The 72089-nt window shown below is 40.7% G+C and overlaps 1 protein-coding gene across 2 annotated transcripts; it reads right to left on the reverse strand.

Annotated features, from left to right (window-relative positions):
• Positions 1–22790: 22790 nt before the first annotated feature.
• On the reverse strand, positions 22791–42580 carry LOC124114036 (adhesion G protein-coupled receptor B2-like). 2 transcript variants are annotated; one of them, XM_048396013.1, is made up of 7 exons: positions 42484–42570; positions 36499–36573; positions 32193–32422; positions 31705–31801; positions 29032–29193; positions 24064–24219; positions 22791–22862 (listed from the first exon to the last, which is right to left on the reverse strand). In XM_048396013.1, exons 2-7 carry the CDS (start codon positions 36569–36571, stop codon positions 22855–22857), a joined length of 726 nt encoding a protein of 241 aa, XP_048251970.1. In that variant the 5' UTR covers positions 36572–36573; positions 42484–42570; the 3' UTR covers positions 22791–22854. The 2 variants fall into 2 exon arrangements, with proteins under 2 accessions (XP_048251970.1, XP_048251971.1); XM_048396014.1 differs by lacking the exon at positions 36499–36573 and having other exon boundaries at positions 42484–42580.
• Between the last annotated feature and the right edge of the window lie 29509 nt (positions 42581–72089).

Here is a 72089-nt window from a genome sequence, read left to right on the forward strand (position 1 = left end):
ATCCAATCATTAAGAGTTATCTTTCCCTGAAGCGTCGTAAAACTATTAATGAATAAATTACACGAAGCTACGAGAGCTACGAAATTCAACAAAAATTCAAATGTCTTTATGGAATGATATTCAGCTGTAATTCCAATACACCGGAAGGACCTGCGTCGATGCTGTCAGTGTTGTTCCCATGATTCAAAATAAACTGAACCCGTTTTATCACAATATAGATTTTGATTATTGAAACAGTGTCAAATACCTTTTCGAAGTCGATTACCAAAGATGTTCAGGTTCGTTTATTGTTCTAGTTTCATACAACATGTCATACAGCAATCTTTTATTTTGATAAATACATCTTTCCGGGATAAACCCCGTTTGTATAAGTATGTGTAATGTTGTTTCCAATCTATTTGCAATGCATGTACCAACATTTTGTATGATGAATGGAGTAAGGATATTGGGCGCCTGTTGTTAAATAATTTTGTGTCTTTATTGGGCTTAGGATTGCATGTAATAACCCCCATTCATTGTTGAAGTTAATTTCTTTGATGTATCTGTGAGTCCATTTGCCTAAGTCGTACGAGAAAAAGATGAAGATTTCAATTGGGTATCCATCTATTCCTGGGCTTACATTGTTTTTCATTGATCTTACAGCTTTTTGAAATTACTTCAATAGTTATATCCTTTTAAAAGTTATCAACCTGTTGTGTACTTAGTTTAGGGGTTAGTTCTTCAGCAACCCATTTTCCCTAAATGGCGACTATGCTTGTCGTAAGAGGCGAATAACGGGATCGAGTGGTCAGGTTAGCTGACTTGGTTGATGCATAGCTGGATCGTGGATCGATGCTCATGATGTCAATCACTGGATTATCTCGTCCAGACTTGATTATTTACAGACAGCCGTCATATAGTTGAATATTGCCGAGTGAGGCGTTGAACAACAAATAAATAAACAAACAAAGCCACTTTTTAATACGTTATATTAATACCGTGCAGAGTTGCGTCCCTTGGACACGCAATAAACTTATGATTGTGGGTTCGAATCCCGGTTCGCCCCGATTATGTTTCTAGGTTTGTCAGCACCATACCCGTGCTCGTGGGTTTCACCGAAGTGGTAAACGTCTGAGACCTGCATCACTTCGGATTTTCCTCCCACACTAAGCTGACACGCCGCGATATAACTGGAATACTGTTAAAAGCGGCGTTAAACCCAACTCACTCACTCACTTTATTAATATCTTTGTCCATTAATTCTTCAGACAGTGACTATTTGTCAGATAATGGAGGGTCAGTGCAATCATCACACACGTGACAACAGGCAATACATTTGATCATATCTTGAATTTAAATCTTAACTTTACAGATGTAACATTGTGCACAAACCCTTTCATAGACCTGTCGAATCAAACTAAATACATATAGCACGTCCAGAGAAAAGAATATTTGATTCGACTGCTATGGATGCAAAGACAAAATATTAGACATTTTATTTTTCAACTTTGTACATCACTATCCTACGCGGCTAATGTTCTATGGGGCATTTGACATTAACCATCATAGATATAGTTCAACAGTTCAGTAGAAATGAAACGAAAATGAAAACTATAAAAGCAAATGTCACCGAAAGTTTAATGAGTGGATGAGTTCAGTTTAGGGTTGCTAAAAGTTCTATCAGGGCGTGTCTGCCGAATGTGGGAGAAAACCTGGATGTGATGCAGGTATCAGACGTTTATAACTTGAGCACGAGTGTGGTGCTGACAAAACTGGAAGAATAATCGGGTTTTGAATAGGTTTGCGGCATGCCCAAGGGACCTAACTCTGAACAACAATATGTGAAATGATGGAATTTTTAACATCTCTGTGGAATGTAGAAATTAGCTATACAGGTATGATATAAGCATCCCTGTGGACATCAATTGTGATCCTCTTCTTGCGGATGTGTTTCTTGATTTGCATTAATCGGAATTTCTGATCGGACTTGCAAAATCAAAACAACGGAGTTTGGCCAAGAAGAAGAAGAACTTTAGCTTTATGTATATCGATGATCTGAATTCTTTCAATAACAGTCAAGTAAGTCTCTATCACAAGCAAGGGAAATTCACCTTTGTAACACATTATGGAGCCAGTGTAGTGGACTAGATGATTGCTTCTTCGTCATATTATTCTCCTATTTCTGATGTTGGTTTGGGTACCAGAGATGAATCCAATCTTTTCATAATCTATTTCACTTTTAACGTGGACACAAATGATCCTAATAGGTCAACATTGTGTGTTGAGGACCAGTTGTTTTCAGAAAAGGATGTATCTGTTGTACCAAAAGCAAAATGAAAAGACAATACTAGAAGCTGGTTTACCTATGTGTGGAATGAAGATAATAAGGAGCTCTTAATTGATATATTCAATACATTATTTGCACAAGATAAGGATGAAATAGTTCATTTGAGACCAGTTGATGTGACTATGGTTTATCTCTACTTAACTAACAAACGGCTGATGTGAGATATCCTATCGTGCATTTCCTCCCTGAATTCAAGCAGAGCTTGAAGCCCCAAACATTCCAAAGTTATAAGGCTTTAAGATTACATAGAGATTATGGATCAGAGTTTTAGGTCTTTAGACAGTAATGCTCAAGAGATAAGAAAATAGAAAATGTTATCACAGAAAAGATAATTATATAAGAATCAACAGAGACATTAATTGGTGAAGGGTAAACCGAGTAACCTGCAAAGAGTGGGCTGACCATATTCCGTAAAAATATGCGACCTTCATCCCATGCCGCTTGTGATGAGTGTTACATGAAAGGAAATCAATTCAGGATCAACACAACTTAAATCAAAACACATGCAAAAAAACAAGTCACTAGTCCTGAAATCATTGAAGTTATTGAATATTTAAAAAGTAATATTTGTCCACTATTCACATCTGGTGATGGACCCGTGAAGATCCGGGGTAGAATAGGTCTTCAGCAACCCATGCTTGCCGTAAAAGGCGAGTATGCTTGTCGTAAAAGGCGACTTACATGATCGGGTGGTCAGGATCGCTGACTCTGTTGATGCATGTCATCGTATCCCAATTGCGTTGAGCGATGCTCATGATGTCAATCACTGGATTGCTTAGTCCAGACTCGATTATTTACAGACCGCCGTTATATAGCCGGAATATTGCTGAGTGCGGCGTTAAGCAACAAACAAGCAAACAAACAAAAACATCTGGTGATGGGAATAATACATATGACTGTAGAGGTATGTCACTGATTGACAATATGTGAAATTTTTTTAAGTCACATATCAAAGGGAGATAACTTTCATTTACTTTCAACTCTTGCCAGGCGTGCTCTCATTGGCAGGATAGTGAAAGACCGATCCAGTCTGTGGATCAAAATTGGCGCATGCGTCAGTTTGAGCCAATCCGAAGGCCGAGCGCTCGTTGCGTTTTTTTCAGACTTTTTTCCGGGGTCAACAATGCCGGTGAAGCACTGTGCACACGGTTTGTGCAACTCTGACTCCAGATATCCGTTGCGTATCGCTGGGGTTCGATTCATACCTTTCCCCAAACCAAAACGGTCGTGAGAAAATTGTTTGCGATGGGTCAAGGCGTGCGGCAGGCCTCGTGATCTGCATAATGTCAACACAATCTTCCACGAAACTAACGTCTGCTCGAAGGTCGAAATTGGCACGATTTCCCGCACTTTTCAACATATGAATTATTAAATACAAGGGCATGACAACAAGTAGCAAGTTACGATTTCGCACAGGTTATTAACAAGGATTGTGACTGTAACAACAAAAATATTCCTGAATTACGTGTTTGTGCCAATATCGGGCTTTGAGTTAGTAGCATATGTGGTAATGAAGCAGGAAAAGCTAGTTGTCCGGGACCAGTTGGTGACGTATTGAAAACAAACATAAATGACTTGAATTCGGTCTGTGCAGATAGAACTTGTCTTATTATCCGATACTATTAAGTGGACATTTGTCAACAGTGGTGTCCCATCTCTAGAATATTATTAATTTTGTAAACATTTAGTTAAATATGGTTATACATACCAGGGGTTGAAAAATACCATTGCCCGACGCCCTTGCCAAGTAAGGTTTAGATATCGGGCGTGTAATATACGTTTTCTAGTATGCCCGTGGACAATAAGAGCATGCACACAAAATGAACTGGGTCAAGTTTCACGTGAATGTAATCATGTGATCATGTTACGATATTTGATTGGCTAATATTTTGCGAGTATCCCAGACTGGCAGTCTAATTTGCATACAGCTACACCAGTCAACCAATGGGATTCATACACTTCGATGTCAGGCAGGTCAACAACGAGAAGCAGGCTTGTTTCATTGTTAAATCGTAGTAACACTTCCATATATGGCACATGCTTCTTGGAAAATGGAATAACAGACTGTTGACTACTTTACTTTGATTTTGTAATGCGAGGTAGAAACAATTTTATATACCTGGGCATCTGGTTGAATCAACATATGACTGTAAAAGACTGTAAAAGAACTTTGTAAATCTGCCAGTAGAGCACTATCTGCATTGTACACTAAATTTAGAAGTTGTGGTGGGATGTCCTATGAAATGTATACCAAGTTGTACAATACCCTTATCAAGCCTGTTTTGTTCTATGGAGCTGGTATATGGGGGATTAACAAATACAGGGAGGTGCAAGTCATCCAAAACCAAGCTTGTAGATTTTTTCTAGGAACCGGTCAAAATGCATCTAACTTGGCGATTCGCAGCGATATGGGATGATCATCAAGTGATGTGGATCAAAAGATAGAATTATTTAGACAATTCTTCAGATGTGAATAAATGCCAGATAGCAGAATTCCAAATATTATTCATAAGTGGGCAATGTATCAAAGTAAATCTCTTGATAAAAGAACTGAAATGCTGATACGAGACTAAAATGTGGATGGGATTATCAGTGACAGTGACAATAACAAGAAAAAAGTGAACTTACTGAAGGATATCTTGAAAGAGAAAGATAGTGAATCATGGTGTAAACAAGTGTGGGATGATGAGAACAAACCAAATGGTAACAAGCTAAGGACTTTCAGACTTTTCAAATTTGATGTGAATGTGAGCCACTATGTGAAATGTGTGAAGCGAAGGGATTATCGAAGTGTTTTATCTAAGTTTAGGTGTGGTAACCTCCCTCTATTAGTCGAAACAGGCCGCTATTCCAAGCCACCTATTCCTTTAAATGATAAAATATGTAAATTTTGTGCAGGAAAAAATAATTATGTTATTGAGGATGAATCTCACTTTTTAATAGATTGTTTTGTATACAGTGACCTGAGATATCAACTACTACACAAGGCAGCTGAATTAAATCAAGACTTTTATTATTTTAATAGCATTCAGCAATTATCTTATTTGATGCAAAAAGTGATTTTACAGCCGCTTTTAGCAAACACATTATACAGCATGTATAGAAGGAGAGTGCATCTCTTCTAGTCTTAACCAAAAGATCATATTGAGTCAGTTAAAGTTCTTGAAATGCAGAGGCATTTGAAGGCGACTCCTCAAAATGCTGAACGTGTTTATGTAGCCGAGCAAAGTGCACAAACCGATGGCCACATGAAGCAATTACCTACTGTTTATGTTATGGCGAAAACAAATTGTCCTGCAGCTATATTTGAAGATTTAATGCAACTTCAGATTTTAAATGGTGTTACTAACTTGACAGTTTTATCAAAAGCACGAGGTAGTTGAAGAAATGGGAGAGTGTATCTTTCAGGTCATTGAAGATGAACAGATCTCAAATATTAAAAACAGTCCTTTCGTTGGCGTGATGTTGGATGAAACATGTAATATTTCTGTCGAGAAAAATTTTGCAATTTACATACGCTATGTTGAATCTGACAGTGGAGTTGTGAAAGTGTGTTTCTGTGGAAACGAGCATGTGACAGACTGTACAGCTGCATGCATTGAGGAAGCACTATTGCAGTTTCTACAAATAAAAAGATTATTGGAGGAAGATAACAGTAACCTTTTCAGATTGTAAGGACTGGGTACAGATGGCGCGTCTGTTATGACTGGTAGATTGAATGGCCTTGGTGCCAGGTTGAGGAGAAACCCAGCTATCATACAATTACATTGTGCAGCACATCGTTTGAACCTGGCTGCTTCCTAGGCGGGAAGGGAGCAACCATATCTGGTGGACTTTCACAGACATATTGAAACACTGTACATATATTTCACAGATTCAAAGCTACGTGAATTACAAGACCTACTACATGGACAGAGAAAGCAGGTGAAGGAGCCAACAATTTAGGTGGCTTTCGGTTGAATCAGCAGTTAAGATGATCCTAGAGCACTATGATTCACTTATTATGTGTCTTGAAGATGCTGATAGTAGGCGAGACCCGAGGGTGTGGCACTGCATGCATTCATGGCTACCTCACATTTCTTACTCACAACAGCCTTACTGGTTAATGTGTTGTGTGTCATTGGCCTCCTGAGCTTGACATTTCAGATGGATAGTGTTGATCTATCTGATATCAGATCATCTGTTCATACAACGAAAGCAACACTACAGACCATGAAACAAGGATCAAGAAATGTTGACTTACTTTTTCAAGACCTTGGTGCTGTACAAACTGGACAAAACACAACTACTAAAATCAAAGGAGTGGACATAAAGGACAACCAGCAGTTGAGGGATCGCTTTATTGCAATGAGAAACAAGTACATTAACAGTTTGTTAGTAAAGATGACTGAACGTTTCAGAGGTGGATCTTGATATCCCGGAATCTCTAGACAGGCTGTTCAATCCAGACAGATACCCTGAAAGGGCAGCAGACTTGTATCATTATGGCGAAGGACAGCTTAACAGACTTGTAGAGCATTTTGCTGACCATGTTGTAAGAGATAGGGCCATGAATCATTTTTTAATGTTCAAACATCATGTAGGAGCTATGAAGGGGGCATGTAACTTTAAAATTGTATGCAGGAATCTCATCAGAGACAAAAGGGATACTTTTCCTGATTTTGTAGCTCCAGTGTCATCAGCGCCTTGTGAGAGGGGCTTTTCAGTCCAGAAATAGACTGAACCCCAAAAGACTGAATAGACTGATGTTTATAAAATTGCAATGGTCAACACCTGCTGAGTTCGACTATGATAGAGCTGTGTGTCTTTTTCAGAGGCAAAAGCAGAGGCGGAAGTAAATGCAGTTCAGATTATCATTCTTGACAAATAACTAAATGTATAAACTTGAAATAAGAGTTGCTAGGATAATAGAAATGATGGCTGCCGCCTAGCCGAGCATGCAAGGAGAGTGACATCATTATGTCTTCCGAGCCACTATGCCCAAGTGTGCAGAAACATCTACAATAGGTGGCTACAGCGGCAGGTACAACGTCAGCTGCCCCTCCAAACACCCTTAAACTAACTCACCTTCGTTTCTAATTAAATAATAATAGATTATAATATTATATAAGGATTAAAGCCCAGACAAAATACGAAAATGTGAGGCACATGACGGACATGCTTTAGCCTCCCGACTTAGGCGCTGGACCAGACAATCCTGTCACTGACATAATGAGCATCGATCCACGCAATTGGGATAGGATGATATGCATCAACCAAGTCAGCGAGCCTGATCACTCGCGTTAGTCGCCTCTTGCGACAAGCACAGCGCCTTTTACGGCAAGAATAGGTTGCTGATCTAACTCAGATCTTCAAGGGTTACTGAAACAGGGTATCTCTGTGTAAGGAGTCACGCTCCCGGGTATTGCCGGTTCCTCCTATGTATAATAGTAATAAATGCCTGCAAAAAATGAGTGGCCACATGCCTCTCCGAGTCAGGCTTTCTCTGGAATACTTTCATGCAGACGGAACATAACAAGAGATTGTGCCTAGGTCTATGTGTCTCTCGAGTCTCTTTATATTGCATGTCCTCTTCAGATCCTCTACCGGCCATATAGGTCCCTCTGACTGAAAAAACCTGCCATTTCCTGTTCGTCTGCATGCATTTGAATCGCCATCTGAAAGCAAAAACCTGTTACAAAAGGGGTAATCTTCCCAGAGCGACAAAAATGAAACTTGAAGGCTCTATGTACATTTTTAAAAATTTATCTTTAATTATATCACCCCTCTCCTATCTAACCCGGACTAAACCTTACTAATGGTTTTATGGACTTGTGATGAAAGAATCGCGGTCAACCATGTCTTGCTTGACTGTATTTATTTTTCAAGGGATAAGTATTTCAAAGTTTCATCCATCTTTAATCAGGTAAGTTCGCATTAAATCCTTTAGGGTTTTTTTTAAAGAAAATTGAATTCATTTATAAATTTGATTGCTATATTCTGTAAATAAATAAATAAACCTTTTACTTTTTGTAGTATGAATCAGTAACTGAGATTGCTAGTGGCTATATCCTCGAAGGGGGTTAAAGTAGTGTAAAATTATTGTCCTCTTGAGATGGTATGTAAGACCACGCCTTTAAAGTATATTTATTTCGACTATGGTTTTAACCGTAGCATATGTGTTGTTTTAATGTTTGGCTAAATTTGTCAGCCATCGTAAATATCTGAAGGGATGATGTAAATCCTGCTGGGGTCCATGCAGGTAGCAATAGTACTGTAAGTATCCATGGTCCCTAGTCTGGGGATCTACCTTCAGTAGCTGGCGATCTATAGCCTGTTTTTTATTGTGTTGTTGAATTGTAATTTATTTCCACATGCTCTCAGACTAGTTTTACCTAAGTCTGTGGTATTCTTATTATTAACTGGCCTTCGATGACAGAATTCTATACAGTTTAAATATATATTCTTAATATCAAATTTTGTCTTGTCATGATATGGCTGAAATATTGCCCATGTGACGTTAAACTTAACTCATTCACTCACCCGCACGGGTTTGAGTAGCCACTGGCATTTGTATTCTCCCCTTGAAAAATCAATGTCCGTAAGCATGATTTCTTATTCTTCTGCAGCAGCGGGTTCACCTTCTTGAGACTTCCGCAGCAGCGGGTTCCCCTTAATGGACTCCTGCAGCAACTGGTTCACCTTCTTGGACTCCTGCAGCAGCTGGTTCACCTTCTTGAGACTTCCGCAGCAGTGGGCTCACTTTCATGGACTCCTGCAGCAGCTGGTTCACCTTCTTGGACTCCTGCAGCAGCGGGCTCACCTTCTTGGACTCCTACAGCAGCGGGTTCACCTTCTTGGACTCCTGCAGAAGCGGGTTCACCTTCTTGGGCTCCTGCAGCAGCTGGTTCACCTTATTGGACTCCTGCATCAGCGGGTGCACCTTCTTGGACTCCTGCAGCAGCGGGTGCACCTTCTTGGACTCCTGCAGCAGCGGGGTCACCTTCTTCGACTCCTGCAGCAGCGGGTTCACCTTCTTGGACTCCTGCAGCAGCGGGTGCACCTTCTTGGACACCTGCAGCAGCGGGTGCACCTTCTTGGACTCCTGCAGCAGCGGGTTCACCTTCTTGGACTCCTGCAGCAGCGGGTGCACCTTCTTGGACTCCTTCAGCAGCGGGTTCACCTTCTTGGACTCCTGCAGCAGCGGGTTCACCTTCTTGGACTCCTGCAGCAGCGGGTGCACCTTCTTGGACTCCTGCAGCAGCGGGTTCACCTTCTTGGACTCCTGCAGCAGCGGGTGCACCTTCTTCGACTCCTGCAGCAGCGGGTTCACCTTCTTGGTCTCCCGCAGCAGCGGGTGCACCTTCTTGGACTCCTGCATCAGCGGGTGCACCTTCTTGGACTCCAGCAGCAGCGGGTGCACCTTCTTCGAATTTCCCCAGCAGTGTGTTCACCTTCTTCGACTTCTGCATCAGCGTCACCTTCTTCGACTTCTGCATCAGCGTGGCCATCCTCTCGTTGATACAACCAGTTCCTGAGAAATGGTGTACCCTTAAAATGTTTTAGCTGATCTACATGTATGCTTATGATTGGCTTCTCTTCACTCCTCTGGATCCTGCGAGGGGACAGCTGTGGGGTCCATTTCACCATAATACTAATTTCTGGTTGACTTTGGCAGATACCACCTCCAAACAAAAGAGCCTGCTTCAAAAGATCTGGCCCTGCATATAGCCACTTAGTTTTTCTGTTTTAGTTTAGCAGCTCTACCTAGTTGATAAATGCCTTCCTCAACCATTTAACATACTCCTTTGGCAACGGTTACTATCAGTTGTACCACCATGAGATCTATAGAAAGACATAACATCATTAGGTTAGGAGAGCAGTGAATGCTATTGTGCTCAGAATCTGTGTAAGTATGGTAGATGATCATCTCAATCTAACTGTTCCTGATGAGAGTAAATGCTAGGTATCTGCTTTTAGGTCCTATAAGAGCGTTCAACTAAACTATATTTACAACTTTATCCCCGAGGTTACAGGGGTAGTTCTGGCAAACGCAAACGGCAAATTTCTGTAAATAAATGGGACTGGAACGCTCCTCTGATCATCGTGAATCTGTGTGAAGTCACAAGATTTTAACCATTGTTAAATGTCTTCAGACATTCCTGGCCATTAACATATATGTCATAGTTTTATCTCGACCGAGGTTCCCAGCTGTATGTGAAATAATGCAAGTAGGTACAGTTGTTGGCGCTACTAAGATTCTACCTTGCAAATACAATAGCCTAGTTGTATGACACCCGCCCATCCAAATCCAATAAGACTAACAAATTCAATACGTTCCTAATTATATAAATGTACACCAATTTCCCCAGTGGATCACATACACATTGCAGCCGTGTTGATTCAAATGGTAAGAAAATATTCTGATCACCTGTCATAGCCTTTTTCTAATGGTAACTACATGTTGTGTCCGCCATGTTTGCAAGGGCGCAATGCGAGAACGGTAGATACGGTGAAACGGACATAAAAGGTCTGTACACAACACCATAACCCTGCCTCTTAATACTCCCGTCAGTTCTGAATGTCCTGTGATGATCATTTGATAATTTGGAGTGCGGGGCGATGAAGGGGATGGATGGGGTTTTGATACTGGGATTTTTATTTAAGAAATATCTTGTTTTACAGCTGCAGCTACACAATATCTGGTTTTCCCTGCCGTGTTATTGCTGGAATATTGCTAAAAGCAGCGCAACATCATACTCACTACCTACAGGGGCACAAAATGGCGTTCAGTCTGTTCAGTCTGTCTAGTACATATGTTGCATATCTGGTGTTTTGTTCGAACTTAATTCTTAACCAGATTTTTGTTTGTTCTAACCGGACAGTGGATATTTGTAGATGCAGAAATATAGAAAATAGTCAAATCAGGTGCTAAAGGGAAATTTAAAACGTTTGGGGACGCTTGGTTTATATTTCATCCAAGTTGTATTTCATATATTACATACAATGTACTACCATTGTAATTTTACCATTTTGTCAGCAGTTCCGTAAATGTCTTTATTAAGGGTATTTATGTTATAATAAAGTTATCCTTTGCAAAGTTGAAAGCATTAAACTGTAGTCACAAGTCAAAGGGAGATAACTCATTTACTTTTGATTCATGCTAGGTGTGCTGTTTTGTATTTTTCAAATTGTACAATTAATTATTATGTTGAATATATACTGTATATTATAAACATGTTGCATTGCTGTCTTGATGGCCTCCTTTACACAAAGGGCATTAAGGTTGTAATAAAGTTATTCTTTGCGAACTGGCGGAAGTTTAATTATAATTTAGACCCTAGACGTTACTGGGTTACGTCAGAATCGGCTTGTTCATCATCCTGTTAATCAAGCATTTCGGTAAACCTATACCCTCTGGATCAATTCCTGTGGTCCCACGATATCACATTTCCAACAATTTTAATTAGCTAATTTGATTTGCTACGCTTCTCAGTCCAGCGAACATATAGATCCAGGGTTTAGTGTAGGTTTACCGAAATGCGAGCCCTGGAGATACATTGGATGCGTGTTTAACCACCCGACGGGAACCCGACAAGTGACGCTGCACAGAGACAATGAGTACTCGCACTTCATGTCTGGGACGTGTTATACTGCTCATTTGCACTATTTTAATACATCTTACTGTATCAATCGCCGTACTCAATCATCTCGAAAGCATGAAAATAGATCCTTCTGTGTATAATGTGATGTCAGTGCGCAGGACTCTGACCCGGTTTTGTCTATTCTTCCCCGCATGGCTTGCACGTCAAAGGTGTCTTGTCGGTGTCGACGTGCTGCCCATGGTGATTATCACACATGTCCTGATGTGTTCAAACGACGTTAAAACTAACCCAGGACCTATTTCTCTAGAAGAAGTAAGATATGCTATCTTGGATGAACAACGCGACGTCAAATCGGAATTAAGCTAACAAATTACAACTACAAAAGTAAAGTGAACGTAATCAGCTCTTAATGTGGTCAACTTGACGTAACAGTAACCATAATCAAATCTGATATTCACGACTTGAAAGATTATGACGATATTGATGCTGTTTCAGATAAAATTGACACTCTCTTAGAGCATCTATCCTAGAATGGTGACAATATGGACAAACTGGAATCCTTCTTTCGACGTGATAATCCTGTTTACCATGGTGTACTAGAAGTAAAAAGTGAGAAAAATCGATGGCTTCTAAGGAAACGGTGATTTAATTTTTTAATTAAAACTTAACATCGTCCTGGAATACAACAAACAAACAATAAAACGTCGAAAAGAAACGCTAAAACTGTCAAGTTTTAGATATCAGGCGACAAGGTTCGACCACTGAAAGCTAGACCCATGCATATAGAAATCAGACTTCAACCATCGTTTTGCAAGTTACTAACATCAAACATTGATAATTTACTCTGCATTAAAAAAGCAAAACATTTGATATGTACTCACGTCCCACCACCTGGTTCGCCATTCTAACAAAAGTACCTAAAAAATGTAACATTGAACTGCTTCATCAGTTTTAGTTCCAAACCCGTGAAGATCTGGGGTAGAATAGGTCTTCAATAACCCATGCTTGCCGTAAAAGGCGACTATACTAGTCGTAAGAGGTGACGTCTAACGGGACATGGTGGTCAGGCTCGCGGACTTGATTGAAGCATATCATTGATGCCAATTGCGTGGATCAATGCTCATGATATCAATCACTTGATTGTCTGGTCCAGACTGGCATATTCTTATATATGTGTATAATATATATTGCATGTGTAGTAACATCAACGTGGCATGATACATTTACAGTCATGTCTTTAATTCAGTGAGAGCTAAATAAATAAAACTCCCCAAAATATATATTTGATCCCGTCACATACTTCCCTCCCTTGAATAATGACGTCCAAGTTATTCCGGTTCTTTATCATCAAGGGAAACAATGCCTTGGAGATGTAATGGATTGATGTATCCAAAAATGCCAGTCGCTGCCAATTGTTCCAGGCATTGATTCCTGCCAGTCTTGCACTCAGCATTAGAATTTCTACGGAGGCATGTTAGCCTAAAGTTTTTCATGGTAAAAAGGTACGGGTATAGAGTTTGCATCATGAGATGCAGGATAAGGTAGATCTTCAGTGTTCTATAATGGTTGCACTGCTTCAAGATGTGCTTCTATGTGGTCGTCATCCCCAGAAACATCACCTGCTACTACTGTAGGACGTCACCTGTTGTCTCTGAAGTAGCCTAACTCTCTTACAAAATGTGGGGCAGTTGGGTAGCCTGGTGGTTAAAGCGTTCGCTCGTCACATCGAAGACCCGGGTTCGATTCCCGACATGGGTACAATGTGTGAAGCCCATTTCTGGTGTCCCCCGCCGGGATATTGCTGGAATATTGCTAAAAGCGGCGTAAAACCATCCTCACTCACTCTTACAAAATGTCTTCACTGAAGATAATAGGCAATATCCTCGGCAACTGCTGGACCAAGGAATAGAGCATCATACTCAAGTCTTTATCCTCATGGTTATCCTATTTTGTAGTCTTCATCACTGTCTTTCTTGGTCTTGGATTTGCTTCTTGGCTGCTGGTATGCTTATCCACGAAAGTTTGTACTGATCCAGTGGACAGGGGGTTATTTCTATGCAGCATCCTCTTCTTTCTCTCGTCAGAATCGTTTTGCACTACAAACACAGTGATATCCTGGTTTGGTTTCATCAACATAAGGGTCTTCCTCCAAGCGCTCTGCCAACTTGTGCTTAACAGCAAAGGATAATGCTTTCACCAGAACTCGATCACCTGTCTGTTGACTGTTGAGTGTCTTCAGGTCGTAGCTGGTTTTCTGCTTGTCTTGGGATGTCTTTGATGCCTTAGATGCCAGGACATAGTATCTTGGAGTATCTTTTTCAGAGACTCTAAATAAGCCATAAGAGATCGGAGGTTCATGTTGGTCTCTATCCCAAAAGCAAGGTCTATGGGCAAATGAGGCTCACGACCAAACATAAGAGTGGTTGATGGATTCATGTGGGAGCTTCATAGTTCTTCAAATCTGCTTTCTTGTCTGGTTGCAGTGTTTCTAACATGTTAAGCAGTGTCCGGTTGAAGCGTTCAACCATACTGTTGTCCATGAGGTGATGAGGTGTTTTGCAGCTTTTCCCAATACCCAAGAAGCAGCACAAAACCCTTTATATGGCGGCTCTCAAAGTTGCTGCCTTGATCACTGTGGATGCACTATGGGATCCCATAGTGCATTATGAAGTTCTTGTTGAAGGCTTTTGCTGTTGTTTTTTACCTCTGATTACTTGTCGGGATAGCTTGTCCATATCTCGTTAAGTGGTCTGTGATGAGGAGAATTTTCTTGTGACCTCCCTTTGCTGTTTCCATGGATAGTAGGTAGGACAGACGAGCTCTTCGGGCTGGGTGGTGGTGATGTTGATCAGAGAAGCACGTGCATTGGTGGGGGACTTCCTATACTAACATCTGCCACATCTCTGGATTCAATCTTCAAGGTCTATGCTCATGCCTGGACAAAAAAATGGATCTCTAATGAGCGACTGATTTTTTTCTCTTTCACGGTATTCCACATGAAGTCTTCTGAGAGCATCTCCAATCAAGGCTGATGGTAAAACATGCTGCTGTCGTTCTTGTCCGCTGGCCTAAGCTTTCCTGTAAAGGATACCATCTTGAAGAACCCGGTTGTCAAAGTTCCTATGCATAGCAGTGTTGGTTTGACAAGGGGAATAATACTGTCTTGGCTTCCTGTTACTTCTAACCAAGTTAATTCATATATATGGTATGGCAGGTCCTGTAGTTGATTGTGTCATCGCACATGTATCCCAGTTTACAAGAGGCTAGTAAATATAACCCTCAATAATAGTGTTAGGTGGTACAATGAGTCGTTGTGTCTCAGCACTTCTAATTTTTCCAAATCAGAAGTTGTTTCTTGCCAGTTCCTTCTCCTGTAGCATCGTGTTCCTGAAAGCCATGTTCAAGACTGTATCAATATCTGCCTGTTGGAGAAACCGAATTCCATGCTGTTGTTTACAGGTTGCCATACACGTGAACTAGATGTTGGTACCTCATAACACAGTAACTGTTTAGTGGTATACATAGGGTGTATCTGGAACGACTGGTAAGATACATTGAAGTGAAGATATGGCTCCTGAATCTTGCAACTAAAATGTGCACAATCAGTCTGTAAAAAATCAAAAGGTTTAATGGGAAGATAAAAAACAAACTTTGTATAACGACTGTATGAAACAATTGACACTGTGGAACCTGTATCAAAGTGAGCAGTGGCATCATTGATGAAAACTGTTTCTTCATTTGTTCCTTCGCAACTTGCTGTTTACTGATGGTACGCCTCCTATACTCTCCTGTAACTCGTAACTTGTAGTAAGAGCAATTGGAAACGTTGTTTGAGCTCGATTTCGTGGAGCCTGATTTTGGATCAATCGATCCTGTACGTTTGTCGTTGACCTGGGACACGCCCTAATTAAGAAATGAGCTTTTAACAAATCAGACAACTATAGGGGAATATCTTTAGTAAGTATTTAGTATTAATGGGGAGATTTTTACTCCAGTACTAGATAAGATTCCCGAGGCTGGTGTTTGAAAAGAATATTCAAGGTCAGGTCATGTATTTACAATATGTGCAATAATAAAACTTTTTTTGTCAATCACGTCTTAAACACAAAGTGTATGTAGCCTTTGTCGATTTTAAAAGCTTTAAACTCCATTGATCGTTTTAAACTATGGCACTGTTTAAGAATTGCTAGTCTACATGGAAAATTGTACTAAATAGTGAGTGAGTGAGTTTAACAGTATTCCAGTTATATCTCGGCGTGTCAGCTTAATGTGGGAGGAAAGCCCGATGTCATGCAGGTCTCAGACGTTTACCGCTTCAGTGAAACCCACGAGCACGGGTATGGTGCTGACAAACCTAGAAACATAATCGTGGCGAACTGGGATTCGAACCCACAATCATGGGTTTCTGGTGCGCCCAAGGGACGCAACTCTGCACACTGGGCCACGCGTGCCCCCTGTACTAAATAAACTTATGTATTCAAATACCAAATGTACGCTAAGGAGATGATGTAACCGATTTATTTCACTGCCATATTGGTCTTCGACAGAAAGTATCTTGAGCGCGATACTGTTCTCATTTTTTATCAGTGAATCATGGCTAATGGAAAACATGACATTTAAATGATCCCAGTTTATTTACATTTTGATACTTCTAATTTCCGATGATATCATTATAATATCCCCTTCTGTTGTTGGACTAGATAAAGAACTTACTATTTTATGATGTTACGCCAAAGAGTGGAAATTATTCCAAGAAAACAGATATTTTAATTTTCGGAAGAGAGAGTCAGGTGGCATTTAATTGAAGATGGTTTCTCGAATGATCTGAATCATTATACATATCTTGAATTATTTTTACCCATACAATGCACTTCAAGACTAGTGTTTCGGATTTTACATCATGTAATGACTGTTTCACAGAAAGTGGGAGCTTTTACACCGAATATAGTGTTTAGATTACTAAAATGCCCAAATTCAGGCAATTATGTTGCATTGATCAGAAGAACGGGTAAAAATTCTTGTGGGCCATTAACACCCAGCTAAAGCAAGTGTAGCAAATACCTATTACATAATTATCAAATTTTAGATGTTTGAAACATTAATTATAGTTTAACATTCTTGGAAGGCATGAAATCCAAATTCACACACTTGCAATATGCTTGTATGTCCTTTTTGTTGTTTAACGCCGCACTCAGCAATATACCAGCTATTTGACGGCGTTCTGTAAGTAATCGAGTCTAGACCAGACAATCCAGTGATTAATGTCATGAGCATCGATCCACGCAATTGGGATCGATGACATGCATCAATCAAATCAGCGAGCCTGACCGCCCTATCCCGTTTGTCACCTCTTACGACAAACATAGTCGCCTTTTACGTCAAGCATGGGTTGCTGAAGACCTATTCTATCCCGGGTCTTCACGGGTCTCCAGAGAAGAAGTCGTTTAAAGCAACATAGCCAAGTTAGTCCTATTATGCCCCGCCCCTCAGCCCCTTGGGGGGTCAGCCCCACCATTTGTACAATTTGAATCCTCACCACCGGAGAATTCTCCCAACCAAATATGGTTGATGTCTATCTCTTAGTTCCACGGAAGAAGTCGTTTAAAGCAATAAAGCCAAACTACCCTTAATTGGCCCTGCCCCTCAGCTCCTTGGGGTGGGGGGTGGGGGGTCAACACCACCATCTGTACAAGTTTGAGTCCCCACTACCTAGGAATGCTTCCAGTCAAATTTCGTTAATTTCCAATTGGTGGTTCAGAAGGAGAAGTCGTTTGAATATATTGTTGACGCACGGACGGACGCCACGGTATGGTATAAGCTCACCTTGGACCTTCGGACCCGTTGAGCTAATAATAGAGTCTGGACAAGACAATCCTGTGATTGTCATGAGCATCGATCCACGCAATTGGGATACGATGACATGTATCAACCAAGTCAGCGAACGTGACCACCCGATCCCGTTATTCTCCCCTTACAACAAGCAAAGTCGTCTGTTAAGGAAAGCATGGGTTGCTGAAGACCTATTCTACCCCGCATCTTCACGGGTCTCCGACAAGCATGGGTTGCTGAAGACCTATTCTACCCCGCATCTTCACGGGTCCTTCGATCTGGTGATGAGGTGAAGGAGAAATGGAGCAACATGACAAGAAAGGCTAAGAAAACCTTCACGGAGTACAGGCTGCAACAGAGGAAGACCGGAGGAGGAAACCCACCATCCAAACTCGAGTCCGGCTACTTTTCGAATTTTTTGAGATAATGCAAGATTCAGCGAGTTTCAGTGGCATATCAGGGGGCTTAGAATCGTAAATTCTTCCAAGTAAGTGCTTTCATAGTAAAATATTTTACTTAGCCTAATTCGAAAAGTCGTATGTTCATGTTGACACGGAATACCCATTTTTATATTTAGACACGACCTTGAACATTCGAAAGAATGTGTTTGTCTTTCATCTTTATAATATTTAAACAATACAGACAACATGAACGTATGAACTTACTATTCACGAGTATTATTATCATATCTACGCAGCCCACGATGCTGTATACCGTAGAAAAATCACGAATATAGAATGAACACAAATTCGTGAACCGCCATCAGGCGACGGAATCTGACGCAATTTCTCTACTGTAGTGTCAAAATCGATCCCAAAGACTGTTGATTTAGCAAGAGACGATATCTGCTCCAACACTGGATACGTAAAGTAATTCTATTCCAAAGACTCATGACAAACCTGACTTGTTCACGTTTATACACTCTTCAAAAAAAAAGAAACGCATAGGTGTTTTGAGAATTCCAATTAGATTTTTTTCCCAGCAATCGTCAAAAAGACAATACTTACGTTTGATTCCCGTTAATATTAGTCATGTCATGTTTGTTGTGCATTGCGCGCAAAGACGTCTCATAATGTTATTTGAAAACACGTTTATCAGCAAAAATGCAAAGGATGCACGTAAATTGCTTTCAGAAAACGTTTTCAGCATAATGCACGTGCAAAGTGTTGGAAACAAGAGTAGAGACACTGACTATGAAAGACCGTACAAACTTCACCAGTTCATTACGAATTTTCTGACGTGAACGGAGATCGAAAAATGCCAAGATTAACTGCAGCTGACAAAATCGCCAGTGGACGTTTGGAAGCAGGGGAGTCCCAGTCTGCCGTTGCAAGACACTTCAACGTTCACCAAAGCACCATATCTCGACTATGGGATCGATATACGCGAACTAATTCGACTCAAGATCATCCTAGAAGTGGAAGACCAAGAGTGACCACCCCTGCTCAGGATCGGTTCATCCGGTTGCAGCACCTTCGGAATCGATTTGCTACAGCAAACCTATACATAGACCAAATTCTGCGTCCTCACCTCCTCCCAACTTTGGACCACCAGAGGGAGCTGTTCCAACATGACAACGCTCGGCCCCACACAGCACGTGCAACAGTTAATTTCCTTGTTAATGAGAACATCAATGTCCTTCCATGGCCGTCCAAATCGCCTGATCTTAACCCGATTGAACATTTGTGGGACGAACTTGATCGACGCGTCCATCAACGTCACCAGCGTCCCCACACACTGGCACAACTCGCCAACGCTTTATAGAAGGAATGGCGAAGAATTCCCCACGAAAAATCCGACGACTTGTGCAATCTGTGCCAAGGAGGTGTCGAGCAGTGACAGCAAGAGGTGGTGTGACCAGGTACTGACCATGACGCCCCCTTGTGGCTACACATGTGCAATGACTGAACTGAATTTATGCTGGCAATGACGACAATGCTTTTGTCGATCACTGTGTCTAATTTCATTTGCATATTTCATGCATATTCTGTGTAGATACTTTAACATCCGAGAAATAAATAGTATTGATTAGTGTTCGTTATGTTATCCTAAATACCATTATTTGTTTCTATGTGACTATTTTAACATTAGGAACATTTATGTATGTAAAATCATCTCCTTATCACAATCCCAACAAAAAGGGGTCCTAATGAAATTTGCTTATGTCCGTAGAATATTTGCAACTCATGTCAAACAGTCGCAATAAAAAAAAATATTATTCTCTGTTGACCTCTTCTTACTGTGTAGATAGTCTTAAGTGGAATAGGGGGCACGGGTGCCCCAGTCGTCTAAGGCGCCGCGATTCGCTGTGCAGAGTTGCGTCCCTTAGGCACGCCAGAAACCTATGATTGTGGGTTCGAATCCCGGTTCGCCCCGATTAGGTTTGTAGGTTTGTCAGCACCATACCCGTGCTCGTGGGTTTCACCGTAGTGGTAAACGTCTGAGACCTGCATCACTTCGGGCTTTTCCCCTACATTAAGCTGACACGCCGTGATATGCCTGGAATACTGTAAAAAGCGGCGTTAAACCCAACTCCCTCACTCACTCTTAAGTGGAATAACGCTCTGTTTTGATCCGTTCTGTTTTGACATTAATAATAATTATCATTTACGAAAGTGGTTATAGAAATCCTGAATAATTGCAACCGACTACACTGCCAGTGGCATTTTAATGACTATAACTCTATTTAAGCGCTTTGTTTAACATTACTCTCATCACCATTCCCGCTGTACGACTGTGACCTGTAAAGGATCGATTCTGGACCTGACAAACCAGTGGTTGACATTATGAGTAAAGATTCATGCCGTGGAGGTATGATGACACGCAATCAACCAAGTCACCGAGCCTGACTATCGATCCATTAAGCTTCCGACATCATATGCAAGAAACGACCTGCTTCAAAGCCAATATGTGAATGACAACGAAAATAAATTGGAAATTTCCTTTAGACTTTCCCTCCGCAGCTGTTCGAGACAAGCCTCTCGCATTAAGCAGTCCCGCGTGTTTTTAAGCAAGCACGCACATAAAGTAGGAACTGTTTAAAATCCTTCCCTAGCGTTAACTGGAAAAGGGATTAGAGGAATATGTGACACACCTACATTCTGTTCTTTACATACTCTTAGACTTTGTACACAGATGCGACATGTGTTGCCAGTATTATTAGCGAAATCGTGATTCATTGTTTACTTGGCATGTTTGCGTTTTTGTCACAAGAGGCATTTTTCTTGTAACAATATCGTCTTGCTATGGAACTATGCATTTCACAGATGGCTGGTCCTCGTGAGCGACAATAATGTCCGGTAATGTTTAAACAAACCAGTGTCTCATCACGAAAACGAGGGCATTTGTTTTTGTGTTGTTTAACGCCACACTCAGCTATTCCAGCTATATGACGGCGTTGTGTAAATGATCGAGCCTGGACCAGACAATCCAGTGATTGATAACATGAGCATCGATCCACGCAATTGGGATCGATGACATGCATCAACCAAGTCAGCGAGCCTGACCACCCGATCCCGTTTGTCGCCTTTTACGACAAGCATAGTCGCCTTTTACGGCAAGCATGGGTTGCTGAAGACCTCGATTATTTACAGACCGCCGTGATATAGCTGGAATATTGCCGAGTGCGGCGTTAAACAAACTAATCTGTCCAAATTCAGCTTTATACACACCCCGTCATATATAACTGGAATATTGAGGTGAGGTGAGGTGAGGTGAGGTGAGGTGAGGTGAGGTGAGGTGAGGTGGGGTGGGCTGAGGTGGGCTGAGGGGGGGGGGGGGGGGGGGGGTGAGGTGAGGTGAAATTGGGTTTAAAGTCGCGTCCAAGATTATTATCCCCCGCCCCAACGAAGATAGCGTGGGATATAGAAATGGGTTCCGTCCGTCCGTTCAGAACTGGTGCCTTTTGCTATTAAAGTATTTTAGAATTTTTTATATTTGTTATCTTTCAATGGCAACAAGTTGGACTTCTATAAGGATGATGTTCGTTTCCGGAGCGTAACTAAAAAAACGTTAAATACTTTCTTACAAAACTTTGCATGTCTACCAGGCACATACTGAACTGGTGCCTTTTGATATTAAGGAGTTTTAGAAATGTTTATTTTAGAATTTCCATTGCAGCTATTTCGACATTGGCTAAGAGAAATGCTGGGTCAGTTACCTGGTTTGGGACCGTAATGTTTTAAAATGGGCGAGGGACTTAGATGACTTCGTCGACTATACGCTTGTTGCACTTATATAGCGACGGACATGCACGTGTGTGTGTGTGTGTGTTTGTGTGTGTGTGTGTGTGTGTGTGTTGTTTGGCTGCTTGTACTAGTCCGGACTGATGCCGTTATAGTGTTAGCTCACTGAGATACCATGCCGCAGTTTAACATGAATACCCATTCAGACACGAGCCGACAAGTCCTTGTTTTAGCCCCTTTATGCCGAGCGCCAGATAGGGTACCAAGAAGTACCATCCGTTAACGTCTATTGGTATGATGCGGCCGAAGATCGAACTCTGGACCTTCCGCTCTCCGGGCGGACGCTCTACCACTAGACCACGGAGGCGGTCGAATTTGGCGTTTAACAACAACAGCAGCAAGTCACCCACCGATTTTTGGCTGCGCCCTCCTTTTACGTTTCATTTCCGTTTCATTTCCACTGTGACAGCAAGCACGAAACACAAACATAAACGAGGCTATAATTCACTTGTATGCACAAGTAGATGCTAAGCTACGTTTCTTTTCACCCTTCACAATCCATCAAAACGACAAAACCCCAACTGTACAACATCACTTCATGGCCAAGGTGCTCCTGTTTAAAAGCAGATGTTAACATTTTAGAAATGAAAACATATTTTTTAAACCGTTAATTAGAAGAAATGGTTTTTAAAAATATTTTCCTGTGCTTTTGTCAGAGTGATATTCCATGTTCTTGTGGCAAACTGAACGTATTTGTACAGGCTTTTTGGGACATTGCCAAACTGCATGGCTTCCGAATGCATCAACTTCTCAACCACAATGTCACTCTGGTGGCGTTTTCAAGAATAAAAACTACTTGACGCGTAATAAGTTGCAATTTTATTTGAAACGCATCAGCGGAAATAGCGCCAGAGTAGTTTCGTAGTTGCGTCTAGAAACCTGGAACCGACAAGTTTAAGAGTCTTGTTTGAATAAGGTGCCGACGATATACTTATCTGGGGATTCCGTGTTGGAGTGAGTGAGTGAATTGTGTTTAACGCCGCTTTTAACAGTATTCCAGTTAAATCGCGGCGTGTCAGCTTCGTGTGGGAGGGGGGCGGTTGGGTAGCCTTGCGGTTAAAGCGTTCGCTCGTCACGCCGAAGACCCAGGTTCGAATCCCGACATGGGTACAATGCGTGAAGCTCATTTCTGGTGTCCCCCGCCATGATATTGCTGAAATATTGCTAAAAGCCGCGTAAAACCAAACTCACTCACACTCACTCACTCGTGTGGGAGGAAAGCCCGAAGTGATGCAGGTCTAAGACGTTTACCACTTCGGTGAAACCCACGAGCACGGGCATGGTGCTGACAAACCTAGAAACATAATTCTGTGTTGGAATATTGTGTGTTTTATGTCTACCACGGCACTCAGCAATATTCCAGCTATATGACGGCAGTGTATATAATTAATCGAGTCTGGACCAGACAATCCAGTGATTGATATCATGAGCATCGATCTACGCATTTGGGATAAGATGACATGCATCAACAAGTCAGCGAGCCTGACCACCCGATACCCGTCTGTCGCCTGTTAAGGTGCGTGATATGGTGCTGAATTCCTAATAAAGTCCCGTTGGGAATCCGAGTTAGAATTGGTTCCCTGCAACCTATGTCGGTCGGAAGTAGCAACTCCATGGATGGTGTTCAGGCTCGGTGACTTGGTTGATTGCGTGTCATCGTACCCAGACGGCGTAGATCGTGGCTCATAATATCAATCTCTGTTTTTTCAGACTGCAAACATAACTGGAATATTGTTGAGTGTGGCGTTAAACAAACAAACAAAAAACGGCGTGGATGTTTTATGTTGGAGGAAGAACCACATTTTCTCTAAAAGGAACCGGACAATAAGTTATCTTAGGAGCCACAAGATATGTTTAGTCGGGACATCCGATGACCAATATTTTATTTTTCCTTTTAGGGGGATGGCGGGGAGCAGGGTCGCTGATTTGGTTTGATGCACGTCATCACGTTTCCCAAATGCGTTGATCGATGGTCACTGGATTGTCTACAATTTATAGATCGCCGTCATATAGTATGCATATTGCCGAAACAAAAAACAATACTTTTGACCCTCTATATGATACTTAGGAATATGCTTACTCCGGGGACACCCTGGTGTGTCGCACGTTCTCGTTATCCCTTGTCGTCTGGGACCCCTGCATCTCCTCACAAGACACCTGCGTCGACGCAGAAATCTCTGTCTGCATCTTCTGCATCGCCCGACCTTTGTCCAGCTGCCCCATTGCGACCATCCAGCTGCAATGAACGTGGTTTGTGAGACTGAATGTACGTTGTATTTTCAGTTAGAAAACAAGAGTCATCAAAAGATGACCTTCCGATCCCGTTAGTCGCCTCTTACGACAAGCATAGTCGCCTGCTACGGCATATTCGAAAGCACAAATCATCTGACTGTGACATTAAGTCCAACTTGATGAGAGTATTTCTCTCTAATCCGTCTGTCCGTATACAAGAGTAGTTATTGTGCTCTCAAAACAATACCATTGAATAGGGATTCGGAACATTGTATTTCTATGTCAGGTACACACCAATATGAACAGTCAAAATCAAAGTTGTTGCATGGAAACAGATTTTTTTCTAAACACCCCTAAGTAGCAAAAGGGAAACTGGTCTTTGTGTGTGCAAAGTGTCATGAAAGAATACCAATCAGTTTTAGAGACATGGTCTGGGCAAACACACAACTATGAACCAAGTCAAACTTGTTGGCATGGAAACAAGAATTATATTTTTTTCTTCTTAAATTCCTAAATAACAAAACACCACTTCAGCCCTTGGTTAATACATGTACCAGGTTAGGATGAACAAAGTTTTTCACAGTTCTCAAGTTGTGCTCCGGAAACGACACCTACCCCTATTTTTTTAGACGAAGTCCAAATTGTTTCCATGGAAATCAAGAAAAAAAAAAAATGCCAAAAATCCGCAAATAACAAAAGGCACCACACCAGGATATGTTTGATATATCTGCCAAGTTTTGTTGAACAATAAAATATAGAACGTTTTTCAAGTTACGCTCCAGAAACCAAAAATAAGTTGCGCAAAATTATCCGCGAAACTAGCAATCGTGTCCTTGTCCAACTTCTTTCCATAAAGATTTTTAAAAATAAAAAAATTGAAAATCACAAAATAGCAAAAGGCACCACTTCAGCATGTGACTGATACATCTTTCAAGTTTCGATCAAATATACTGAATGGTTTTCGAATTTTGCCCCGGAAACGAACCCCATCCCAAATGGATTCTATGGCCAACTTCTTTCCATAAAAAAATAAAAATTCGAAAAATCCCAAAATATAAAAAGGCACCACTTCAGTATGTGAGTGATTGATTCGACAAGTTTCGATCAAATACGCTGAATGGTTTTCGAGTTCTGCCCCGGAAAAGGAAGTGATTACGGACAGACAGACGGACGGACACACTGGGTGATCGCTATATCCCCCCGCATTATGTGCCGGGGGGATAAAAACCTTCTCCGTGGTCTAGTGGTAGAGCGTCCGACCTTCCAGGTTATGGGTTCGATCCCGCCTGGTCGTACCGAAAGACGTTCAAAAAACGTACTTATTGTTACCCTGCCTGCCTATGTGAATAAATAAATGCTTGTTTTTAAATTTGGTGTGATGCTATTATCAACTGACATTACTGAAGTCTCTGTCTGGGGGATTAAAGCATCGTAAAATTATTGTCCCCCTGTGTGACACGTACATGTAATCCTATCATAATCGATGTAAATATCATCATCCAGTGTTTTTAAGCCAACTCATTGCTGAGTATTTTTTAATATTAGTGAGTGAGTGAGTGAGTTGGGTTTAACGCCGCTTTTAACAGTATTCCAGGCATATCGCGGCGTGTCAACTTAATGTGTGAGGAAAGCCAGAAGTGATGCAGGTCTCAGACGTTTACCACTTCGGTGAAACCCACGAGCACTGTTTTAATATAAGCTAGTATTGAGCATAACCACCAGAAGCTAAAGTGATGACGTAAATCCTGCTGGGGTATCATGCAGGAAGCAGAGGTACCGTAAATCCCCATGATCGCCAGCGAGGTGACCTAGCTTTGGTCACTGGTGGCCTGTAGCCTGTGTTTTAAAACTGTTTACATGATATTGTTATGCTTAAATACGTTTCATAATTATTTTCTAAATATAGTATGTTCAAATATGTTTCACAGCTTGTTTTTAAATAAAACTTAAATAACTAAATTGTAAATATATTAACGCTCGTCTCGTATCGTCGCTATATGGCTAAAATAATGCCGATACGACGTTAAATTTTAACTCACTCACTCACTCTGGCGATGGGCTGGTAACGATTGCAATCCATTTTCTATCCTAGCTTTTTTAAACAATATTGTTGATTTCACATGATTATGAAAAGGGTGTTTGCGTTTATACAAAAACAATATGTTAATTTACACTTTTTACACTTAATTGATGGCTAAATTCCGTATCATTGCCAGCAGCTGAAGCGATTGAGTTGGTTGGTTGGTTTGTTGTTTAACGCCGCACTCAGCAATATTCCAGCTATATGACGGCGGTCTGTAAATAATTGAGTCTGAACCATACAATCCAATGATTACTATCATGAGCATCATTCCACGCAATTGGGATCGATGACATGTATCATGTATGACAAGTCTGCAAAAGACGATGTCGCATTAGCCAGTAGAAAGATCATTGAAAAGTTCTAAAATTTCTAGGATTATAGGTGATTTTAGGAGACACATTTAAGTGCCTGAACCATGACAATGAATCGGAGAAGATGATGAAATTCTTAGATTGGTTTTGACGTTTGATATAGGTCAAAGCTGTAAAGATAGCTTTGGCCTCAGCAGTAAAAATTGATCTAGAATCTGGTATTCTTGAGGACACAGTTCTAGATCCAATGATGGTGGCACTTGCAACTTTGCCACAATCCTTGGACCCGTCTGTAAAAGTGGGCCTGTGGGAATTATATTGAGTTCGCAATTGGTCGTACGCTTGTTGATAAACCAAAGGATTTGTTTCGGAGTTTTTGAGTTGGGTTGGAGTGAGGTCTACATGTACCTCTGACTTCACCATCTGCCAGGAAGAGGACGGCAGAAGACGGTAAGGTGATATTATATTTAGATCAATTTTAGCTGCGGTGATGTGTTGTTGAATTCTGATTCCAAGTAGTGGAACCAGGTTTGATAGATTTCGAAACAGGTTTTCATACTGAGGGCGGAAAACACAATTGTATGCTGGATTCGATTTAATTGAGTGCAATTTTGTGATGTATTGCAGTGAAAGTTTAATGCGGCGCAGTTCGAGTGAAGGTTCATCGGCCTGCACATACAAAACTTAGGCCCTGATGGTGTATTGTGTCTTATTTTTCTAAATTGCTTTTGCAGGCTCCACCATAGACAATGGAACAACATTCTAGTTTTGAGTGTACCTTGACCATAACATGCAAACGGCTATTAACCCACCCTATAATACACAGATACATTGTATACATTTGTTTGTTATGAAGAGAATAATACATTTATGCCAATAGGATTCGCCCTGGGGGTAAAAAACTGATAGATATATAAACTAATACGGTAAACTACGTTTAACGAACACGCGAACAACGAACGGACAGATACAACGAACGTATTTTTGGCCCCGGCCATTTGCTATACATGTGCTGTATATATGTTTATAACGAACTGCGGTTATAACGAAATGAGTGAGTGAGTGAGTATGGTTTTACGCCGCTTTTAGCAATATTCCAGCAATATCACGGCGGGGGACACCAGAGATGGGCTTCACTCATTGTACCCACGTCGGGAATCGAACCCGGGTCTTCGGCGTGACGAGCTAACGCTTTAACCACTAGGCTACCCGACCGCCCCTATAACGAAATGAAATAAGTGATCCCTTTGAGTTCGTTTTAACCTCAGTTTACGGTAATTTGTCAATTTGACATCTGACATCTAGATATGAAATCAAGAGTGTATGATTCTGTGTCCTAAGGTCAACTTAACCTTTCCCATCATACATACTGGATATATAACGTTATTAATGGGAAGATTAAAGACCCGTTAGCCGCCTCTTTCGACGGTGCAGTCAACAGTGACTGAAAATGGCTCAATACACGTGTGTGTGTGTGTGTGTGTGTGTGTGTGTGTGTGTGTGTGTGTGTGTGTGTGCGTGCGTGCTCTCCCTTTGTTGTCATTTGTCAACAATTCCTTTTCAAATAGTTCCTGTACAGAAATAACGCAACACCGCAATTGTCATTGACGGCTTGAACAGCAGATCTTTTCAACAGCGTGCAATGTTCTTCATTGCCAAAACTCATAACAATCACACAAGCGTTTGTTTCTTTTGAAGTATGTCCCTGACGCCATTATTATCATAAAACACTTCTTCCAATTGCGAAGTGACATTTAGTATAATCATGTAGCGTTTCAGCCCCCAAAATGTGATATTTTTGTTTCAGGTAATTTTCAAGTATATAATAAGAGATAAAACCCTTTCCATAAAACATATCATATTCGAAATGAAAACCACGTTAAATTCATCACACGTGCCTAATCTTGATAAAAGATCTCAATAGGAAAAAGCATCATATAAATAGTGCGAATAAAAACAGCATTTGTACAGTGAAGGTCCACACCTCGGAACCCTGTTGGACCGGAAACCATGCATCCGGATAATCGCTGTTGAAACCGTTTAAATTCAATTCGTGTGAAAGGTGCGTTATAACAAAGTAAGGATTTGTTAATCATAAATATTGTTAATCGGGACAAGTTAACTGGGAATGATGCCGTCCGAACTGAAGGGGTTTCGCTGTAATTTGCATTGGCTCCTTGGTCAATGGTATATCAAGAGAGCCGTGAAGATCCGGGGTAGAATAGGTCTTCAGCAACTCATGCTTGCCCTAAAAGGCGACTATGCTTGTCGTAAAAGGCGACTAACGGGATCGGGTTGTCAGGCTCGCTGACTTGGTTGATTCATGTCGATGCTCATGATATCCGCCGTCATATAGCTTGAATATTGCTGAGTGCGGCGTTAAACAACAAGCCATCCAAACCAAGTATATCAAGATACTAACTTGGGCATCCAGGAAGGTTACAATCCACAATTCGGCTGTCGGTGAGTGCCTCTTTACATCGACTGACTCGTACTGCAATGCAAGTCCTATTCCTCGTTTCTGTCTTGTTCGCTGGACCACACGTCACACTGCAGTCACCGACCCATTGACCCCAAGGGGAATCTGAAAAGCAACAAAGAGATAGGAGTTAGCCAGCAATCAGTCATCTTCATTTCACCCTACAAACTTCATTTTTGCATTAAGCAACAAACACTATGGTTGCCATCGTAGGAACACTTGCTAGAATACAAATCACACTTGTCGATTTTCTTAAACATAATTTTGTGGTCAGGCCAGATGACTTGGTTGTTGTGTGGAGTTGTATTGCAACGGCTCATAATTTCAACGACCATTACCATTCTTGCCAAGAAAATACCTGGAATATTGCTACTGCGGCTTATAACAATAAACATTATTCTATATTTTTTAACTTTTTTGTTTTTATTCATTTTTAAAGCCGCGTGTTGTTGTTTTTTAAGAATAAAGTAGTTTTTTGTAACTGCTTCAAGACATACAATTTTAATTTCTCTCAAAAAAAGAAGCTCAAAAATATATTTTGCAACTACAATACATTTTGTTTCAGGTCATCAATCCATCTCCAGAGGGAAAGGAGGTTAAAGTCCCATTTTTCACCCTTGCCGAACTTGTAGCTCGATTGTATCACCACCAGTTGCTATTACGCGTAATGTACCTTCTATGTCCCTCCTATTTACAAATTCGATTCCACCTCTCATATCACTTACATTTGATCACAAAACGGTGGCGCCCACTCTACACGTTCTGAACAAGTTAATCGAAGAAAAGTTTTACATTCCGTCACATACGTAACACTTAGCAAAATAATTAACGATAGTAGCACAACACAGCAAGTCGATTACAAATATGAAAGGGTTTGGAAAATAGCTGTCGGCGACCAGAAGACGTAACACGCTTTTTGCATATACTGCAATCGACCCAATTCTGCTTGGCAGTCGCCATGATATTTTTGAACCGGATGTCGATTTACTTACGCGAGTCTTTATTGTACTCTGAATAGAATAGTTAGAATAAAATATAATTCCAGTCTAGTTCGACAAGAGTGGAAACTGAACTTTTACAGTCAGTTAAATGACTGGCCTCGGGAAGATAGACATCCATCAAATCCATTGAACAAATATTTGGGGGGAATAATAATGGAAACAAATTTGTTTTGGGGCATATGTTTCTCAACAGTGAGGAGACAGGTGGACTATTTTATTGAAAACAAACGCGATGAGGGACGAACACGGTTAGTATTTTTCCCCACAAAAAACGACCTAAAGATCAAAATGGGCACACACTGAACTCGGCTCCTAAATACAAAGTCAGTTGTCAAGCATGGATAAGCGAGTGTGCCTGCGACTTCGTATATGTGAGTGAGTGAGTGAGTGAGTGAGTGAGTGAGTGAGTATGGTTTTACGCCGCTTTTAGCAATATTCAAGCAATATCGCGGCGGGGGACACCAGAAATGGGCTTCACACATTGTACCCATGTCGGGAATCGAACCCGGGTCTTCGGCGTGACGAGCGAACGCTTTAAACACCAGGCTACCCGACCGCCCCCTTCGTATATGTGTGGCCACTGGTGAGTTAGGATACGCTCAATGTTTTGCAAAAACACCTGTCGTCATCACTATTTGACAATGATTCACAATCACGTGCTTATGATTCAGTCGCATTCGTGCAACTGATTCTTCTTTAAGAAGAGAATTCTTTATGGAAATTGTTTTGACTACGATTGGTCAATTTCAGTATTTGCTTTTTTCTGATGTTCGTAAAGTGAGAATATGAGTGAGTGAGCTGACTTTAACGCCGCTTTTAACAGTATTCCAGTCATATCACGGCGTGTCAGCTTAATGTGGGAGGAAAGCCCGAAATGATGCAGGTCTCAGACGTTTACCACTTCGGTGAAACCCACGAGCACGGGTATGGTGCTGACAAACCTAGAAACATAATCGGGGCGAAGCGGAAGTCGAACCCACAATCATAGGTTTCTGGTGTGCCCAAGGGACGCAACTCTGCACAGCGAATCGCGGCGCCTTAGACGACTGGGCCACCCGTGGCCCCGTTAGGATATGAAATGAAGGAGTCGAAATGAATATTATACACTACATTTTGTAGCTGAACGTTTTGGTTTGCTAGTTGTCAGTATGTCCGTGCATACTTTGTGACATCTAACAATCAACCATGTGCCTAGATAAAACATGCTATTTTCCTGACACGAATTTCATCAAAAAGTGAAATTGTTAATGGATTAACAGATTCTGGGAAACAATTCAACAATATGTGATCTTACATGTATTTTTCATCGTGGGATTCTGGTTTAGAATTAGTTCTAGCAACCTATGACGACTATGATAATAGATCTAGTTCTCAGGTTCGGTGACTTCGTTGATTTTCCGCCGCTGTATCCCGGCGGTGTTGCTCATAATATCAATCACTGGCTTATGTGGGCCGGACTCGGTTATTCTCGCAGGCAGTTGGGGCTATTGTCGGCACAAGTACAACAAAAATGTACCCAGGGTATCTTTTTGTATACACAGGTGTACCATATGGTGATACTACTAACGGTTCTGGAGTCAGGTTTGTAGAGTATCAAGGTAAATAGCACACTTACAAAAATCATTATCCGCGATGATTGCAGAAGTACTAGTTACGGCACCAATGGAATCACCACTAAGAATGATACGGAACTGTTCGGCGTCTTCCGGTTCCTGCAAATAGAAAAAAGACGAACATATATATGACGCGGCAGATTCGCAAGTGAGATGTTTTGATAAATTTACGAGATTTGCTTGCACTTTTGTTATATGAAGGTGGACTGAAAATATATTATTATGATTTGGACAATATATTTCATCATAACACTGGGTCAAAAGGATTTCAATATTTATACTATCTAGCAACAGAATGTATAAGCTGTATGTCACTTCTATTTGTAACTACACATATGCCAAATTCATCACATTTGAACAAAAAATGGCGGGGAAAAAGCATGTGGAATTTTCGTCGGAATCGTACATCTGCTTTAAGTCGAGATTTATGAATAAGGTTTTGTATTTTGCCGCTTTTATTTATTAAGAATATAAGCCCTTAAGTCTTTACATCGTCGTCATTTATTTGAACTTCGACAGTCGCCATTGTCTGTCCATTCAGAAAAGTGACATTTCCCTCTCTTGCTGCCACTATGTCATTAGGTTGTATTGTTTCGTCGATGAGTTCGTAATTGACAGTACAATTTCCCTCTGTGCCTAGTTTTCGTTCGAGATTGAACACGATTGGACCCGCGTCTTCGTTAGTGTTGCCTGTTGATAGGACGACGCATACTGTGCCACCTGCAGGGATAACATAAAGATTCAGTACTGTCTCACACATTTCTTTTTAATTTTTGAATGAATAAAAACATATTCAGGTCGTGTGTAAAACGTTGTGAAAAAGATACAACATTCTCATTTTCAATCGCAGACAACTTTTTCATTTCAGAAAAAGATCGGACGCAGAGAAAATAAAACCTTCAAATACTATGTTGATTGATCATTTAGAAAGGTTAATCTTTAAAGTAACCTTAAAATAAATGAATAATATCAATTCAAGCAACTATCTTAAGCTCCAATCCACACTTGAAAAAAATAACTGTTCTTTATGTAAAGATCAATAAAGATAAATGTATTGTGAAATTAAATAATGCATCTTTAAAAACTTTTTCATGAAGACATCTCGACTTTAAGGTTGTGATTCACAATTTGCACGTGCAGCACGGCACACAATTTGGATCTGAGCATGTTTGAACATACACGTGGTTTTGTTTGCTGTTTGTTATTTAACACCACACGCAGCTATTTTCCAGCTACGACGGCGGTCTGTAAAAAATAGCAAACAAACACACCTTAATCGAGTCTGGACCAGACAATCCAGTAATAAACATCATGATCATCGATCTACGCAATTTGGACTCGATGACATGGATGAACAAAGCCTGACCACCCGATCCCGCTAGTTGCCTCTTACGATTGCTGAAGACCTATTCTAGCCTGGTTCTTTACGGGTATGCTACCTTGTGGGACACCCTGATCTTGTTTGTAAAAATCAGACAAGGTCCCCCCTACACATACCTGGAGGGGCCTATCTGTTTAAAAAGTGTTAAAATGGTTAATGGTACTTCTACTTTTTGTAAGATCACAATCAACATAAAAAGGTGTCTCTAAACAGGAATCAGGTAACTGTTTAGGTAATGGATATTATAAGCACCTGTATCGGTGTCATGAGCTTGTCTGAATGTGATATTTAACTCATGAAACGAAAAGATTTCATTGTAATCCTGACCATTATCAGCAATACAATTTATTTTCCGTCCATCTTGTCCTTTTAAGTTCTTAAATGTCGGCACATAATTTGATGAGGATAAATGTTTTACTTTAGTATCTCCTAGTTTATTTGCTGTATCACATTTATCGGTTAGTAGTGTGTCACTCTCTGAACAATAGGTTTGAAACCGTTTATCCTTTGGGCCACATTCCAAACCTTGGATATTGGTGTTCGCGAATTTATTTTAGAAACATAGGTTCCCCAAGATTGTCGTTTATATTTGTTTAAATGTACGACGAGCTTTTGCAATTAAAATATTAAATTCATTATAGTGGTAGCACAGATATTTTTCCTAGTTTGTTTACAATCGGTACTAAACCAGGGTTTACGTGTATGTTGATTTGCAGAGGACTTTGGTATACAGTCATCATTTCATTTTAAACGACAGTACAAACTGATTATGTCCAGCATAATTACTGAAACCATTCGTCACCACTCGCTCCTTTCCGTAACCTGCAAGAAGACTCGTCCCCAATTCGTCACCACTCGCCCCTTTCCGTAACTTGCAGGAAGACTCGTAATAAATTTTGATTTTACATACGTCTTACATAAAAAAATATACCCAAGAAACAGTTAAATGTGTTCAATCATACTGTGTAATTCCCCACGTGTCCCGATGTGCTTTAAATTGCATCTGAAATATATATAATATATGGGAGAATAAATGTGAAACATTACGCAACGAGTTTACAATTGTTTTAGGTATGCCCGTTTGCGCTAAGACGAAACCCGGTCGCAAAAATGGCCATGATAGGGGCTCGAGCCGCTATTCGGCTTGTCCCGGAATAACACGAGTTGGTCACGAATGTACTGAAACACTCGGGTTTTACCATTGATAACTGATCATAGAGAGCTTGAAGCTCAGACAGCTGACGACCTGACGAAGGCGAAATATGCAGAGGGCACAATAAAAGGCAACGCACTACAACGTCGTACCACAACGGCTTAAAGATTGTTATCTTTTTAGTTTGACAGGGTTGTGTATAGCATCCTGCCAATGATTGAAGATCCTCCAGTGACCCTATGACAGGGAGGAGAAAAATAATGATATGCACTGAACTGACGTAGGACATACAGGATGTCCAGGATCCAAACTTATGAAATAATTTGATTTGATTGTCTGACCCCAATTGATTCAATGTTTGATTGCGTCATGTAAGCAATGAGTCATGATCAATAAGGCAACATTGAACACAACTATGTTTGATCATTATACACACCAATCATAAATAAAATGTTATGATCGGTCGGCAGAAGAAAGGTCAGGTTTGAAAAATGACAGCTACCAAACCAAAACCGAAACGCCCCAACACACCCGAAACATTGCACATTGACCATGCAATTCCTCCGGGGCCTAGGGTCATTACTCATTTTGACATTCCAGTGATACCCGTGAAGAATCCGGGGTAGAATAGGTCTTCAGCAACCCATGCCTGGCGTAAAAGGTGACTCTGTTTGTCGTAAAAGGCGACCAACGGGATCGGGTGGTCAGGCTCGCTGACTTGGTCGATACATGAAGACCTATTCTATCCCGGAATCTTCACGGGTCCCGCCGCCATGTAGCTGGAATATTGCTCTTTGAATTTCTGTAATCATCTGTCATTTTCGCTTACTTGTTTTAGAAGGTATACCAGTAATTACACAGTGGAGAGACTACACGTATTTAAACGGAAAAGAGAGGAACTTATGTCCTTATATAGACTAAGTTATCCTGACAATAGATTATGCTATATCTTCGATATAAATACACAATGCCATTTAGAAAGTGTTCAAATGTAACACATGTTATATTTGGGATAACACTTTCTTAGTAAAGTACAGATTCTAGTACTTTTTTGAGTTGAGTCCCGTCCGGGATTCGAACCCACACTTGCCAGAGTGAGGCACCTAATCGCCAGCACACAAAGTCAGCAATCTAACCCACTCAGCCACCGAGGCTTCCACAAAATGAAAGTCCGACAACTGGTAGTCTAGATCACATACTTTGTGTACCCCTCTGACAAGTGTAAATTGGCACGGCTCCCATGGCCGAAAGCTATGAATACACAATGCCATTTAGAAAGTGTTCAAATGTAACACATGTTATATTTGGGATAACACTTTCTTAGTAAAGTACAGATTCTAGTACTTTTTTGAGTTGAGTCCCGTCCGGGATTCGAACCCACACTTGCCAGAGTGAGGCACCTAATCGCCAGCACACAAAGTCAGCAATCTAACCCACTCAGCCACCGAGGCTTCCACAAAATGAAAGTCCGACAATGGTAGTCTAGATCACATACTTTGTGTACCCCTCTGACAAGTGTAAATTGGCACGGCTCCCATGGCCGGAAGCTATGAATACACAATGCCATTTAGAAAGTGTTCAAATGTAACACATGTTATATTTGGGATAACACTTTCTTAGTAAAGTACAGATTCTAGTACTTTTTTGATTAGGTGCCTCAATCTGGCATAGTAACTTTTTCCTGCAAGCATGGGTTGCTGAAGACCTATTCTACCCCGGATCTTAACGGGCCTCCAGCATGTTGTTATCTCGACACATGGTGGCCCAGGGATAGTTGTGATGACGTTCTGCTAAGGAACAAATTTACCTGTCGAGCAAGGGGACATGACATCCTGGATTCGATCGTTGTACCGAATCCGTTAGAACATGTCTACATGTCAATATGTCAAGCCTGCAGTATTGATCCATGCAATTGGGATCGATGACATGCATCAACCAAGTCAGCGAGCCTGACGACCCAATCCCGTTAGTCGCCTCTTACGACAAGCATAGTAACCTTTTCCTGCAAGCATGGGTTGCTGAAGACTTAATCTACCCCGGATCTTCACGGGCCTCCAGCACGTAGTCGACATGTCAAGCTTGCAGTCATGAGACAGGCAACCTCACAAAAGGGACTGCGGGGCGTGTAAGCCGTGTCACGAAATGGGATTTTCCGTGTGGTGTAGTGTGGCGTGGCGTGGCGTGGCGTGGCGTGGCGTAGCGTGGTGCGTAGTGTAGTGTGGAGTAGTGTAGCGAAGCGTACTGTAGTGAGGCGTAGCTTACGTTGTGCTTCTGTCTGATGCACGCAGCAAATTAGAAATAACGCAAAGACTAACAGGAGAGTTGAAGAGGACATCTCTGAAAAATAAAAAGAAATTATCCTCGATTACATTTATGACATGTTTTCAATATATCTCTTATATACAGGCACAAATATCCGTTTCATAACACCTAAAAGGCTTACAGCTTTTTCCCCAATTCCGAAAATACCAAAAAGTTCACAGGTTCATAGACTGTCCTTGCTCTCTTGTATGGTAATCAACAGTGCATCAGTTGTATCCTTGCCAATCAATATCATCCTATTGTTAGGTAATTTTACAGATGTCGAGTGATAATACAATAACATGAACATAACAGCAACCCATGCTTGCCGTAAAAGGCGACTGTGCGTGTCGTAAGAGGCGACTAAAGGGATCGGGTGGTCAGGCTCGCTGACTTGGTTGATGTCAATTTGGTAGCAAAATCATCATCATCCATGTTCTTTTTTGGACAAATACTCCTGGGCCATAGTCTGTAATATTATTGTAGGCCTTCAGCAACCCATGCTTGCCGTAGCAGGTGACTATGTCTTTTGTAAGAGGCGACTAACAGGATCTGGTGGTCAGGCTCGCTGACCTGGTTGATGCATGTCATTGATCGCAATTGCGTGGATAGATGTTCATGTGGTCAATCGCTGGACTGACTGTCAAACTCGATTATTTACAGACCGCCGTCACGTAGGTGGAATATTGCTGAGTGCGGCGTTAAACAACAAACCAACCATCAGATTATCAAAAGTTTCAGATTATTGCCACGGCGTTTTAAATAGTATTCAACAGTAACAGATGCATGTACCTATACTGCAGCATTAAAGTTTACAGGGTGAAAAGATATTTCATAGATAATCCAACTATTGAAACTGTAAACTACATCATAGGTGAGGTGAGGTGAAATTGGGTTTAACGTCGCGTCCAAGATTATTGTACTTATACAGCAACGTGCATGTACGTGTGTGTGTTTGTGTGGCTGCCTGTACTAGTCCGGACTGATGCCGATTTATAGTGCTAGCTCACATACTGCAGTTTAACATGAATACCCCACTCAGACACAGTATACTGACTCCGAGCCGACCAGTCCTTGTTTTAGCCCCTTAATGCTGAGCGCCAGACAGGGCAACAACAAGTACCATCATTTAACGTCTTTTGGTAAACTACATCATAAAATGAATAGGTGTTGTGTACTCCCCGCACCCCAAAGAAAAACATTGCACCAATATGTACCACCACTTTCACGTATGACGTCGACATCACGACAGGTAGCCTATTTTCACAATATATCAGTGGTGGGATGTGTATTTTTGTGCCCACACATCTCCCATTTTGTACGACTTATTTTGGCATATGGAGTCATTATTAGCACCTTCATTTACTCTATTTTTACCAAATGCCTCATTCTGACAAGAGCAAAAGCAAATCATATTATGTGATTATACATATTTTGAGTATGTGCATCTACCTTTTTTGTTGGCACGATGCAAAACGAGCAGCTGTATTGAGAAAGAGTCGTAATAAATATTGCCTTTTGGCATACCAGCCTTGTCTCATTTGTTGTAAATATAACCAAGTTCATAACATGCCTCTCACTTCCATGCATGCCTTGCAGAAGCTCCGTGTAGTATATTCAAGCTACATTTTCTCCCGTTTCATTTGCCAAGCATTATAGTTTTATACCTTGCCCCAGTAGCATCATAAGTATGCATTTCTCAGGCATAACATATCGTGGGGAACTTTTGATGCTCTGCATCAACGTTTTTTGTCTGTATGTTATGGCCGGATCGGATGGTCAGGCTCGCTGACTTGGTTGATGCATGTCATAGTTTCCCAATTGCGTAGATCGATGCTCATGATGTCAATCGCTGAACTGTCTGTTCCAGTCTCGATTATGGTGTGTTTGTTTGCTGTTCAAAGCTGCAACCAGCATTAGTTATGCTATATGGCAGTCTTAAAAAGATCGAATCTAAACAAGACAATTCAGTGATCTGTATCATTATTTTGGAGTGAGTGAGTATGATTATACGCCGCTCATAGCAATACTCCAGCAATATCACGGCGGGGGACACCAGAAATGGGCTTGACACAATGTACCAATGTCGGGAATCGAACCCGGGTCTTCGGCATGACAGGTGAACGCTTTAACCACAAGGCTACCCGACCGCCCTCATTATTTTGGAAGCAATCAACCAAGACACCGAGTCTGAGGACCCGACCCTACAGTCGCCACTTGTGACAGATATGAAATCTGTGCTTGTTCCTTTTCATTGAAGTATTACTGAATCACATATTGTTGACATATTCTTTATGATGCTCTTTTAAACTAGACCTGCCCTATACAATATAAGAAACAGTGTTAATGCATTCATTGACTTATTACTGCTTAAAAAATCTACAGTGATATCTCTAAGCTGATAAACGAAAATACCTGATAAAACACAAAACCTGTACGTTATAGAATTATGACAAAAAGATGCAATGATAAAGTAGGATGTTCTTTATCCAAATATTTGCAATGTTTTCGGCGACTTCTGGAAGTGGACAAACAAGCCTTTAGGTAAAATAGGTGGCTTTGAGGATGTTCCAGAATTTTTTTGCTACCAAATTAAAAGGAAACGGCTTAATTATCTATTATGAACATCTGCACTTGTTAGTTATTGATTGATCCGCGAAGTCACGGTTTATCAAAATGTTAATTTTGCTGTATTATTTTGAAATCCATCTGTACGCAACAGAACGAAGAGCGAAGATTTTCGGGATATTTTCAGAAATTCGGATAACGAGGGGGGTGAGCGAAACACCATGGCTACAGAATTTTGTCGACTAATCTAGGCGTAGATACTTTTGTGAAAATTTGAGTGAGAATGGTGCCTTCTGATTTTTTTTCAGCATTATATTAAGTGTTTGATTTACTTTCCCTGAACAGGTATGCGGCTCAATTAAGACACTGGCTTTCATTTCTATCTTGTTTGTGATGGGTTAGTAAAAGAAGTCATCTTATGAATCCTACTGGTCAAGTGACCCACTACCATGACTGGTTCAAAGCTATCATGTCCGGGGACGGGTTGATTTAGATACGAATGCGTTTTTTTCATTAAAATGACAAGGCCTAAGACTTCCCTCAAGGCATTGTAAATTATACAAATAAGACCCCAATGACAAATCTTTTTTCAGGATGGGAAGAGGCACTGTACCCAAACAGGGACGTATCTGTTGACGAGAGTATGATTCCATACAAAGGACGAACAGGGTTCCTACAATATATGCCAAATAAACCACATAAGGGGGCGACCAAGTCACTGGAATTGGCACGACTGGGTACAAGTGGAACTGGCAAGTCATTGTTGTGCCAACAACTGTATCGGAAGGTTCATCATGTGTACGTGGACATCTTTCCCAGGTATTATCTGACAACCAGACTGGTGGAACACCGAGAGCCTGCTGACTGCAGCCTGTCAAGGATGCCCTACCCAAGGCTGGTGATAGAAGGTGATAAAAGACGAGTAAATCTTGAGATCAGTTATTCACAGTGCTTCTTGGTGTTTTTAAAAGAGAAAGATCTCTAGGTCTTCGCCAAACTGCTTCAGGGAGGAAAATATATGCGACAAAAGCCTTTCCATCACAGAGCCAAAAGCGGTCAGTTTGTACAATCAGCACATGGCAGACGTGGACAGGGCAGACAAGCAGTTGCAGTAGCACATGGTGCTCCACAGGTATTTTAAGTGGTGGTGAAAAGAATTGTTGTACCTCTCGAAACTTTGTGTCAATAATGCGCTGGTTATCTCGGCAAACCAAGGTAAGAGGGTCAAAGTCACGGAGGGATATGAGTGACTCGGCAGAGTAAGACTTGGACATCCTGCAGCCAACCTGGACTCCCAGCTCCGCCATTACTCTGACAAGACCCAGGAATAAGTCCCAAAACGTACGATGCCTTGCAATGGTTGTGTAGTTGGTTCAAACAGAACCGCGAGAAGGCATCAGGCCACCTTACATGTGCCCTCTTCCATGTTTTGAACGAGACCATGTATTGGTAAATTAAAGAAATACTTCCCACCTTGACTGTCATGATCAAAAGCCGATATATCGTGTTTAAGTCCTATCCATTATGTTACTGTTAAGGTTTACTGTTGATAATTTTATTGTTATTGTTCGAGTGTACAGTGCAACTATTGTATTTTGCATTTCTCATGAACCGACAAGTCCGCCACCGTGGTAGAGCGTCCGCCCGGAGAGCGGAAGGTCCGGGGTTCGATCCCCGGCCGCGTCATACCAAAAGACTTGTTGTTACCCTGTCTGGCGCTCGGCATTAAGGGGCTAAAACAAGGACTGGTCGGCTCGGAGTCAGTAATACTGTGTCTGAGTAGGGTATTCATGTTAAACTGCGGCATGGTATCTCAGTGAGCTAGCACTATAAATCGGCATCAGTCCGGACTAGTACAAGCAGCCACACAAACACACACATGTACATGCACGTCGCTATATAAGTACAATAATCTTGGACGCGACGTTAAACCCAATTTCACTTCACCTCACCTCACATGAACCGACGAGTTAGAATAAACTTAAGAGTGCGGCGTTAAACAAGAAACAAACAAACAAATAGAATATACCTAATATTCTCATTTCAGCACTTGACATGACGGAACTAACGTTTGTGTCTATTATTTTCAATAAATTATTCATTATTCACCCTCGCATTGTTGTCTGTCAATAACGATTTAGACATATAACTGGTATGAAACGCCTTCCACTTTCAATCACGTAATTCAGGTAAGTTGAATTTTTTTTTACAAATTGTATTGTCGGTTTGGCTTCAACCCGTGTAGGTTTAAAAATATCAGGATAAATATTTTATAATAATGTGAAACTTTCTACCACGTATGTATGGTATGTGATACATATTGGTTCAGTTGTCCCATGTTTGATGAAGACTCAAATCCACACTCGAGCATCCACTCTCTTTACAGCACCTTATGTTCAAATTAACCCAGTAGGCCGGGTGTAGGAAGTGTGAATACAATTCAGCAGGCTAAAGTTTAAGATTCGATCTTCCTCGAGTCAAGTCAAGTCAAAGAAGTTTATGTACTAAAGGCCACCGGTCCATATACAAGAAAGAGTTACGCATGTAGATACAATCATATATGTTACACATTGGGATATACACGTTGTTTGATTAATTCATTTCTTTTGGCTAATGCATGCTTAATATAAAGAGAAAGATTTAATATATTTGATTCGTTCTTTGTCGTCAGCATAACTACAAAGGCGTTTATCGGTGACATTGCTATTAAACAATCTTTTATATATTTCTTTCGGAGATAATTGTAAAATGGACAGACAAACACAAAATGAATTTCATTTTCTATCTCTAGATAACACAATGGACAAATTCTTTTCATTTTTTCAATGGACAGTTTTCTTCCTTCATTTACAAATAGTTCTAGCAAACCAAGTCGATATTTAATTATCTGTTTTCTTAAGTTTTCCGTAGTGAGTACTGATAAATATATTTCTGGTTGAAGTAAAGTCTTGAAAGTTTTGTAATATTCATAACGTGAACTATCCTCTAAAGTGGAGTGCCATTCTTGGTAGAACATATTTATAGACCGATTCCGAAATTCATTAAGAAACATATTTACATTTCCAACTGACTGACATATGCATATAAAACCAAAACCATGCAAAAATAAAAGATTAAATAAAAGTGTTAAATGAATGAGTATGGTTTTACGCCTCTTTTCGCAATGTCCAACAATTCCCCCTCAGTGGATGCCGAACTTGGCTTCACATGTTGTATATATGTAGGGAATCACACTGGGCTTATGACCAAAGTTTCAAAAGTCCCCGCCCTGCATCGCTGACACTATGAGCCATGATATAACAGAAATACTGTTAAAAGTGGCATAACAGGCAACTTACACACAGAACCATTGATGTCAATCTCAATGAGAAAGCTTACCTGCTCTGAAGAGTCACCTTGCAGTCCAACGCTTCTGGATATGTCTTCAGAAGAGGACCATCTTTATAGCAAATGTCGTTACGCTTGGATGGGTAAGGGCGGGTAGGCAATGCAGCTGTCTATTGATCACATTAATGCGGTTAAGCTTCGTGAGGGTGTGTCCAATAATATCTTAATCCAATTGCGTAATAACAACTAAGCTGGTTTGTGGACGTGAAAGTTTGCCATGATCCCACCTTCACTTAAATTGCAAAACTTGGTACAGAGAGTGGACTGGCTCACCTCAGAGAAACTCACCCCAAACACGTGCTGAAACTAAGGGTAAGAATTGTCACGAGTTATATATGGACACGAACCTGTGGAAAATCTAGACTTGTTTAATTTACGTTCATGGCATTTCTGTATGAGGTAGGCAGGAAACTCAAACAGCAAAGCTACCCTAAAGGCTCACGATACCCCTGCAAAAGGATTTGGTTTGGTTTGTTGTTTTACGCCGCACTCAGCAATATTCCAGCTATATGACGGCGGTCTGTAAATAATCGAGTATCGACCAGACAATCCAGTGATTAATATCATGAGCATCGATCCATGCAATTGGGTTCGATGAAATGGATCAACCAAGTCAGCGAGCCTGACCACCCGATCCCGTTAGTCGCCTTTTACAACAAGCATAGTCGCCTTTTACGGCAAGCATGGGTTGCTGAAGAACTATTCTACCCCGGAATCTTCACGGATCAACGCAATTGGGATCGATGACATGCATCAACCAAGTCAGCGAGCCTGACCACCCGATCCCGTTAGTCGCCTTTTACGACAAGCATAGTCGCCTTTTACGGCAAGCATGGGTTGCTGAAGACCTATTCTACCCGGGATCTTCACGGGTTCCTGCATAAGGAGAAATTCCACGTTACAGTAATAGTTCAGTCAGTGGATTATTTCCTGTAAGAGTGGCATGGACCAATAGCAAGTCTAATACAATAAGTGAGTTTGATTTTACGCCGCTTTTTACACCAGAAATGAGCTTCACACATTATACTTATGTCGGGAATAGGCGTGGCGAGGGAACGCTTTAACCACGAGGCTACCCGACCGCCCCCTTATACAATGGAATTACAGGGTTCTACAGAACAATGTTAACAAATTACAATTTACTAATTCAAAGAACTTCTCCCCTGAAGATGATAAAGGTACTTGTGGATCTTTATCTTGATTGGGCAAGTCATCATTCACAAACTTCTTTCCCTCAATACAAATCTTTAAGCTGTTGCAGTCCGTCTGACCCTAAATATTGTTAAGTCTTTTATTGTTGACAGAATCCTTCTATCCATGTTAAGCTTCAAACACCAACAGAAACGGGAAAGTACTTACGATTTTATCTTGTTTGTTTGCTTGTTTGTTGTTTAACGCCGTACTCAACAATATTCCAGCTATATGACGGCGGTCTGTAAATAATAGTCTGGACCAGACAATCCAGTGATTGACATCATGAGCATCGATCCACGCAATTGGGATCCATGACATGCATCAACCAAGTCAGCGAGCCTGACAACCCGATCCCGTTAGTCGACTCTTACGACAAGCATAGTCCCCTTTTACGGCAAGCATGGACTGCTGAAGACCTATTTGCGAAAAGGTAAGCGTACCCTGCTCAATCGGTGACATCAGTCATAAACACATGCAAAGGCAAGTAAATTATTCACATGACAAAAACTCGGGAACACATGTCAAAATAGGGGATTGCATCGGACATCATTTTTGTCACTGATTAGGAAATATATATCTACCATAAAACCTTTTGAAAGCTTTCCTGTGACCTTGAATGTTGTAAACCTGATCAACCAACATTTGAGCAAGAGTCGTGTGACGCTTTTTGAAATCTTTACAGAAAGAGCATGCTAGATTGTGATTTAAAAGTTGTGAAGAGATAGACACCAAAGGCTGCACCTGCTGGGAGTTCTGATAAATAATAGTGTTTTAGAAAGGTTGGAAGGTATCGAATTGTGACAACTGATTAGCAATGGACAATGTGTAGAAGTACAAATATTTAGGTATGTATTTTCCTCCCGAACTGTACTCTCTGGAGCCTGAGACACTTCTGTGCAAGCTCAAAATGTCAAACAATTTCTTAGTAAATTAAATTTAAAGAATTGCCGATTGGATCGGTTGGATTTTAATTATTTGAACAACCGATATTGTTTTATGGTGCAGAACTGTGAGCCATGAATAAATTGATAATGTAATTATTACACGCACATTTTCGTTAAATGCAGGTTACAAATGTGGCCGTTTCCATTATTAGTAATTGGTCGCAGTAGAGTTTCTGGATAACATTTGCCAGACAGCCATAAACAAGATACTCTGGAAGGTGAAAAGATTTATTGAGATAATTACGGGGAAGCAATCAATTATTTCAAAACGGTTTTGGGCACGTAAACGAGAATCAAAATATGTACATTATTCTGTGTCAAATGTATTATTGAAGCTGAGACACATCGTATGTCAATCTTAACATTAGAGGAGCAAGATTTTCTGAGACCCTTGATATAAAAAATACAGCCTGTTTTTTTTATATATTGTGAACATAATGAAGATCAATACCATCTATGCTATATGTCTTGAATGTATTAAAGAAATGATTTTTTGCCTCAATACCTTGTCAGTATAACATTTCGTGAAACGTTTAATATTCTACATACTAAACAGATGCTGTGGATATGTCGTTTAAGCTCTGGTGTGCCATATACAAGTATCTAATATGAGGGCTTAGAAGCTCTTATAAAACTGGAATGAAGTACTTTACTGTAAACTCGTCTCATAAAGTGTAAAGTAACGATGCAAGCGATTTCTTTAACTGTCTTGTTGGGTTACCACAAGGATGTATCTTGAGCCCGATACTGTTCTCAATTTTTATTTGTGAATTGTATTATGAAACTATATCTGACGGTAAACATGGTATTCAAATGTTCCCAAATGTAATAGAAAATTTGATGCATCTTTTTGCCCATGGTGTCATTTTAGTATCAGATTTTGTTGTTGGACTACAGAAACAACTTAACGTTTTAGATTGTTCAACCAAAGAGTGGAAATGAAATGAAAGATGTTTTTTCGATGGTAAATGTGTTAATGATCTGTGTCATTATACATTTCTTGAAAAGTGTTTCGGACCTAATATGACGTGCAAAGAAAGCCTTCATTAATTATATGTCTGTTTTGCAGAAAGTGGAAGCTTTTGCATTGAATATATTTGTTTAATTACTTGATGCCCAAATCCAACGCATCCTGTTAAATGGATCAGAAGTATGGGGATTTCAGCGATACGATTGTCTCGAAAAACTACATCTTTTAGCCTGAAGAAAATTCTTTTCCGTTCGCCCATCAACACCCGATTGTATGGTCTATGGCGAGTGGGCAAAGTTACAATTGCATCACATATAAGAAACCTTTTGTTTACTCATTTGCTGATGTTAAACTCTTTGTGAAACAATTTCGTGAACAATCTAGAAAACAGCTTTTACCAAGAATGGAATGCTTCTCAAGAAAACAGATCAATGTATGACTTGTATAGAACGTTTAAGAGCCTTATTCAAACAGAAACAAACTTATCTATATTATCTCATGATAAATGCAGGAAGAAAAATGTCCACCGAAAAATCAAAGAGGTTATGCCAATTATGTCATTAAGTTATAGAAAATTAAAATCACTTTACTTTTGTATGTCCTTATTATTGTGATCAAAGAGACAAGTTTATACCAGAACCAGATGATGTTGTCTTGTCAAAACTGGCTATATATGTTAAAAATACAATTTCTCTCAGAAACGAATTGTTAAACATAAGTATATATGCGAAAATGTAAAACAACTTATATGTATAACTTCTTTAAGTGGCATTTAGAAGTTGGTGTGATGAAGTAAGACAAGTTCTATGGATGAACAACTTCTTTATTACAATAAGTGCGACGTTTCGGTGTAGATCCTAACACCTTTATCAAGCAAGTGATGATGATAGCTGAGATTGCCACGTCTCCATGTAGACGACGTATAACTTCTTTAAGTGGCATTTAGAAGTTGGTGTGATGAAGTAAGACAAGTTCTATGGATGAACAACTTCTTTATTACTTGCATGATAAAGGTGTTAGGATCCACATTGAAACGTCGCATTAATTGTAATAAAGAATTTGTCTCGCTTCAACTTATATGTAACTCCTTTGTTTAGGGGCCGGGGGCAAATGCAATAAATATTTTTTACTCCTGACACTTTGACTACAGTATTTTTTCAATGTAAAGCTTGCGCTACAACTGTATTCACTAGTGTTGTGTAGATGTTTGTATTGGTTTGTTGTTTAACGCCGCTCTCAGCAATATTCCAGCTATATGACGGCGGTCTGTACACAAGAGGCCTATAGGCCTGTATCGCTCACCTGGATACTTACGCAATCATGACAAAATATACATTTGTATGTACATGTATATAATACTGCAAATATTTCGTAATTTTGACTGTCAGCAGTTAAAATAGGTTGATGGCAAATCTGACAGCATGAACGTGTACTTCTCTACATACAAATGTAGCATAAAGATCTGAACCGTTTCCATGTTATAATCAAGGATAAATCATATGAAAGGTATTACTCTCTTCATAACAAACAAATGTAAACAATGTATCTGTTTATTTTAGGGTGGGGATTATATCGGTTTCCATGTTATGGTCAAGGTTCAAACACCTTTGGGAGTGCCGGACAGATGAACAGAAGGGCCAGTCCTGGTAGCATATGTGCATTCCTCTCATTGTAGTCTCAATTGTACATATGGTTATGGACCCGTGAAGATCCGGGGTAGAAGAGGTCTTCAGCAACCAATGCTTGCCATAAAAGGCGACCATGCTTGTCGTAAGAGGCGACTAACGGGATCGGGTGGTCAGGCTCGCTGACTTGGTTGATGCATGTCATCGTTTCCCAATTGCATGGCGTTAAAAAACCAACCAACCAACAAACCGTTGACCCGTGAAGATCCGGGGTAGAAGAGGTCTTCAGCAACTCATGCTTGCCGTAAAAAGCGACCATGCATGTCGTTAAAGGCGACTAACGGGATCGGGTGGTCAGGCTCGCTGACTTGGTTGATGCATGTCATGGATCCCAATTGCGTGGTTCGGTGTTCGTGATGTCAATCACTGGATTGTCTGGTCCAGACTATTATTTACAGACCGCCGTCAAATAGCAGGAATATTGCTGTGTTAAAAAAAACAAAAAAAATTACTTGATCATATACGGGCAGCCATTATGTAGAAGGCATGTCGCAGTGCGGTATACTTGATCATATACGGGCAGCCATTATGTAGAAGACATGTCGCAGTGCGGTATACTTGATCATATACGGGCAGCCATTATGTAGAAGGCATGTCGCAGTGCGGTATACTTGATTATATACGGGCAGCCATTATGTAGAAGGCATGTTGCAGTGCGGTATACTTGATCATATACGGGCAGCCATCATGTAGAAGGCATGTCGCAGTGCGGTATTCTTGATCATATACGGGCAGCCATTATGTAGAAGGCATGTCGCAGTGCGGTATCCTTGATCATATACGGGCAGCCATTATGTAGAAGGCATGTCGCAGTGCGGTATACTTGATTATATACGGGCAGCCATTATGTAGAAGGCATGTTGCAGTGCGGTATACTTGATCATATACGGGCAGCCATCATGTAGAAGGCATGTCGCAGTGCGGTATCCTTGATCATATACCGGCAGCCATTATGTAGAAGGCATGTCGCAGTGCGGTGTTAAAATAACCAAACATCAAAACATATTGCCTGACACAAAAGGGTTCGTGAGTACAAGTCGTTTGTTTGTTTTATTTCAGTCACACCCTTGGTTGTGAGAAGCGGGGATTATCTTGTCAACACACATCATATCAGGATTAATGTCGATAAGTTGGGTAATATTTTAATTGTCTGAGCGAAAGCCACCTGGGTTAAGGGTTTATCATCAGCATTGATAAACTAATACCATTATTCCATGTTGTAAATCAATTTGTTTTGTTTGTTTGTTGTTTGTCGCCGCACTCAGCAATATGCCAGCTATATGACGGCGGTTAGTAAATAATTGAGCCTTGACCAGACAATCCAGTGATTGACATCATGAGCATCAATCTACGCAATTTGGATACGATGACATGCATCAACCGAGTCAGCGAATCTGACCGCCGGATCCCGTTAGTCGCCCCTCACGACAGACATGGGCTGCTGAAGACCAATTCTAACCCGGATCTTCACGGGCCTTGTAAATCAATATACATGTACAAAGGGGATATAGGTAGCCTACTATTACTATTAATTCGTTTTTCACCCCGAAACTATATTATAATATATTGATGTATGGATGTTGTTTATCACGTGAAGATCCGGGGTAGAATAGGTCTTCAGCAACCCATGCTTGTCCCCCGTGAAGATCCGGGGTAGAATAGGTCTTCAGCAACCCAAGCTTGTCCCCCGAGAAGATCCGGGGTAGAATAGGTCTTCAGCAACCTTTGCTTGCCCTAAAAGGCGACTATGCTTGTCGTAAGAGGCGACTCACGGGATCGGGTGGTCAGGCTCGCTGACTTGGTTGATGCATGTCATCGATCCCAATTGCGTGGATCGATGCTCATGATATTAATCACTGGATTGTCTGGTCCAGACTCGATTATTTACAGACTGCCGTCATATAGCTGGAATATTGTTGAGGTTTTTTTAATTATAACTTTTAAGTATATATTCAATATGCACGAATATTCCAGCAACGTGACGGCGATCTGTATATTGTCGAGTCTGGACCATGTGCAGTTAATTTCATATGAGCTGCACCCCGCATTTGCGTCAGGTGAGGAATTATCTCGTCATGTAGGATTAAATTATGATATCTAAATCACATTAACGTATTAATGACCTAATGAACAGTTTTGATATGTTGAACAGCTTGCAAACTATAGCCAAACCCAACATATCATCCCACATGCACATTAATGTGCATTAATCAACAGGCTTCCATGTACGCGACATATGCAGTGAGTCAACATGTGTACCTTCTGACCTTGGGTGTGGATTCCCTGTCAGAATAAATCACCAGTGTAACGTGGTTAGTATGAGAGCCGACAAAAATTAGGGTCTTGGTATCACGTGTGATAGTGTGTCGTGGTACATGTACCCGTCCTCGGACACAGTGGGATTCTGGGTTAGAATCAGTTCCTTAATGGACTAAAGTCAGGTGGTCAGGTGGTCAGGTTTGGTGGTATCATTCACTGGATAGTGTGGTCCTGACTCGATTATTTACAGGTTGCCGTCATATGTCTAGAATATTGGTGCAATGTGAATAAACAATATAAACAATAAACACACTCTATCTGTAATGACCTACACATGAAGGTGTGTTGCCTTATCCATAGCAACCTACACATGCAGGCATGTGGCCTGATTTATAGCAACCTACACATGCAGGCATGTGGCCTGATTTATAGCAAACTACACATGCAGGCATGTGGCTTGATTTATAGCAACATACACATGCATATGTGTGGTCTAATCGATAGCATCCTACACATGCAGGTGTGTAACCTAATCTATAGCAATCTACACATGCAGGTGTGTAGCCGAATCTATAGCAAACTACACATGCAGGTGTGTGGCTTTATCCATAGCAACCTACACATGCAGGTGTGCAGCCTAATCTATAGCAACGTACACATGCAGGTGTGTAGCCTAATCTATAGCAACATACACATGCAGGCATGTGGCCTAATCTATAGCAACCTACACATACAGGTGTGTAGCCTAATCTATAGCAACCTACACATGCAGGTGTGTAGCCTAATCTATAGCAACCTACACATGCCGGTGTGTGGCCTAATATATAGCAACCGGCACCTGCAGGTGTGTGGCTTAATCTCTAGCAACCTTCACGCGCAGGTGTGTAGCCTAATCTATAGCAACCTACACATGCCGGTGTGTGGCCTAATATATAGCAACCGGCACCTGCAGGTGTGTGGCTTAATCTCTAGCAACCTACACATGCAGGTGTGTAGCCTAATCTATAGCAACTGGCACCTGCAGGTGTGTGGCTTAATCTCTAGCAACCTTCACGCGCAGGTGTGCAGCCTAATCAAAAGCAACCTACACGCAGGTGAGCAGTCTAATCTATAGCTAGCTACACATGCAGGTGTGCAGCCTAATCTATAGCAACGTATACATGCAAGTGGCATCCTGGCCAAGCATCCTGACCTCATGTGATTCAATGCATGCCGTCTTTTGGGAGTCCCGAGTCAAGACGACCTTAGGTGATGCAATGAATGCTATCTTAAAAGCATCCCGGGCCAAGTCGACATTAGGTGATGCAATGCATGCTGTCTTGGAGGCATCCGGGACCAATTCGACATTAGGTGATGCAATGCATGCCGCCTTAAAAGAGACCCGCGCCAAGTCGGCCTCAGATGATTCGATGCTGTCTATGAATTAGGAGATAAACATACTGTGTTTTCAATGTAGAGCTAGGTTACCTGTAGATTTAACCCCGCTAAATTGAATTTTGAACCGAACGCGAACCGATGGTTTCACTGCTATCACACCAGAGACATATACGAGCATCTTTGCTACTACATGTCGTGTTCCATTTGAGAGGTCTAATCCTACTGTTTATAAATATGAAAGTTTTGTTTATCACATTACTAAAATAATGCATTTTTTACTTAATGAAGTTAGTTTTTAATAACAATATAAGCTAACACATTCATAACGTCCAGATTAGGCACCTTGGAAACGAAATTTCTGGCGATTTTCGGGGATATCTAGATTTTAAAATGGAGCTATCAACTAACATATTTAATCGGAAAATGATGATAAAAACATTTTTAAGTACGATCTACCTCCGTTTTAGAAGCTTTGTATAAATAACACGTGCGAAGATTCGTTCGATGTTTCTTATCTTTAGAAAGCTCTGAATATCAATGATATTACAGGGACCTCGCCAGGAGTATGCTGCTTACTTGGAGTATATTGGACAGAAAATGCTCTTATGACGCTTTTGTCGTAATCTAATACAAGGATCGGGATTGGTCAAATTCAAGCACATGACCTAAGGCAGCCAGTCAAATTACAGCTGTGGATACCGTCCTCGTGTATGATACATTTCAGATTTAGACGAAAGTCTTTGGTCAGATTCTGTCATTTTAAAGCAGGAATCGCCACCTGTGTTTAACATATGGGATTTCGTGGACATATCGTGCCAGGTTACGACCCGTGACAAAGATTTCTCATGCATATGTTTTGGCATTAAACAACGTGTCCGGGCCTAAAAATCGAGGCGGCAAATGCCGAGATGTCATTTGAAAAACATTACACAATCGGATGAAAAGATGGAAATAGTAAACTGATGTAAGTTTCAAAATAATGAGAAATGTTTTGTTGATTTTACTTATCACTTTATTTAATGTATTACTTAAACTACTACTTAAAACTTTATATTGCTCTTTGACGTGTTCGATGTGGACCCATTGTCCCAGATTATTTTTCTTTCACTAACATTGCGGTAAAGTGTTCATAATGAAAACTGTTTCGATCAAATAAAATAAACTGAAATGAAATATGTAATTTCTGACTTTGTGAAAAGTGACAGATTTGACAAACGAATGATATGACTGGCAGGTTCTTGAAACTATGTATTATCCTTATTTTTTAACTATGCGTTTCTGTTTTTGAAGAGTGTATTTCACAAATTCATCTGTTAGAAAACATTATTTATTGTACCTGTCTGTACCTATCACGAAGTTCACTGTCTGTGTAGTTCATTAATACAAAGAAGATCCGGGGTAGAATAGATCATCAGCAACCCATGCTTACCGTAAAAGGTGACTAACGGGATCGGGTGGCCAGGCTCAGCCATATCGTGACGAGAACTGACATAAAAAACATATATTTGAAGGGAATAAATATCTGTCATCGAAGGACAGTATCACAGTGTTGATTTTAAAACTAGTTGAGAGCAATAAAAAGAATACATTTTCAATCAACAATACAATATAAAAATGGGCTATAGATCACCAGCAACCAAAGTTAGGCCACCTTACTGGGGACCGTGGGGACTTACAATACTTTTGTTACCTGCACGACTCCCCAGCAGGATTTACACCATCCCTTCAGCCGCTGGTGATTATATGTAATTTAGCCAATACTTAAAATAAACAAATATTCTACGTCTAAAACTGTTGCAAGAATAAATGTACTTTGATTTATGTGGTCTTACATATCCTCTCAGGGGGACAATAATTTTACGTTACTTCAACCCCCTTTGAGAATATAGCCACTAACAATCGAAGTTACAAATTAGACACTACCAATATAAAATATAGCTATGTACACAAGTCAAAATTTATCAATCAGATCAATTTCTTTTAAAAAACCAAGAATTAAATGAGTACTTACCTGATTAAAAAGATCCTGGATTGATGAAACCTGAAAATAAATATCCCTTGTGATGGAAAAATCGATACAGTCAAGCAGGACATGCTTAACTGTGATTCTTTCATCACAAGGGACACAGAATGGTCCTTTCAATAAATATTCATGTGTAAAACGTGAATGGCCAAAACGACAACATCGCATAATGACCTCTTCAAATCTGGACTGACAACCCAAGTAGGTATAACCGATATTTGCTTTTATTGCATGTAATTTATTTATACCCACTTGGGTGTCCCACTTCTTCTGCATTAGATCTCTGATGTAACATCTAATGACAGGTTTATAATCACTGTAAGGTAGAAGAAGTGGTGTCACAGATTTGTTTAGTGCTGCTTTAGTTGCAGCATCAGCCATTGTGTTGCCGTTTATGCCCACATGACTGGGCAACCAACAAAAGACGATGTCGTATTAGCCAGTTGAAAGATCATTATAAAGTTCTAAAATGTTTAAAATGATTGGATGACTAGAAGAGACTTTTTTTAGTGCCTGTAGACAAGATAAAGAATCAGAAAAGATTATAAAACGTTTATATGCAGACTGTTTTTGAATGTATCCCAAGGCTGTAAGGATAGCATTGGCCTCAGCAGTGAATATATAGCTATTATCTGGTATTCTGGAGGAGAAATGTTATGATCCAATGACGGTGGCAGATGCTTGATATATGCTTGACGGTGAACCTTTCATCACAAGGGATACACTTAGGAGGTTCGTCCACATCTGTCAGATATTCGTGGGTAAACTGATTGTGGCCAATACGATTGGTTGGTTTGTTGGTTAACGCCGCACTCAGCAATATTCCAGCTATATGACGACGGTCTGTAAATAATCGAGTCTGGACCAGACAATCAATTGATTAATATCACGATCATCGATCCACGCAACTGGGATCGATGACATGCATCTACCAAGTCACATCATCGTAAAACGACATCGTCACGACTTGACTAACAACCCAAGTAGGTATGACCGATTGTTGGTTTTAATTCGTGAAGTTTTTTGCTTCCTACCTTGGTGTCCCACCTATTTTGCCTGAGATCCCGAGTATAACTCTTGATAGTTGATTTGAAATTGCTGTACGGGATCAGTAGTGGAGATAACGGTTTGTCAAGAGCTGCTTCATCTACAGCATCGGCTTTTGAGTTACCTGTTTTGCCTACATGACTTGGTAACCAGCAAAAGCCCATGTCACATTGGCCAGTAAAAAGATCATTAAAAAGTTTTAAAATGTCAAGGATTATGGGATGATTTGAGGAGACACATTTAAATGCCTGTTGGTTGGTTGGTTTGTTGTTTAAAGCCACACTCAGCAATATTCCAGCTATATGACGGCGGTCTGTAACTAATCGAGTCTGGACCAGACAATCCAGTGATTAATATCATGAGCATCGATCCACGCAATTGGGATTGATGACATGCATCAACCAAGTCAGCGAGCCTGACCACCCGATCCGAATCCATATTTATGATGGATTACGTGTCACACATGGGGGCAATATTTTTACGGTACTTTAACCTCCTGGACAGAGCCTTCAATAATGTTTGTTCATAGTAGCATCACACCAAAGTTTAAAACAAGCATTTAATTATTCACATACATAATTAAAATGTATTTTACAGACCAATTTCTTTCAAGTAATTTATGATGAGATGCCCGCTGACAAGGGAAAAGAGATCTTTTAGATTTACACTTTGATAATGTGAATCCCTTGCGATTGCAAAGTCCACACAGTCAAGCAATATATGCTTGACGGTGAACCTTTCATCACAAGGGATACACTTAGGAGGTTCGTCCTCATCTGTCTTAAGCAGATATTCGTGTGTAAACCTCGTCATGTCTTGACTGACCCACGTAGGTATGACCGATTGTTGGTTTCAATTCGTGTAGTTTATTGCTTCCTTCCTCTTTTGCAAGAGATTTGATGGTTGGTTTGAAATCATTGTACGGGATCAGAAGTGGAGATAACGGTTTGTCAAGAGCTGCTTTAGCTGTAGCATCGGCTTTTGAGTTACCTGTTATGCCTACATGACTTGGTAACCAGGAAAAGACGATGTCACAGTGGCCAGTAGAACGATCATTATAAAGTTCTAAAATGTCAAGGATAAAAGGGTGATGTGTTTAGACTCTTTTAAGTGCCTGAAGGCAAGATAACGAATCAGGGAAGATGATGAAATTTTTAGATTGGTTTTGTTGTTGAACATACATGTAGGTCAAAGCTGTTAGGATAGCTTTGGCTTCAGCAGTAAAAATTAAACTAAAATCTGGGATACTTGAGGAGACAGTTCTGGATCCAATGATGGTGGCACTTGCAACTTTGCTACCATCCTTGGACCCGTCTGTACTACGGATACCCAAAACATTATTCCCTTGGCATGTGTTCAATTGCCTCTCTCTGAATTAAAAAAAAATCCCCACCATCTGACTCAATTTTAAGTGAAACATCCCCCCATTTCATGACAGTGTGGGGTTTGACACTGCGGACCCCAACATGAGTGGTATTGTTCCACCACACGGTGTTTAAAGTGGATTCAGGACCAAGTTGGTTTGTTTCAATGAGTATATTAATGTCATCGTTAAATGAGAAAGTCAGCACATTAAACGTTAGCAGGGGTCCATGAATGCAAGTGGCGACACAAGTCCTATCGAATCCATCACGCCTGCAGTTTTTTTATGACATTTTGTGTACATTTTTTATCCACCCGTGATGATCCGGGTTAGAAGGGGTCTTCAGTAACCCATGCTTGTCGTATTTGACGACAAACGGGATCGGGTGGTCAGGCTCTCTGACTTCGTTGATTCATCCCAATTGCGTTGATCGGAACTCGTGAAGATTCCGGGGTAGAATAGGTCTTCAGCAACCCAAGCTTGCCGTAAAAGGTGACTATGCTTGTCGTAAAAGGCGACTAACTGGATCGGGTGGTCAGGCTCGCTGACTTGGTTGATGCATGTCATCGATCCCAATTGCGTGGAGTGCGGTGTTAAAGTACACAGAAAGAAAACAGATGTACGCCATAAAATATCGTTTTGATCATATCAAAATCACCCGCGACAATAAATTAGTTTATAGATCAACATTATTAAGTATAGATAATGCTCAGTAAATATTTATTTCTTTTCAACACGATTATTCCATTTATACTGACAGATCATGCAATTTGTTGCATCAATTAACACCTGTTAACAAATCTTCTGGATTAAGATAACTTGCCACACCCTAACGAAGCTTAAACACATTAAACAATCAATATTTTTTGCATTTGCTAACGCCCTAAATCATTACAATGCATGGCAAAGTAAAGATTGTCTTGCCCTGTTGTTTAGAGAGATCCAGAAAACAGCAAGGGCGACTTTTCACACAAGGCACATGTAAACGTTTTACAATCCCCTACGGTGACTTCAGGTTGTATAAGGGGTGGTCGGGTAGCCTAGTGGTTGAAGCGTTCGCTCGTCACGCCGAAGACCCGGGTTCGATTCCCGACATGGGTACAATGTGTGAAGCCCATTTCTGGTGTCCCCCGCCGTGATATTGCTGGAATATAGCTAAAAGCGGCGTAAAACCATACTCACTCACTCACCCACTCAGGTTGTATTAGTTCTTTTCTTACTTGTTTAACGCCGCACTCCTGATATTCCTGATATGTGAAGGCAGCCTGTGAAGGAAACCAAGCCAGGACCAGAACATCCAATGATTGATGTTGTGAGGAAAAATCTACGCTGTCGGGGTACGATGACACACTATCAACCATCAATTCACCACCGAGCCATGTAGTCGCCTGTTTTGGCCAGTATAGTTGGTGTGGGACCAGTTCTATCCCAAATTCACCACGGAATTTCTATCAGGTATCCAGCAGATTCAGCCTTTGGGGTTTACATTTCGCACCTTTTGAGGTACTTTCGAGCATTCTCTTTCTACAAAGATTTTAAGGGCGTCATACGACCACTGCACATTTTTGTATCAGGGTTATTTTATTTGGACTCAGCAAGCTTTTTTTTATGGTAGACATATGGACATTTCCTAAACAGAGTTGACGCATCACTGTCAAGAATTAGGTATGTCCGGTGCAATTCCCTATTTTAACTTGAGCCATATAGCCCCCGTATTTTTTCAGGCGAACTGTGAGTGAGTTTTCACGAACACGCGGTGTCATCACTATTTGATGACCCGTGAAGATTCCGGGTTAGAATAGGTCTTCAGCAACCCATGCTTGCCGTAAAAGGTGACTATGCTTGTCGTAAAAAGGAGACTAACGGGATCGGGTGGTAAGGCTCGCTGACTTGTTTGATACATGTCATCGATCCCGATTGCGTGGATCGATGCTCATGATATTAATCAATGGATTGTCTGGTCCAGACTCGATTATTTACAGACCGCCGTCATATAGCTAGAATATTGCTGAGTGTGGCGTTAAACAACAAACCAACCAACCACTATTTGATTGTTATTCATAAACACGTTATATGTCAGTGTATGTTATTGTGCAACAATGATTGCAACTATGTCACAATGTTGATGTGGGGATTCGGTAGACGCTCATTGCATTGTGTTTTGACAGTGATCAGTCGTCAGGAAGTTACTATATTTAGATGCTAGTGGGGAGTGTAACCTTCCGGTCCAGTATGTTATGGAAACTACTTGTTCTAGTACCGTGATACTGGTGAAGGCACTTAATAGAAATCTCCAGTAGCTTGTTAGACAAGAGCTTGTTTAAGTATCTCTCACGCAGTTTCATCACATCGGAATCAGCTTTCATGTGAGGATCGCTGATTCCCTCCATAGACCATCTCGGAAGCTTGATATATATTATCATCACTTACTTTTGCTATCACCACTGTAATTTTGTATTTGATACTGTCCACTGCCATCTTCTTATATATTGCCATTGAATATATTGTTCTACCATTCTACTGCAATTATTGTAATTGCTGTGCAGTAATTTGTATTGATTTGTAAACTGAGTGAATTTTGTAATACATTTGTTGATTGTATACCACTTGTTGGTTGGTTGTTGGTTTCACACTAAGTTCTTTTACGTACAGATTTCCGGGTTAACATATTGTTTCAATTTGGGAATCGACACGTAACAACGTGCTCATGACATCGTCGAAATCATACGAATGGTTTGTCTCTTATATTTCAGAGATGTCCACACCAACTCTCCTGTCAATCTGTGGACTTCTTCTCGCCATTTGTTTGCAAGAGACCGAAGCACAACGTGAGTAAAATTCTCTTATCTGTCAGAAAGTAATTGAGCGATTCAGAATCTAGACAGAAGTTAGCAATACCAACGCCATGTATACAGAATCTAGACAGAAGTTAGCAATACCAACGCCACGTACACAGAATCTAGACAGAAGTTAGCACTACCAACACCATGTATACAGAATCTAGACAGAAGTTAGCAATACCAACACCATGTATACAGAATCTAGACAGAAGTTAGCACTACCAACACCATGTATACAGAATCTAGACAGAAGTTAGCAATACCAACACCATGTGTACAGAATCTAGACAGAAGTTAGCACTACCAACGCCACGTACACAGAATCTAGACAGAAGTTAGCAATACCAACGCCACGTACACAGAATCTAGACAGAAGTTAGCACTACCAACACCATGTACACAGAATCTAGACAGAAGTTAGCACTACCAACACCATGTATACAGAATCTAGACAGAAGTTAGGAAAACCAACGCCATGTATACAGTCTGATCTGTTCTTGAACAGACAAACCAATGGTCGATGTTGTGAGTATCAACCAACGTGACCATTTGTTTGCTGTTGAACGCCACACTCATCAATATTCCAGTATATAACGGCGATGTGTACGATTGATGAGTGCAGCGCTGTGTACATAGTCGCACCCGTGAAGATCCGGGTTAGAACAGGTCTTCAGCAACACATGCTTGCCGTAAAAGGTGACTATGCTTGTCGTAAGAGGCGACTAACGGGATCTGGTGGTCAGGCTCGCTGACGTGGTTGGTGCATGTCATCGTATCCCAATTGCGTGGATATGAGCCAAGTACCACTACGTCGGGGTTCGATGTCATTCAACAAAGTCACCATGTCTGACTGCTGATACATTTAGTCGCCTAGGACCACAAGAATATGTTGAGGGGGTCTAATTTAACCCGGAGTCGCCCACGGGCTTTGATCGTATAGCCATATTCACACTTATTTGTTTTTAAAGTAACAAAAGTTCGCTGTCAGTGCAATAATTGCTTCGGCAGTTACTAACAAATTAAAACAAATACGACATATTTTTTTTCAGCCGGATTCATATGCATCAGCATATTAAATAGCACAGTTGACGAAAGCCAGGGATTCGCTCGGATCTTCTTCTTCAGAACACGAGGAAGTGATGGTTCCATTGCTGTTAATTACTCTGTGAGCGACATATCAACAGAGCCTTCCGACTTACTCGGGAGCAGGAAAGCGGCCATCGTTATGAACGATGGGCAGACAAATGCATCGGCTTCCATTATTATCAATGATGATTTGGTACGTCTTCATAGCGAATGAGTGAGCGAGTGAGTGAGATGGTCTTACCATTCTGAGACCTCTGTGTTCGGGACCTTGTTTTCGCATAACGACCACGACAAGAATAATCAGTTTTCTGTCATAGCAATTGTGTTCAACTGCACCTGTTTGAAAGCAAGAACGGCGAACTGTGTATTGCCACTCGCAGACGCCACGTTTTCTTTCAGACTGTCAATATCGTTAAACTTCATCATGAGACGAGGCACTATTCGACGTCAGTGTCCAGCACTTAATTTGACCAAACATTGTCAGGTCAGTTTCCTATTCGTAAGTGAGGAATGATTGTATTGTTTCGTCAAGTGGTATGGATCAACCACTGAAATTCAAAGATTCTTCATACAGGTATATAACAGTAAAATATATTCACCACCTGCTCAAAAGCCTTAGTCACGTTTAAAAAATGTTCAGAAGAGACAAAAATACGCTATTTGTTACCTGTAATAAGTAATGGAATGTAATGTCCACATCAAAACTACAAGACAACATATCTTACAAGTAAGTTGAACATAAATTTTGCAGAAAAGAGACAATGATTTTTACACATAGGTGTTTTGGCTCACACTATTAATGTCATTTAAAAACCCCACAATAAGTCAAGATAATGACATTACAAGGTTCAGTATTAATTATTTCCAGTATTAGCGTGATGAGTTTTATTAAATTATCAAAACATGCAATTATTAGATATGAAAGGATTGAGATTTTCAAATATTCAGTTACGAATTACATCAACTCTAGACGAAATCAGATTTCAATTTGTTTTCTAGTTCAATCAAAAACAGCACAAAGCATGTTTTACAATATTTCAACACAAATTGAACCGTTTCAAAACCAGTTTCACATAAACCAAAGCAAACAACTGCAAGAACAATACAATGACTATCTGCTCTAAAAATAAAACAACATTTGAAAATGTAAATATACAAAAATCCTAGTTATAGATAGTATATACAACTAAAAGTATAAAAGCAGCCTTGACCAAACTCTATCCATGACATTTGGGTGTACTGTGCTTTACTTTGTTGGATTGGGGGGCACGGGTGTCTCAGTCGTCTAAGGCGTCGCAATTCGCTGTGCAGAGTTGCGTCCCTTGGGCACGCCAGAAACCTATGATCGTGGGTTCGTATCCCGGTTCGCCCCGATTATGTTTCTAGGTTTGTCAGCACCATACCCGTGCTCGTGGGTTTCGCCGAAGCGGTAAACGTCTGAGACCTGCATCACTTCGGGCTTTCCTCCCACAGTAAGCTGACACGGCGTGATATGACTGGAATAGTTTACAAGCGGCGTTAAACCCAACTCACTCACTCTCTCACTCACTTTGTTGGATTGATTTTCTTAAAGGGGGGACGGCGGGGTAGCCTAGTGGGTGAAGCGTTCGTTCGTCACGCCGAAGACCCGGGTTCGATTCCCCACATGGGTACAATGTGTTAAGTCAATTTATTGTATCCCCCGCCGTGATATTGCTGAAATAGTGCTAAACGCAAAAAAAATAATATTCACCCACTTATACAAAAATAATACATATGAACAGTTCATCAGCTTCGATCACGCGGACGAAGTTATATTGACGACGTGCATTTCCTATATCTAAAGAGCAAGACGATAATGGAGTGAAGACGGTATTTGTGTCCTTCAACGATGTGCGTAAAAGAAGACTATATATGTTCTTTAATTACTACGATAATCTACTTGGCGTCTATGCCGTTTTGTACCATGTGTAACTATGTATGCTTCAACGATGCGCGTTGGAATGCACATTGTCGCGAAATATGAAAGTGCACTATAAATGTAATACTATTTAAATGACTACGGTAATGAATTTGGTGTATAGGCTATTTTGTAATGTATTTAATTGAGTAAAGAACGAAACCTATTACAATATTTAAATACTTATACATTGTGATAAAACAGAATGCGTTGTTGTTATACTTTAAGCGCGTACTTGAGGTAAGTATAGTCATATAACAACTGATGAGCGAACTGACGTAAATATGAATTAACTGACCAACCTATAATGTTTGTTTTTTGTAAAACGCCGCACTCAGCAATATTCCAGCTATATGACGGCGGTCTGGGAATAATCGGGTCTAGACCAGACAATCCAGTGATTGACATCATGAGCATCGATCCACGCAATTGAGACACGATGACATGCATCACCCGATCCCGTTTGTCGCCTCTTACGACAAGCACAGAGCAACCTTTATGGCAATATTGATTCTCTTATCCAAACTTAACATTTTCTAGACAATAATAATAACAATAAAATAAGAAGTTGAGACATAAAATAACAATAGTGAAATGTTTCTTACCTTGAAAAAAGAGAGCAGAGAGCTGTGAGGTCCAAACTTTATTCAAGCAAGTGTGCTTGTGACCGAAAATCTTAGGACTTAAATACCCTCACTTCTCTGTTGTATAACATTAACATTTTCTCTGATGTTATGGACTCTGTGGACTTTGTAATCGCAAGGGATTCACATTATCAAAGCGTAAATCTGAAAGATCTCTTTTCCAGTGTCAGCAGGCATCTTATTATCAACTGTTTGAAAGAAATTGGCCTGTATGATAATTTTGAATATGTATGAGGATAAATAATTGCTTGTTTTCACATTTGGTGTGATGCTATTATCAACTGACATTATTGAAAGCTCTGTCCAGGGGGTTAAGTATCGTAAAATTATTGTCCCCCTGTGTGTGTGACACGTAATCCTATCATAATCGATGTAACTATCATCAACCAGTGTTTTAAGCCAATTCATTGCTGAGTATTTTTAATATTGGCTAGTTCTTTGCACCACCACCAATAGCTAAAGTGATGACGTAAATCCTGCTGGGGTATCATGAAGGAAGCAGAGGTACCGTAAATCCCCATGGTCCCCAGCGAGGTGGCCTAGCTTTGGTCACTGGTAGCCTATATCCCGTGTTTTAAAACTGTATATATAATATTGTTATGCTCAAATATTGTCCATAAATTGTTTCAAAATATAGTATGCTCAAATATGTTTCTCAACTTGTTTTTAAATAAAACTTTGCTGATAAAACTAAATTGTAAATCTATTAACTTGGTCTCGTCGCTATATGGCTGAAATACGCTGATGCGACGTTACATTTTAACTCAATCACTCACTCTGATGTTGTGAGTTTGACACAATAGTATCAGGCCAATGCCGATGAAGTTTACAACGCTCAGTATGTGGTAATCAACTGGTGTCTGCCTGGACTTATGAGAGATGATATTAATTACTGTTAACCCATGGTTGAACATATGTCTGCTGCCAAGGGAATAGGTCTTAACTCTTGATAATGTATTCGCAACAGGAGAACGGGATTTAAAGATGGTAATCTCAGTATTGCTGAACAAAGTTGATTTTAATTATAGTTTGGAAGATCGTTAAACATGCGCCTGCTGTGTCGGCGTCGATGCAGCATGCTTTATCTAAGCTGCATAATTTAAGGTTCACCTAAATGAGCTTCCTGAGGGAATACCGCTGTGTTCGACTAGTGTCGTGATAGACGAACTATACCGTGCCTGCCGACTTGCAAATATAAGAATTTCGATTGTTAAGGATAATTTGTGAACATTATGAAAAAAAAGTATCAAGAAAAATATGCACTGAAATAAAGTCATGCTTTGGCATTTCAATTGTGAAAATGGACTGAGAGAGGTCTTGGCTGTTACATTTACATTCGTGTAGTCACTAGGAGTGATGATGATGTTCTAACCCTCTCTCTATGAGTAAGTAAGTGAGTGAGGTTTTACGCCGATTTGAGCAAAAACCCAGCAGTATCACGGCGGGGAACACCAGACACATTGTACCAATGTCGGGAATCGAACCCGGGTCTTCGGCGTGACGAGCGAACGCTTTAACCACTCGGCTCTATGAAGGTTCATACTCCAATAAACTCAAACGAAGTGAAAGGCAATTCTGATTTTGTTTTGCCCGGGATAGATTCTCCCCCTTGGGAACACAGTGTGAAGCCAATTTTAGGTTTCTCCCTTCGTGATATTGCTGGAATATTGCCCAAAGCGGCTTAAAACCATACTCACTCTTCACTTGTACGTGTGATTTAATGTTTACACTTACAACAGCCATACAACAACCAGTTGTAACGTGGAACACAGTAGTTTCATAAAAAGGAGAGGATACATGAACATTTGTATGCTCAAATTGATCAGAAACATCGCTTCTGTATTTATTCATGCCAGGGTCTTCCCCAGGAATGTGGAAGTACTCAGTCAGTGTTAACGTCATTTGTAATATCTCGTGAAAAACGTATGAACGTCAAAATGTGTCGTTCATACCCTTAAAGAACGTCAGTTTCGCGGACATGTGGCCGACCTCTCGTCCAATGGAAAAGCCATCTATCGTGTAAACTTCAAATTTAATATATTATTTGTTTAAATATTCGCCAATGTGATTAACTACATAATTATACATAAAAATAATTATTTAAAAAATTGTAAACCTTTTTTTACGGGTATCACTCAATTTAAATATATTCTTGTTTAATTCTTGAAAGAAAGATATGTCAGTGTTTTTTAGTATAGATGTGCGAAATACATTCACCCATGCCAGTCAAGGTTTTGGGGAACATCTGTGCCTCTGGAAATAGAACATGTAGTTACGTATACGTAGATGACTGATCAGTACCAAATCAATATTGAATCTAAATTACTTATTTTGTGACTGGACAGTTTCGTATTTTTCTCAGTATTTTCTTCGAACAAACTGTGACATCTGACGGCCTCTGTTCTGTTTGGGTTTTAAAGTCACTGGAATGTATTTAGCACCCTTGACCGACTACCTGTCTTTAATTAATTGCTCGGCCACTCAACTTGAGAAGTATTCGCAGGGTAGGTGGTGACTTCAGAATCCATTGAAGAGGAATATTTCAGGGCGATTCTTATAGTCATTTGCTTTTCTGTTTCTGTTGCTTTAAGCTTTTTGCTTTGCAAAAAAGAAGTTTATTATCCTGAACCTACTCAGCAAAGACCCCCAACACCTCTTACTCATCTCCTTTACAAGGAGGATCCACACTATAAAACAGATTGTCATTGCCGAGTCCTTTCTTCTTATGATAATTGCATTTCCTTTGGACTCGACAAATGCAACATTCTTCATCTGAAAAGTGTCAAGGAACAAGAGGGAGGATCAGTCAGTTTACTTGGGGGAGGAGTTATTGACCATCTCGTGAAAGGTTAGGGCTATAGCACTTAGGGATGCAGGTTAGGGACAAACTCCTGAATGCCCATATAAAGGAAAAACTTCAGGCAGACAAAAGACAATCTGGAGTTCGGAGGTGAATGCTTGCTGTACCGTCCTTTCTTATTCTTTTGGTGTTGTTGATTGGACGAAACATAAATATCAGGGTATTGACAAACGAATTGTGTCAGATAATAGAGGCCACCACCCTCGCTCTTCCATCACTCGCTTATATTTGCCTTTGTTGCTGGCAACCTATAACCCCATTTTTATATCATATCGTTGCCCATTATTCGTTTTTTAAAAACTAGTTTTAAGTCAAACTGTGATATATTGCTAGTTATTATACAGTTTTTATAAATATTGTATAAATTGTTCAAGTCACGCTATGACTGAAATATTGCCGACCTGACTTAAAATTAAATTCACTCACTCACTCAATTATATTTGCCAATTATAATGGGAGCGCGTGGTTGATTAACGTGGAGGCTATTCAACTATAGAAGGCTATAGAATTGAACATTTGCACACGTTTATTTGTACGATGATCTTTTGAAACATGTCAAGACTTATGATGAAAACAAGGCATTCCACGGTTTACTTAAACGAGCCAAGGATGTGGGATATAATCTCCATGTCAATGTTGATGGTTTTGTACTGATGGCCGGTGCAGAAATAAATGAATGTCAACCAAGCAAAGGGCCATAGCAAATCGGCCCAGAACCCAGTTTCTCAGGGAGAGGCAATATGAAGGACCACTGCATCGCGTTTATGTGCAGTGTGTTGAGAACAACAACAACCCTGCAGAGTCCTTCCATTGAATGAAGTAGGCTGGCCTGAAAAGTGAAACAGAAAGCTTTCTGTTTGCTGCTCAGGACCAGTCATTTCCCACTCGAAACCGTCAATGTGTGATTTTGCATCAAAATGTAAATATGAAATGTAGACTATGCAATGAATATAACTGTCCAACCTATTGTCAGTGTAGGCCCAGCTTTGGCACAAACGCCGTATCTCAAGCGACATGGAGTGGCTCGGTCCTTTTTATTACAGTACTAGCCATGGTATGACCCAGAATATGTAGATGGCGTCATGGAAAATGATAAATACAAAATTCTTTGGAATAGGCCTGTATAGAGGTTCAGACCTACCCAGGCCAACAAACCTAATCTTGTCCCTGATTTCATTTATATCATTGAATTTTCTGTCCCTTTTGACACTAATGTGATTGAAAAGATTCAGGAGAAACATGGAAAATGTGCGGACCTCGCTTTCGAAATGTCCCGCTTGCATCCCAAATATCAAGTTGTCCGACTCCCCATTGTTCTCGGTGCCTTAGGTTTGGTAACTCCCAATCTGTTGACTGACATCGGGAGAGTACCCGGATTTGCTACCAGGAATACAGCCCTTCTGATAATCTGGGTAATGCAGAGGGCTGCAGTGTTGGGGAGTCTTCAAATTCTCCGAAAAGTTCTGGGTGGGTTCGACTAGGCAGTGCTTCCTGGGAGAAGTCCCTTTCGCTGTCTGGGCTGCGTGCAGAGGTTGCAAGGGCCCTGAGCTGATGATGAGCCTAACCATCCTGACTGTGCCAGGATCACCCAGACCCTCTTTGCTGCATTTATTAGTATTTATAAATATATTATTTATAAATCATTTATTTATAAGTAAGAGAAATGAAATTTTGCACACTGATGTTACTGGTCATGATCTCAAATGATTTCGAAAATTGATGTTGTAAATTCAGAGTTATGGCCTTTGGTCCGTGATTTTCAACTTAGTGCGAGGGGCGAGAGGAATACTGTTAAAAGCGGCGTTAGACTAAACTCACTCACTCTGAGTTATGGCCCTTGATCCATGTTATTTAACTTTGTGCAGTGTGTAATGGGGGACAAGTTTTCTCAGAAACTACTGAAGCTACATGCTTATCTGAGAGGTGGTGAGGTAGTGGTAATGCTGTTTTCTTATTTCGTTCAATCTGTGAATATTAACAATAATGATTATATAATGTCATGTATCAACACTTATAATATATCCATGCACTTTAACATGCTCGAAGCGCACAAAGGCTTCTGTTCAATTCCAGTTGGTTGAAGATGCGGAGCAGTTCCTTGTCACTTTGGAAGGGGATGCCGCCTGCCCACAGAAGCTAGCTTCGGTTATCATCGTAGATAACGAATTGTGTAAGTCGCTATCTTCGTCGTCAGACCTGTGATTTCATACCCTCATGCCCTCGAAAACTCTGAAAAAGGTGTTATTTGAAATCTCTATCCCTACGAAAGCCTATTAGGACCATATTGGTACTTTGTTTTTTTCTCTTTTAAAAGTCGTAATTACGACTTTTCAAAACTCGTAATAACGAGAATAAAGTCGTAATTACGAGAAACAAAGACGTAATTACGACTTTTCAAAACTAGTAATAATGAGAATATAGTGGTAATTACGAGAAACAAAGTCGTAATTACGACTTTTACAATGATGATGAAAATAACCGTGATATAATGACAAAGCAATAAATAGAATCTTATTATAAACTATTTTTTCTCGTAAGTATGAGTTTTGATAATCGAGGTTGATTATTCTTTGCCGCAAACCTGGGTTGATTTACCCATCCTGATAAGGACTGGTCGGCTCGGAGTCAGCACAATGTATCCGATTGGCATTGTATCTCAGTGGTATAGGTCTTTCCGCAACCCATGCTTGCCGTAAAAGGCGACTGTGCTTGTCATAAGTGGCTCGCGAACCTGGTTGATGCATGTCATCGTATCCCAATTGCGTAGATCGATGCTCGTGATGTCAATCATTGGATTGTCTGGTGGAGAAGTGATTATTTACAGACCGCTCATAGAACTTGAATATTGCTGAGTGCGGCGTTATACAAACAAACAAAACAAACTGACTGAGAAAACAGTTGCTTGACATTTGGCAGAAACCTCGCCATTATAAATACCTCACTGTGTATGGCCATTTTAATTTTGCTTGTTTGTTAATTGTATATCATTGAATTAATTCAGATTCGCCTTGGTGCCAGTGGTCCGGTGACTGCGGCGTGACGTATGGACCACCCACCAAGACAGAAACAAGGACAAGGGCCTGTATTGCACTGATCCCTCGCCGTTGTGAACAGTTGGAGGAGACCCGGACTGTGGATTGTGGCAACCCTGAATGCCCAAGTAAATCTCTTCGTACCAGATCTATTTTTCTGTTGAAGTTAGTTGGTTGGTTGGTTGGTTGGTTTAACGCAGCACTCATCAATATTCCCGCTATATGAGACCGCCTTCGAGGTCCAGTGGTAGAGCGTCCGCCCGGAGAGTGGAAGGTCTGGGCTTCGCTCCCCGGCCGCGTCATACCAAGACGTCGTAAAAGGCGTTTAACCAATCCAAACCAACCTGACATTGTTTTATGGTTAGCAACTTGCGGGTGGTCAGGCTCGCTGACTTGGTTGATGCATGTCATCGATCCCAATTGCGTGGATCGATGCGCATGATATTAATCACTGGATTGTCTGGTCCAGACTCGATTATTTACAGACCGCCGTCATATAGCTGGAATATTGCTGAGTGCGACGTTAAACAACAAAGAAACCAAACCAAACCAACCTGACATTGTTTTATGGTTAGCAACTTGCGATCAACTTGCTGGGGGTCAATCCAGGCAAGAGCAAACGGGAAACGCATAGATCCAGTTAGTTCCCTTCGTTCTTTCAGGATCTGATGATCATTGGTTTGATTTTGTTGTTGTTTAACGCCGCACTCAGCAATAGTCCAGCTATATGACGGTGGTCTGTAAATAATCGAATCAGGACCAGACAATCCAGTGATTGATATCATGAGCATCGATCCCTGAAATTGGGATCGATGACATGCATCAACTAAGTCAGCGAGCACTGGTTTGAATACTCCCAACTAAGCTTGGATTGTATTGTCTTGAGACCAGCATTAATTCCCTCGCTGGGGACTAATTCAGGTTAGGGAAACGAGTAACCCATATGTCCAATTAACTTCCTCAATACCATCAGGATCTCATGATCACGGGTTCGAATCCGAAATTAGCTTGGATTGTATTGTCTTACGACTAGTATAAATTCCTGGAATTGGAATCTAACCAGAAATCTCTACGCGGGACCTTCCGCTGAGCTCTTATGTTCTTTGATGCACTTTGTACATGCTTAAGCATATCTGGTTGACGTGACACGGGACGTTTCTTTCAGCGCAGGTGCTGCAGGCAAGATTCCACTTTCATGTTCATTTATTTTTGAGTGTAACTTTCACGGCTCACCTAAGCCAAGAAGCGCCATGGAAATAACTGTGAGGACCAATTAGTTTACTTATAGCGGCAACCTATGCAATAGTATCGCTTGTCTTCAACATCAACAGTATTTGTTGTGTTTGTATAGCATACGTTTCTCGGGGGATAATTATACGTGAAAACAGTTGGGCAGACATTTACCATGGCGAATAATTAGACGAGAAGAACCCGTCAAGATCTGGGTTGGAATTGGTCTTCAGGAACCCATGCTTGTAGTAAGAGTCGACTAACGATATCGTCAATCACTTGATTATCTGGTCCAGACTCGATTATTTACAGACCGACGCCATATAGCTGGAATGGTTCTGAGTGCGACGTCAAACAACAAACATATCATGTCGATAACAGAAAACCCTATTAATACGGACGAAACAGGAGAGGAATTGTTTGATAGTCATTTCACAGAAGCTGACGGATGACAAAATAGACACAATTTATAGATAATCGGCCTTGCTTGACAACGGTATAAGGATCTATTCCGAAACGTCGCCTTTACAGTAAATAAAGAAGTTGTTATCCACAAAATGTGTCTGCTTTATGAAACAGTAGACACTAACAATTGTGGCTGCAGTTAGCGAACAGTGTGGTGAAGATGCTGGTGATGATTATGATGATAAAAAGAAGATAACAATTCTCAACGGACATGCTGGATGTTCTTAAATATAATGTTTAATAAAGCTCATTTGTTTTCTACGTAAGGTGAAATGAGGTTTAACGTCGCGTTTATTGCTCCATTATAGCAACCTGTATGTGTCTCTGTGTGTCTACTAATGCCGATTTCATGGTGCTAGTCCACTGAGATGTTTTGTTTTTGTTTGTTTGTTTAACGCCACGCTCAGCAATATTCCAGCCATATGACGGCGGTCTGTAAATAATCGAGTCTGGACCAGACAAATCAGTGTTTGACATCATGCGCATCGATCCATGCAGTTGGGATCGATGACAAGCATCAACCAAGTCGGCGAGCCTGACCACCCAATCCCATTAGTCGCCTTGTACGACAAGCATATTCGCCTTTTACGGCACGCATGGGTTGCTGAAGACCTATTCTACCCCGGATCTTCACGGGTCCACTGAGATACCACTGAGGCACAGCATACTGACTCCGAGCCGACCAGTCCTTTTTTTAGCCATTTACTGCAGAGCGCCAGGCAGGGTAACAATAAGTATCATTTTTGAACGTCTTTCGGTACGACCAGGCCGGGATCGAACCCATAACCTGGAAGGTCGGACGCTCTACCACTAGACCACGGAGAAGGTTTTTATCCCCCCGGCACATAATGCGGGGGGATTTAGCGATCAGCCAGCCAGTCCGTCCGTCTGTCTGCCCGTAATCACTTCCTTTTCCCGGGCAGAACTCGAAAATCATTCAGCGTATTTGATCGAAACTTGTCGAATCAATTACTCACATACTGAAGTGGTGCCTTTTGATACTTTGGGATTTTTCGAATTTTTATTTTTTAATTTTTTTATCGAAAGAAGTTGGCCATAGAATCCATTTGGGATGGGGTTCGTTTCCAGGGCAGAATTCGAAAACCATTTTGTATATTTGATCGAAACTTGAAAGATGTATCAGTCACATCCTCAAATGGTGCCTTTTGCTAATTTGTGATTTTCAAAAATTTTATTTTTAAAAATCTTTATGGAAAGAAGTTGGACAAGGACACGATTGCTAGTTTCGCGGATAATTTTGCGCAACTTATTTTTGGTTTCTGGAGCGTAACTTGAAAAACGTTCTATATTTTTATTGTTCAACAAAACTTGGCAGATATATCAAACATCCTGGTGTGGTACCTTTTGTTATTTGCGGATTTTTCTTAATTTCCATGGAAACAATTTGCACTTCGTCTAAAAAATTAGGGGTAAGTGTCGTTTCCGGAGCACAACTTGAAAACTGTGAAAAACTTTTTTCATCCTAACCTGGTACATGTATTAACCAAGGGCTGAAGGGGTGTTTTGTTATTTAGGAATTTAAGAAGAAAAAAATAAAATTCCTGTTTCCATGCCAACAAGTTTGACTTGGTTCATAGTTGTGTGTTTGCCCAGACCATGTCTCTATAACTGATTGGTATTCTTTCATGACACTTTGCACACACAAAGACCAGTTTGCCTTTTGCTACTTAGGGGTGTTTAGAAAAAAATCTGTTTCCATGCAATAACTTTGATTTTGACTGTTCATATTAGTGTGTACCTGACATAGAAATACAATGTTCCGAATCCCTATTCAATGGTATTGTTTTGAGAGCACAATAACTACTCTTGTATACGGACAGACAGATAAGAGAGAAATACTCTCATCAAGTTGGACTTAATGTCACAGTCAGATGATTTGTGCTTTCGAATATGCCGTAGCAGGCGACTATGCTTGTCGTAAGAGGCGACTAACGGGATCGGAAGGTCATCTTTTGATGACTCTTGTTTTCTAACTGAAAATACAACGTACATTCAGTCTCACAAACCACGTTCATTGCAGCTGGATGGTCGCAATGGGGCAGCTGGACAAAGATCGGGCGATGCAGAAGATGCAGACAGAGATTTCTGCGTCGACGCAGGTGTCTTGTGAGGAGATGCAGGGGTCCCAGACGACAAGGGATAACGAGAACGTGCGACACACCAGGGTGTCCCCGGAGTAAGCATATTCCTAAGTATCATATAGAGGGTCAAAAGTATTGTTTTTTGTTTCGGCAATATTCATGCTATATGACGGCGATCTATAAATTGTAGACAATCCAGTGACTATCGATCGACGATATTGGGAAACGTGATGACGTGCATCAACCAAATCAGCGACCCTGCTCCCCGCCATCCCCCTTAAAGGAAAAATAAAATATTGGTCATCGGATGTCCCGACTACACATATCTTGTGGCTCCTAAGATAACTTATTGTCCGGTTCCTTTTAGAGAAAATGTGGTTCTTCCTCCAACATAAAACATCCACGCTGTTTTTTGTTTGTTTGTTTAACGCCACACTCAACAATATTCCAGTTATGTTTGCAGTCTTCAAAAACGAAAAACCAGAGATTGATATTATGAGCCACGATCTACGCCGTCTGGGTACGATGACACGCAAT

This window comes from Haliotis rufescens, unplaced genomic scaffold, assembly GCF_023055435.1.
Source record: "Haliotis rufescens isolate VD_foot unplaced genomic scaffold, xgHalRufe1.0.p SCAF_15, whole genome shotgun sequence".
Taxonomy (NCBI): domain Eukaryota; kingdom Metazoa; phylum Mollusca; class Gastropoda; order Lepetellida; family Haliotidae; genus Haliotis; species Haliotis rufescens.

What these genes read in the sequence shown, in the direction of transcription:
- LOC124114036 (XM_048396013.1), bottom strand. Translation starts at nt 36,571, where the DNA reads ATGTCCTCTTCAACTCTCCTGTTAGTCTTTGCGTTATTTCTAATTTGC. An exon ending in GCATCAGACAGAAGCACAAC is followed by an intron (nt 32,423 to 36,498) that starts GTAAGCTACGCC and finishes TTATCCCTGCAG; the next exon opens with GTGGCACAGTATGCGTCGTC. An exon ending in TTCAAATAAATGACGACGAT is followed by an intron (nt 31,802 to 32,192) that starts GTAAAGACTTAA and finishes TTCTATTTGCAG; the next exon opens with GAACCGGAAGACGCCGAACA.